The sequence below is a fragment of the Lycium ferocissimum genome, chromosome 2 (genome assembly GCF_029784015.1).
Source record: "Lycium ferocissimum isolate CSIRO_LF1 chromosome 2, AGI_CSIRO_Lferr_CH_V1, whole genome shotgun sequence".
Lineage (NCBI taxonomy): Eukaryota > Viridiplantae > Streptophyta > Magnoliopsida > Solanales > Solanaceae > Lycium > Lycium ferocissimum.
The window spans coordinates 20,904,166-20,976,254 of record NC_081343.1 but is presented as its reverse complement, the minus strand read 5'-3'; the positions used below and the strand labels follow the sequence as shown (position 1 = coordinate 20,976,254).

At 39.2% G+C, this 72,089-nt stretch overlaps 1 protein-coding gene across 2 annotated transcripts; it reads right to left on the bottom strand.

The window, feature by feature from the left end:
* Nucleotides 1-28,456: 28,456 nt before the first annotated feature.
* LOC132033822 (villin-4) lies at nucleotides 28,457-66,108 on the bottom strand. Of its 2 annotated transcripts, none has more exons than XM_059423942.1 (23): nucleotides 65,844-66,108; nucleotides 64,338-64,435; nucleotides 63,992-64,091; nucleotides 62,974-63,042; nucleotides 62,661-62,897; nucleotides 62,358-62,535; nucleotides 62,144-62,276; nucleotides 53,159-53,321; nucleotides 52,920-53,067; nucleotides 52,687-52,787; nucleotides 52,347-52,502; nucleotides 51,086-51,154; nucleotides 50,926-50,994; nucleotides 50,685-50,822; nucleotides 42,290-42,418; nucleotides 41,905-42,052; nucleotides 41,722-41,732; nucleotides 41,315-41,455; nucleotides 30,457-30,582; nucleotides 30,324-30,389; nucleotides 29,513-29,840; nucleotides 29,196-29,437; nucleotides 28,457-29,106 (listed from the first exon to the last, which is right to left on the bottom strand). In XM_059423942.1, exons 2-23 carry the CDS (start codon nucleotides 64,391-64,393, stop codon nucleotides 28,993-28,995), a joined length of 2,922 nt encoding a protein of 973 aa, XP_059279925.1. In that variant the 5' UTR covers nucleotides 64,394-64,435; nucleotides 65,844-66,108; the 3' UTR covers nucleotides 28,457-28,992. The 2 variants fall into 2 exon arrangements, with proteins under 2 accessions (XP_059279925.1, XP_059279917.1); XM_059423934.1 differs by having other exon boundaries at nucleotides 64,338-64,445; nucleotides 65,844-66,107.
* Nucleotides 66,109-72,089: the final 5,981 nt, after the last annotated feature.

The window sequence follows — 72,089 nt, the reverse complement described above, 5'->3', positions numbered from 1 at the left end:
CCTAGGCTAATCCAAACTCAAACCTCGGTGCTCAAAATCTACAATAACATCGATAGGCATCGAACATTAGTCATACGCGCTAAAGAATCCAATTCCAAACCATTACTTTTTCTACGAATTTTGGGCAGCACTTCCCCTATAACTTGGACGCCCCGAGATTTAACTCGGCCAAATTCATCAACAACAACCAAGCCAACAACCATCCAAACAAGATTTAAGGACATTCCGAACAATCCACAAAGTATTCAAGACAATCCCAACAATATGCTACGAAACCCGAAACCTTCCAACTTAATGAATACGACAATAATGCGTTTCTTTCTTTCAAATTCTCATACTACGTCAACAATTCCCTACATTACCAAATTACCTTCATAAATATAAGGAAACATATTAAGATCATATTGACTTTCAAAACAGCCCACAACAATTGCAACACCAACATAAGTCATTAAACCTTCATTTCACATTGTAGAATTCGCAACGACGACAACCAAAATACTACATCACATTAGTCCCACATACTTGCCCCAAATCAGCCCATTTTTCGGCCAACACCACAACACACACATTCCATAATTTTCATCCATTTTCACACACTAAAAACAACATGCAATCATGCTAAACACACTTAATTCTTCACTACTACACAACCACACACACACGGCCTCAATCACACTACACACGGCCCAACTTCAACCCAACATATTTCATGAGTTTTCATTCATTTCTTCACACTCTACAACACACAAACCATGCATAGTATATGAAAGAGGAGATGGAATCCTTACCTTTTTCCTCCAACCTCTTTACTTGTCCCAAATGCGAAAACGGTGAAACCGACGGTTTATCTTCCGAGATAATTATACCACGTCGAAGAGCGTCTTGAACTTAATAAGAATACAAGAGAATTACAATTTTTGGACCAAGATTGAAGGCTAGGAATTTTTTTCTCTTTCCTTTTCTCTTCTCTTTCTCTTGGCCGTTTTCCTCTCTTCTTTATTTTGTGAATTTTTACGGAAAGTTTTGGAACTGTTTTTCTTTGAAAAAAAATGAGGTTTCGTCCCTTTAAAAACTGCCAACGTCGGGTACCGTAGCTACGATGTAGCAAGATCTTTAGCGGTACCGCGGGATTACGTTCCTGCGTCGATAGTTCAGTTTGTAACGTCTATAATTCTCTACTCCGATGTCCTATCAATGAACGGTTTGTTGCATTACAAACTAGACTCGACGAACTTCATTTTAGGCTTTTAAAACACCTTAAAACTCCACATATACTATGAGATATGCGCCTCCATAGTTGACTTAAAAATTCGCCCAGCATTTCCCAAATTTTCGTCGAACTTATTTTCTTCAATTTACTCGATCTCGAAATATTCCAACGCACAAAATGCGGGATATAACATCACCCATCCTAAAATTTCTCTTACTCCAGCACGCTTAACTTTGGAACCCTGATGAAATGCGACGCTTTAACTCTCGTATGATTGCATCCATCTCACCGCATGACCTTCATCCTATAATCTGGGGTAATTTGAAATCTTAACATATTCCCAAAACGTCCCCACAACACGTCTCATCAGCTATCTTACCAATACATTCCTATCCGTCACAATTTTTTTCCTCCACACTCTTGTCTTAATCGTATCACTACTCCTTTTAGCCATAGTCCCATCATATTTTTCTCCTACTTATCAATTCAATCGATGCCTACACTCCATCCAAACCTACCAGACCTACCAGCCCTTTCTAAATCATCTCTTAGTATCACTAGTCCGTTCCAAATTCCTTATTACCATATCCCCATCGACCTCCTATTTGCTATTATCACCAATCCCGCAATTAACTTATTCCTCTAGGGCAGCCATACTCACAGCTCAGTCGAATCCCATCGTTACTATTGACACGCCCTTTTCAAAACATATTCCAAACTTGTATCTCATTCTCATATTATCTCTAGAAAAATTTTGGCAGAGTTTCCTCTGTATTCCTTACTATCTCAAAACCTGCACGCAGGAAATACCAACAGTTCCTCACAGGGCCATCATATCATATCGCATCACGGCCACACAGGGCTCCCAATATCACGATAGTATGAAAACAGTTAACTTACCTCGTACGTCCAACTCAAACTGCACCTGTTACACTTTTCTCTTTACTTTCCCTTTTTGTTTTCAACTTTACACTTCAATCGTGTCAATACCGTACTCAACATATACCTTTCGTACCTTTGCTTACCTATGTGCTTGATAACCTCCAATATCGTCGGTCACCTTCTTCGATCAATATCGTCCTTCTACTGAAACCGAAGGTTAGTATAAGAAATCTCATTTTCTATGACTTAGCTCTATGACACGATCTAAGAGGTGAAAGAAGAGTAACCATCCTAGATGCCCCGTAGCCTCCTGTTTATAAATGTGGACGGCTTCACACCATAAACAGGACTCTACTGGACACGACTTTGCAGACAACCCCTAGGACGAACTGCTCTGATACCAATTTGTCACACCCTTGACCCGATAGGGTGTGATGGGCACCCGACCCTTACCTAGGGCCGAGCGAACCCGCTGACTCTCGTGACACTCATTTCATACTGGGCCCTTAAGTCATAACATAAATACATCATGAAAGGTTTTCGAAAATCAAATATGCTTTTCATACTTTTTCAAATCAAACGAAGCCTGTAATCGTATAAAATTTGTAAAATAATGCGTAACAATACATCGGCCTATGGAGCCGCTTACAAACTGACATACTATACACATGACTCTGTCTGCAAAGTCTCTAACATGGAACATGATACCATAACATAATACGCTGACTCGGCAAAGCACCGAGAAAGTGGAGCTCGCCAATCCCGCTGGAACATCTTCTGCTAATATCTTCAGCTCATCTGGGTGTACCTACGCTGCATAAAACGCAGCCCCCGAAGAAAGGGGGTCAGTACGCAATATGTACTGAGTATGTAAAGCATGAAATACAGTAAGCGGGATCATACTGAAGTAAAGAGTACAGAAAATCATAAGACTTTCCGTTTAAAACATTTATCATGCATATACATATATCGATAAGTAAAATCATATCATAATCATGTCATCATATCATCGTACATATATACCGTACCTGGCCCTCCACTGAGGGACTCGGTGAGTAAAATCATATCATAATCATGTATGCATGCATATATACATATATATATATATACCGTACCCGGCCCTCTAGTGAGGGACTCGGTGAACAGAATCATCATATGCCATCCTGGCCACCATCCCCATCTCATCACATCATCATATCATCGTATATATATATATATATATATATATATATAGCGTACCCGGCCCTCTAGTGAGGGACTCGGTGAACAATGTAGGGGAGTTGCACGAATACGTACCCGGCCCGGGACTCGGTGAAATGCATTGAGGCATGCACGAGCAGAGTAGTGAGAAACCATATGCAATTAAAACATTTCCAAAGACTCAATGAAATAGTATAAACGGACTGTTAATTGAAAGTCGGGACAAAAGTTATATCAAACATCTTTCGGACGTCACTCGGAAACACATCAAACGTCATAAACATATTAAAGGACCATAGTTATACGTCAAACCAATCCGAGTCCGCCTCGGAAAGTTACGAACGTTACTCACTTTTGGACTTTCTACGAACAAATCAAAGCGATCCGAGCCCTTCTGTGAAAGTTACGGACGTTCGTAGTTACGGGATCATTTTAGAACAAAACTCTTTTGAAAACAAAACTTTTATGCAACTTTTGAAATTTAGTCATACAAAAGAACGTAAGAACCATAATTCGACTACATTAAGAATACGAATATCAAGAGACAAATAAGAATCATAGACATGCTCGGATCACCAGAGTAGAGTTACCTCGAGAATCGTGTCATAGCTTATTTACTCTAAGACATGCCAAAAGAAAGAAAGAGTAGCTTTACATACCTTGTCCGCTTCCTACGCTAATCCAAACTTAAGTCTTGGCTTCTCACGATCTACAATAATGTCATTAAATATCAACCATTAGCCATAAACACTTAGGAATCCCATTCCAAACTAACACTTTGTCTACAGAAATTTAGGCAGCATTTCCCCTATAATTTCAACAACCCCGAGAATTCAACTCGGCCAAATCAACAACAACCATACCAACAACATTCATAAGTGATTCAAAATGCATTCTAACGTTAATAATTCCTTTCTACACAAGTCGACAACATTTCACTTATATTCAAATAAACTACATACGATCAAGCCAATACCAATGCTCACATATTCAATTACTAATCCGCAACAATTCAAACAAGATTTAAGAACATTCCAAGCAATCCATACAATATTCAAAAATCCCGGCCAACATGCATTACCACCCGAAACTTTCTAAATTCCATAAGAACAACGACAACACGTTTCTTTCTTCCGAATTCATAAACTACATCAATAATCCACACGTTTACAACATTATTTCCATAAATTCAAGAAACTATATTAGAATCACTTTAGGTTCTAAATCAGCCCACAACAATTCCAACTCCAACTTGAATCATTAAACCCTTATTCTTGCCATAAGATTCACAACAACAACAAGCAAAACATCAAGTAACATCAATTCATCCTTACTACACAAACAATCCATATCCACGACCACACACCATCATACAACATTTCATGATTTTCATACACTATGACACGTCCAAAACATCCATAAAACATGTAAAGGAGGATTCAATCTTACCTTTTCCTTTCAATTCTTCCACTCGGCTAGGATCCTCCATAGCTAAAACGAATGGTCTTCTTGTTCCAACAACTACTCCACGTTGTAGAGGACCTTCCAATTAGTAGAAAACTAGAAGAAAACTAATTTCCCATGATCAAATTTTTGGGACCCCATTCGACCAGCCCCTTGGCCGAATGGTTCTCCATTCTTTTCTTCATGTTTCTTCATATTTCTAGAGGGACAAAAGATGACTACTTGTCTTGATTTTCCATCACATGTCCATATATATATATATATATATATATATATATATATATATATATATATATATATGTGTGTGTGTGTGTGTGTGTGGCCGGTTTTGCCCCTTCTTTTTTTCTCCAATTTTCTAGACTTTTCTTAAGTAATAAAAGATGAATAATTTGTCTTACCTTGTCATCTTTGTCTATATATATATGTCTCCCATAAATATGAGATGACCACATGTACATCTTCATGGCTCAAGATAATTGGCCAACCATGGGTGGGACCCATGCCACATGGACGGCCACCTTGGCCTTTTGGCCATTTCATGAAATTATTTTCCCCAACTTTTAGCCTCCAATTTTTTCTTATTCCAAATTTACCCTTAATTCTCCATACCAATAAAAGGATGAATATGCAACTTATGCATTCTTAACAAAATCGAAAAAAATATAACCTTGTCCTTAACTTTTCGCAATCTACTCGGAATATCCCATTGTATAAAATACGGGATATAACAAGAGCCGTTTGTATCTCTAGTGGAAACCATTATGTTTTCTTACCTTTTTTCTAATAGGAACCTTCCATTTCTAATGCTTACTTATGTATTAGTACCATACCCGACCATAGAGGTTCGGTGTCTCGCATACCCGGCCATGACAAGACTCAGAGTTATACATACCTGGCCCTACCAAGGCTCAGTGTTATCCGTACCCAACTGCAGTGGTGTGCGCGCGATAGATACCATACCCGGCCATATAAGCTCGGTGTCACATAAGCCATACATAGATATACATGTATACATAGCAGTCCATAAGTATCATCAACATCATCATCATTGTTGTTTTTTCTATATCCTTCCTTAGAGGATCAACTATCATACTACAAAGATAATGGCATCGTGGGAGTACCAAGATACTATGAACTTTAGTAATTCAAAGGATGAAGTCATTTGGAGGACATTATGGAACTCATGTTAAGGTATATAGCAATGGAATCATGCCTTAATGAAAGAAGAGTTAGCCTTACATACCTTGTCATCTTCTTAACTACTTAACGTTCACCGTCGAAGCTTGAGAAATCTACATTTAGAAGGATTCATACCATAGTTAAGCCTTAATGATACCCTTAAATCCAAACTAGAATAATTCATGAGTTAATGAAAATTGGGCAGCATTTCCCCTATTTCATCGACTTCCACCATATCGCCAAACAACTCCCAAACAACTATAATAACATTCACAATATCATAATCAAGTAGTCACATTCCATTAAGTCTTCCAAATTCATTGTTATATTCAACTTATACTAACAACTTCAGATTAACCCCTAGCACATTTTCGTACAATGCTTCCTCATCATCATTATTACCTTCCATAACAAGATTATATCCATATTATACTAAGAATCATAAGTCAAGTTAGCTTACTACTCAAAACATTATGAAATCTATATTTAAGCTTCATTTTCTACTTCCTTTCCTCATCCAAGTTATTCAACAACTAAACCTGCTTAACAACATGTAATAAGCATGAAAATTAACCTTTTATATCATAGGAATGAGCTTTGGATCAAGATATCAACTTGTGCAAAACCCTAGCTACAATACCCAAGTAAATCTTGAAATCTACTAACCCTAGGAAGCCTTCTAACACATGAACACTTCAATTCTTGCTATTAGATCTTTGTTTTCTCTTGGGTTGGAGTGGAATATTCTTGGAGAAGGGTTTGGAGCTCTCAATACTTGGAGAGAGGGTGGGAAATGAAATAATGAACAAGGGGGCCATATATAACAAAAATGAAATTTTGGCCCGACCCGGATATACGGCCAATTATACGGGTTGTATAATTTTCTTTCTTACCAAATCTCATCACCCCTTTCATCGGTGATACTTTCAAGAACACCCAATCATTGACTTTGAATTCTAAGTTTCGCCGACGGTTGTCCGCATAGGATTTTTGACGACTCTGAGCCGTTAGTAGCCGTTCTTGAATAAGCTTGACCTTTTCTACCGCTTGTTGAATCAGATCTGGGCCTACTAACTGTGCCTCTCTTACCTCGAACCATCCAATAGGCGATCTACACTTCCTTCCGTACAAAGCTTCATATGGGGCCATTTGAATACTAGAGTGATAGCTATTGTTGTATGCAAATTCAATAAGGGGCAGGTGATCGTCCCAATTGCCTCCAAGATCTAGCACGCATGCCCTTAGCATATCTTCCAGGGTTTGGATGGTGCGCTCTGCCTGTCCGTCGGTTTGCGGATGGAATGCTGTACTGAGTTTTACCTGCGTTCCTAAACCTTCTTGAAAGGATCTCCAGAAATTGGCCGTAAATTGCGCCCCTCTATCTGTAATAATAGACACTGGGACCCCGTGGAGTCGTACTATCTCTCTGATGTATAACTTTGCATAGTCCTCTGCTGAATACGTCGTTCTGACCGGCAGAAAGTGAGCAGACTTCGTGAGCCTATCGACTATTACCCATATAGAATCGTATTTGCGCCGGGAACGAGGCAAGCCTGCAATAAAATCCATGTTAATCGCCTCCCATTTCCAGGTGGGGATCTCTATGGCTTGCAGTAATCCTCCGGGTTTCTGATGCTCTGTTTTAACTTGTTGACAGTTTGGACATTGGGCAACAAACTTCGCTATGTCTCTTTTCATGCCATGCCACTAATATAAGCATCTAAGGTCATGATACATGTTTGTTGAACCCGGATGTATAGAATAACGAGCATGATGTGCCTCGCCCATGATCTGTCGTCGTAGCCCAGCAGCATTAGGCACGCATAATCTTCCTCTATTCCATAGCACTCCGTCGGGTGTTACTTCAAATGGGGTCTTCTCCTTTTGAGGAGCTGTATCTCTATACTGCGCCAGAACAGGGTCCTCGTACTAACATCTCTTTACCTCTTCTATAATAGAGGACTCAACAACTCCCCTGAGAGAAACTCCACTATCTCCAGAAATGGCCAAACGGACTCCCAGGCTGGCTAGTTGGTAAATCTAACGAACCATCTCCCTACTTCGGTTGTACATCCGTCGCTACCCATGGATTTACGGCTAAGAGCATCCGCTACAACATTCGCTTTCCCCGGATGATATAGAATATCAACGTCATAATCCTTTAACAGCTCTAGCCATCGTCTTTGACGTAAATTCGCCCTCCTTCTGTTTGAAGATATATTGGAGGCTCTTATGATCAGTATAAATGTCCACATGGACACCATATAAATAATGTCTCCATATCTTTAGTGCGTGAATAACCGCAGCCAATTCCAAGTCATGAGTGGGATAATTCTTCTCGTGTTTTCAGAATCGCCGTGAGGCATAGGCAATTACTTTGCTATGCTGCATCAACACGCAACCTAGTCCGATACCTGAAGCATCACAATAAATAACCAAGCCCTCCGATCCTTCGGGGAGTGTCAAGACTGGGGCCGAAGTCAACCTATTTTTCAATTCTCGGAAGCTGCGCTCACACGCATCCGTCCATTGAAACTTAACCGCCTTCTGGGTCAGCTTCGTTAATGGTGCTGCGATGGAAGAAAATCCTTCTACAAACCTTCGATAGTAACCGGCCAACCCCAAGAAACTACGGACCTCTGTAGGCGTCGTTGGCCTTGGCCAATTCTTCACAGCTTCAATCTTCTGGGTATCTACCCGAATACCATCAGCAGAAATGATGTGGCCCAGAAAAGTCACCGAATTTAGCCAGAATTCACATTTTGAAAATTTGGCATATAACTTACGAGCTCGAAGGGTTCCAAGAACGACGCAAGTGGTCCGTATGTTCGCAAATTTTCCGATCGGGAATACACCAAAATGTCATCAATGAACACGATCACGAACAAATCTAGGAATGGCTCGAATACATTATTCATCGTGTTCATAAATATTGCCGGAGTGTTGGTCAGGCCAAACGACATTACCCGAAACTCATAATGGCCGTATCTCGTTCTGAAAGCTGTCTTGGGAATGTCCTCCTCCTTAACCCTCACTTGATGGTACCCTGACCTTAGATCTATCTTCGAGAACCATTTGGCACCCTGTAGTTGGTCAAACAAATCGTCGATCCTTGGGAGGGGGTACTTATTCTTTATGGTCACCTTGTTCAATTGCCTGTAATCGATACACATTCTTAAGGAGCCGTCTTTCTTTCTTACGAATAACACAGGTGCTCCCCATGGCGATGAGCTTGGCCTAATAAAGCCTTTTTCGAGCAAATCCTTCAATTGCGCTTTCAACTCCTTTAGTTCGTTAGGGGCCATTCGATATGGGGGAATAGATATGGGCTTAGTATCAGGTAGCACATCAATGGCGAACTCAATCTCCCGCTCTGGCGGTAAACCTGGAAGCTCGTCTGGGAACACGTCTGGAAATTCATTTACCACAGGGACGGACTGAAAGGTTGGTGGTTCTGCTTCCATGTCTTGAACCCGAACCAAATGATAAATGTAGCCTTTGGCAATCATCTTTCTTGCTTTGAAGTAGGAGATAAACCGACCCCTCGGAGACGCCGTATTGCCCTTCCATTCTAACACTGGTTCCCCTGGGAACTGGAATCGGACTGCCTTTGTTCTACAATCAACGTTAGCGTAACAGGAGGCTAGCCAATCCATTCCCATAATGACATCAAAATCTAGCATCTCTAACTCATGTAAATCAGCAAAGTAGTACGACGATCACAAACCGCGATCACACAATCCCTATATACCCGTCCGACTAGTATCGGGTCTCCCTGCAGTGTAGCCACCTCAAAGGGTATAATCGGTTTCGGTTTCATTCCAACCCGGTTAGCAACATAGGGAGTAATATACGACAGAGTAGAACTGTCACGCCCCAATTTCCGAGGGACGTGATGGGCACCCGACCTCGATTTAAGGCCGAGCGAACCCGCAGACCTTCACCACACACGTAAAAAAAAAAAAATTTCCAATCAGACTAAAATGTAATACATACCAAATCAAATAAAGTCTGTAATCTGACAAAAATATATACACAGCACTGTACAACACGTCGGCCGATGAAGCCGCCCACACAACTGACATTTTATACCCACACCATCTGTCTGCAAAGTCTCTAGTACCATCCAGAAGACATAACGTACATACTCCGACTCGGCAGGTGCTCCGGTAAGGAATTGGAGCTCATCGGTCATACCGGAACATCTTCAACTCATCTGTGGGTACCTGCGCGGCATGAAACGCAGCCCCCGAAGAATGCGGGGTCGGTACGGAAAATGTACCGAGTATGTAAAGCCGTAAAAGCTATAACCATAACATAACCAAAATTAGAGTACGTAAATAGGACCGTTGTAACCATAATCGTAATTCAAAGAATACATCGTAATATGCACAAGACCTTAGTTGTATCCGTAAGTACGTATAACGTACAAAATCGTAGACTTGGAATCGGAAGTGTTGTTGAAGGCATACGGACGTACGTACGGCACCGTAACGGAGCAAACGCACGAGTATATGACGGATTATATAACAACGTACGTACGTAGGTATATATGTGATGTTGTGTATCGTAACCGGGATACAGAGTGAGCGTAATGTCAGACGCAGATCCTATGTACCGATACAAATTATGCAGAACGTACAAAATGTCCGAGGCAACTCATATGTAAAAATACGCATCGTTCGTAACATACGTAACGCGTAGGACGCATCGTACCTACCGAATAATACGTATCGTACGTAACATACAGATTGTAGGATCGTACATGCGAAAAGGATCATGTACGTGGAATATCGTTATAAATCAGATTTATATGACGTAACGTACAGTATCGAAACGTATCATACCCATACGTTGCATAACGTATCCCGCCCTCTTGAGGGACGCGCGCGGAATCGTAATCATATATCGTAAATGCATATAATCGAACGCCGTAGCGTACATATATCGAACCCGGCCCTCCGGAGTGGCGCGGTAATGAACCCGCCCTCTAGTACGGGACGCGGGAACGTACGATCAAATGCCATCCCGGCCACCACCCCATACATCAAATCATAATATCATAAAACAGCCCGCCCGCCTACGAGGGACGCGGTGAACAATGCAGAGGTGCACGATAACAGAACCCGGCCCGGACGCAGTGAGCGAAAGACATAACGACGGTGCAAGCGTAATGCGCACGATAACATATCGAACCCGGCCCGGACGCAAAGTGAAAGATACATTGAGCCTTGCACGAGCAGAGTAGTGCAGAAACATATGCATATAAATCAAGACTCGACAAACGAATATTCTTACCGATATCTGAGGCTCAGAAGCAAATTTCAGATCAATCCTTACCGGACGTTGCAATTATCGTGTCAGAACGCCAGACATATCGATCGTGGTCAAAGCATATCATATCAAACAAGTACTTTCCAACGCAAAAATCCGAGATCAATTACGAAGTAAGGAACGTTTAATCATACGTAACTTTCTGGGATCGAAGTGATAAACACACCGTATACCATACGTACGCACACACATACGGGAGGGGTCGGAAATCGTGGGCCCACTTCGAACCAGAATCGAGGTAACATACCGAAGCTAGGAGTGTTCGTACTCACAGAACTCTTTTAGTTACAGAACTTCCTTGTACTTACTCATTGACCAAACATACACAGCTTAGTGATACTAACATGCTTATGTATAACATAAATCAGAATCATAAATGACTCGAGATCAGGAGCGGAATTACCCCAAGTACACATTATATCACAACTTATTAGCTCTAGGACATGCCATAAGAGAAAAGTAAGCCTCACATACCTGTGCCGCCTTGCTAGCTACACTTGTTCATTCCAACTTGCTTATCTACATTCAAAAGGATCCACATGGTCATTAGATTCATCGACTTATGTTTGCCTTAATTTTTCATACGAGTTCGCTTATAAGCTGCCGAAATTTCGGCAGCATTTCCCCTATAAGTACGGCATCCCCGAGATTTACACTCGGCTAATTTATATCAACAACAATCCGGGAATTCAACCCGGCCAAACTATCATCAATAATGCCAATTTTCAACCCAAAATACATTCTAACATTCTCAATCTTTTTCTTACTATTCCATTAGATTCCATTCAATTCATATAACTTTCAAACGATTCAATCCATATACTACTTTGTTCAACACTTTCCAATCTTAACAAAAACAATAGCAACTTAATTCCTTCCTTCAAACTCACAAACTATATCAACAACTCCATACATCAACAACATTATTTTCATCAAAAGAAGGAACCATATTCAAATTATGTTGGCTCCCAAAACAGCCCATAACCATTACAACTTCAACGTGAATCATCAAATATTCATTCTCATCATAGAATCTACAACGACAACCAACCAAAATGCTATATAAAATTAGTTTACCATATTCTACCAAAAAAATTCCTACACACGGCCAACATCAACATGTGTAATTTCATAAATTTCATTCATTTTCTACACATCACAACAACACACAAACATGTTACATTCAATTAATTCTCCATTCCCACACAACCACACACTCACGGCCTCAACACCCCTCACACGGCCACACACACACACACACCATATTTCATGAACTTCACTCACTTACACATTCCACAACATCCACAAAACATGCAAAACACGTATAGAATAAGGTGGAATCATACCTTTTCCTTCCATTTCTTCACACGGCTAGCATTGTTTCTTGCCAAACAATTAGTTTTCTTCTTCCAACAACCTCTCCACGTCGACGAGGGCTTTCCAAGGAGTTGAAAAGGTTGAAGAACAAAATTTTTCCCATCCAACACCATAGGGGCTGTTCGGCCAGCCCCTCCTAGCCGAGCACCTCTCTCTCTCTTTTTTTTTTCTTTCCTTTCTTTCTTGCTTTCTTTCTCTCTTCTCCAATTGTGAATACTCCTCTCTCTTATATATATATAGTCATTTTACATGCATGTGAGGGGCACATGCCCCTCCCTTCTCTAGATTTTTCTTTTCTTTTCTTTTCATTTCTAGAATTTTTCTTCCTTTTGTTTTTCTTTAAAAGATGACTTATATATATTTTTTTTTGTCATCCAATTTCCACACCTTTTCCTCACATGGCCAATATGGCCCCTTTTGGAATTTTTCTTGAATTCTTGTGAAATGACCATTTTGCCCCTAGCCTTTTTACAAAATTACCATAATGCCATTTTGCAAATTTTCCTTTTTGCCCTCAGTCTCTCTCAATATTTCCACACTAATAATATTTTTCAACGACTTACGCGTTACGACGAAACCGAAAAATAACCTTGCCCTAAACGTTCCACCATTGTCTCAGAATATCCAAAGGCTCAAAATGCAAGGTGTAACAAGAACCTGGATCAATCAACGCATATACATCATAGGAGAATACTGACAGTATACCTGTGACCACGTCTGGGGAAGATTCATGATCTTGCCATCCCGCCAGTGCGTATATACGATTCTGGGGACCGCCCGAATCGGGTGTTCCACCTCCCCGTTTTTCGCCACGGCCGCCGTAGTCCGGGATACTAGCCCAGGAGGGCGCACGGACGATGATGAACCAATTGCCGATCCGGCGGCCTGAGCTCTGTCTCCTTCATACCTCAGCGGACAATCCCGCATCAAATGGCCAACTTGACCACAAGTAAACAGCACCGTATCCACGCGACACCGTCCGCAGCAGCGTGGTCTGCCACACCGAGTACACCGTGGCAGGAGTGGCTTCGCCCTACTAGAATCGTATTTCCGTACCGAGACCCCGAAGCCTTTGAACTCGGCACGGTCCCGAATAGAGAGGACGGTCGGATCTCTCTATCCGCAAATCGGGAGGTGCGCCGGCTACCGATCGGGTCCGAATGCCCGGAACGCGCCGTGTCCGCCCTCCTCTATACTCACCGCCAGCTCCGAAGATCCGGCCCTTTTCCCCGCGCCCTCTATCAGGGTAACGTTCGCTTCTCTGTGGCTGCTGCCGTTCTTCCAGGTTTTGAGCATGGGCCTGAATACGAGCGATATCCATCCCATCCTGGAGTGAAGCCGTCAAACACTCTTTAACTAAATGTGGCCCCAACCCACTCGCAAATCGATGCACACGGTCTCCCATATCGGCTACCATGGCTGGGGCATACCTGGCCAAAGAATTAAATCGGAGGCTGTACTCCCGAGCGCTCATATTCCCTTGCTTAAGATTCAAGAACTGATCAGCTCGGGCCCGTCGTACCTCCGGTGGTAAATAATGTCGCAGGAATGCTTCAGTGAACTCTTGCCAAACTGGAGGAGGTGCATTTGCTCCCCTCGAAGATATCCAAGCATTATACCACTGGACGGCTATATCCCGCAACCTATACGAAGCCAACTCTACTGACTCCGTATCCGAAGCATGTATTATCTGCAGCGTCCTCAGCATCTCATCTATGGGCCCCGCGGGTCCTCATCGGGTTTCGAACCATAAAACTCTGGAGGATTGAGCTGATAAAATCGCGGGCTCTCGCACTCACCGCCCTATCACCTTGGCCGGACCTTGCCGCTGAGCTTGTGCGGCAACCAATTGGGTCAAGAATCGAATAGCCGCCACCCGCCGGCCCCGAACCGCCGGCGGTGGAACCGGTGGTACCCTGGCCGGAGTCGAAACTCTTTCCCCGCTTCTGCTGATACTGGTGGAGCATGAGAAGCCGGAGGAGGGGCTTCGTTATGAGACTCGCCCTCCTCTGCCTCCACCGGTGGCTCCCGTTCAACTCTTCTCCCAGCCGCCGTCGTGGCCTTGCCCTTTTGGGCCGCCGTAGCTTTTCTCTTCACAGCGTCGAAATCATAGCAAACGATTAGAGAAGACCAAGGAATCCTGGTATATGCTCTATCGCACGATCTAGAGTGCAAAGAAGGTCGGTCATTCCTAAATGCCCCGGGCAGCCCTCCTATTTATAAGTGTGGCGCGCTTCACACCCATAAACATGACTCTGGGACACGGCTCGTAGACAACCCCTAGACGAATCGAAGCTCGATACCACTTTTGTCACGACCCCACCAGAGGCCGTGGCGGGTGCCCGATAGTGTCCTATCGGCACCTCTTATCATGTATTCTATTTATACAACTGAGTGGGCCATATGGATGATACAATCATATCTTACTCAACATAATCATCAATAGCATACTCGTGAACGAGTGTCAGTAGAGTTTACCAAACGATTATACAACCATAAAGGCGAGCAGGACTACAAAACATTTGACTGTACACGTCTGTCTACGAGCCTCTAAATAAGATACATATATCCACAAGTCGGGGCCGGAATCCACCGTGCCCAAATATGTACACAAAAGTAGTACCGAAGAACCGGAGCTCCGCAACAACCGGGAGCGCTTCCAATATGCCGGGTGGGGCCTCTAGGGATCGATGCGTCTACCCGTCTACCTGCGGGCATGAACGCAGCGTCCACAAGAAAGGACGTCAGTACGAGCAATGTACTGAGTATGTAAGGCATGAGTAACAGCATATGGAAGGATACAAAGCATGAATCGTAACAAAACGTAAATATAGAACATGTCATGTCATGGGATAGAGAGCAACCTGTACATCTGAGTGCCTTTTAGGCGGGTACCATGCATGCTTAGTGCTGCGGAACGTGCAGCCCGATCCATATATATATATATATATATACAATATTATATTGCTGCGGAACGTGCAGCCCGATCCATATAATACATTGTCGCGGAACGTGTACCCCGATCCATATATATAATATAATAGTGTGCCGAGGAACGTACGGCCCGATCCATATATAATATAATAGTGCCGAGGAACGTACGGCCCGATCCATATCCACATATCCCGCGTCCGGGCATCCCGCGTCCGGGACGGTATCATGTCATATCATACCAACTGATCAGGTGGTTACGCGTATATAACGCTCTCGCCCTTTTTCATATTCCCATATACATATACATATATCATATTCATATGTCATATTCATATATCATAGTCATATATCATATGCGTATATCATATTCATATATCATAGTCATATATCATATTCATATCGTATCCTTTCAAAAGTCGTCAGAAGTACATAAAGGGGAGTCGCGGGACCCACGAACGGGCGTCGACCCGAGCCGGGCCCGCCTATGGAAAACATAATCGTCATACATCATGGCATCATTTTTTATCATATCGCGGCGATCCGGTTCTGTCTGTGAAAGTTACGGACTTTCGTAGTTTCAAAATCGCTTGGAAACAAACTCATTTGAAAGCAAAATCTTTATGCAATTCCTGAAACTTGGTTATACAAATGACATAAGGGCTAGGATTTGACCACATTAAGAATACGAATATCAAGAAGCCAATGAGAATCATAAACATGCTCGGATCACCGGAATAGAGTTACCTCGAAGTTCGTGTCATAACTTATTTTCAACTAAGACATGCCAAAGAAAGAAGGGGTGAGCCTTAACATACCTGCTCGACCTCCTATTGGCTACGTCTATCCGCCCGAGCTCGCAAATCTACATTCGAGAGGATCCACACTAATGTTAGTCTCTCGTATTACATACTTATCTCAAGTTCCAACTTAAACTATTTTATATTCTATCGAAAATCGGGCAAAGATCTCCCCGTTTAGGTGCCTAGCCCGAATTATCAATTCATCAACCAACAACAACAACAACAATATCAACATCAATAATATCATTTCCCATATCAAAATATTCCATAAAACAGCCCACAAGCTGTTTTCCAATTTCCATAACTAGTCAATTCACTATTCAACCATTTAATCGTTCTACCGAATTCATAAACTATACCAACAATCCGCATGCTAACAATCATCATTCTTATGAACACAAGAACCTATATTAACATCATATTACTCTCCAAAACAGCCCACAACAATTGCAACATCAACATGAGTCATCAAACATTCATTTTCATCGTAGAATCCGCAACACAACATTTCAAACATACTAAATAAAATTAGTCCCTCATCCCTATATAATACTACATGTACACGGCCCAACCCACAACAATCACAACTTCAATTTAAACCATTCAATACCTTCATTTCCATCACATAGAATTCACAACAACAACCAAAACATGCTAAACAAAATTGATTCTTCACCTCTATACATATGCACCTATTCGGCCAACACCATAATCCATATTCTCATGAATTCCATTCATTTCCATACACTATAAAACGTTCAAAACATCCATAAAACATGTAAGGGAGGATTAAATCTTACCTCTTCCACCAATCTTCTCCCACGGCTAGCTTTTGTAAAACACCACAACGAGCGGTTTTCTTGTTCTAACAACCACTCCACGTTGACGAGGACGTTCCAATTAGTAGGGAACTGGGAGAAAATAATTTTTGGAGATCAATTCTTGACCCTCAATTTTTCATATTCTTGGCCGAATGGCCTTAAGGTTTTTCTCTCAAATTTTCTTGAAGTTTCCAAGTGATGAAGATGATGAAAATGAGATGACTTGGTCATCTTTTATTTCATTTAGTAGCCAACCATGTGGCCATGGCCCACATGGCTCCCTTATTTATTTTTTTTTTTTTCTCCAAGTTTCTAAAATTTCCCTTAAGTCATAAAGATGACCAATTTTATTTTCTTGCTTGCCTAGTCACCTTGTCCACATATACACTTAATCCTTGAAATATAATAGTTTCCGAATTCCAAGTTTGCCCTTAATATTCCATGCCAAGAATATTCATAAGCGACTTGCGCATTAAATCAAAACCGGCAAATGGCCTTGTCCTTAACTTTCCTTCCATAACCTATTACACGAACTCGGACTCTTGTATCCTTTCGACAATACTCCGGTGTCTATAGTTAACTAGCTAACTCCTAATAAATCTCAATGTACCGAAACTTGGGGTTTAATATTCTTAAGCTTGCATTAGTCTACTCACAAGACAACAAGTCCGGAATTTCCGAGATGTAACACAAGCATTAGGAAAAAGAAGGTCATGATATCATGAAGGGGAGAGAAACTTGGAAAAGGAAAACATATACACATTGAGGATCAGGTAATATATTTGAGGAAAAGGTTAGGATGAAAGCAGGAAAGCAGACGATAGGATCAAATTTAAAGAAATCAACGGGAGATAGAGTAATGTCGTACGTGACAAAGGATGAACGTGAGGAGCTCGGGACCAACCGATACGTCTTCATAACCAAAACCAAGAAGGTTGTAAATAATGACAAAGGTGCATCCTTGAGAAGAAATAAATAGGTCTTATGAGAGCAACAAGGAAATTTTAAGCTCCTGAGTTTTAACTAGGAGAATGGATGTGAACACATGATTGGTACACTTATTTAAAGGGAGAAAGTACCCCAAGAAGAGATTTTCAGCGTTGAAAGGGATTCACACTCGTAACGAAACACTCTAAGGCTCCCTAACCTAAGAGTAAAGGATGACTAATGGAAACAGGCGTTTTACGAGTAAAGGAAAACAAAAGAAACTATGAGGACTAAAGAAAGGAGGAGGTGTCAACGAAATGGTTAAAGGGAATTGTTAATGAGTCAGTAGGCTTGTCCAAAGGAAAAAAAAATGAAATTATAAGACAATGGTTGTGTGAAAGATGCAAAAATGTGATCATGAAGGAAATCGAGAAAATTCGAGATATATATATATCTATATATATGTGTGTGCAAGTTGTAGTATCAAAAAGGAAGATAAAAACTCGACGAAAGAAGAAAGAAAAGGGTGTACGTTGTGAGGATTTCATGATAAGAACAAGAACCGACGGAACACTAGAAGGACTATGATGCGTAACTGTGATGCCAACAAGTAGTTAATGAGAATTATGGGACAAAATGGGCTAAGCTAATGAAAGGACGAGTCATGGAAATAGATGGCGTGAAATACCTACTTTTAATGGTATAGTATAGACATAAATCGGAATTGGGAACCTAGAGCAAGGAGAATTTCAAGGATATTAAGAAGATAGTCGTGGAGAAAGACTAGGACTAAAGAAGCGTGGTATAGTCGGACACTCCATAAGGGGCCTAATGAATTCCGATGTCCCATTAAGTCATTAGCCTAGAGGACTACTAGTCATGAGAGGTAGATGTGAAAAGATAATAAAGAAAGCATCTGAATTATATCTGATATTATAAGCATTTTGATTTGATACAAGAACTCAACTAGCAAAAAGAAAAATAAGTTAAACCATGCGATGAAAAGAACTCCGGCATTATATGGAATAAAGGAGTTGAAGGATCGCTAAGGTCGGCCAGATGAATATCAAAGACGGTTAACACTCAAAGGTTATGGTATATGAGAACATCCTTTAAAGGGGAGGAAGAACAAATTAAGTTCTAAGATGAGCTACAATATTCTGAAGCTCAAGAGAGGGAAATGTACTAGCTTGAAGGAGCCAAAATTCGAGATGAACCAATATATCAATAATGTGCTAAAGAAAAGTGAGAATGGATTAAATGCAGGTATATCAGGAGACAAATATGGAAGGAGAATAAGTTTCGCCAATGCGGTACGTTGTATTCCGAACTATGGTTTGAATTGCTCGTACCGGAGAAATTTTGGTTACATTTTAAGTGTGCAGTAACGTACTCTGGGAGGTAACGAAAGGAGTAAGAAGGGTCTGTAGGCTGACCAAAGAGTAAGTATAAAGGACAATCTGGATTACAAAAAGGGAAATCTTTGCACTAGAAAAGATGAAAGTTTTAACAAGAGGAATAATTATAGGGAGTTCAATGATCTCCAAAGGAAAGGGAGATAGTGTGCCTATGGATAGCAAGACAACAGTGCTACCTGAGACTAGAAAGTACCTCGCAAGTCGTGGAGTCACAAGTCGCCGGTCATATCAAATGTGAGAGCATATGTTATAGAACCATATAGACAATCGTAATGATGCAATGGCCGACAAAATGGTGTAAGGACAACGATAAGGAGTCAAAAAAGAACATAGGCTAATTTAAGTCTCAAATGATCACCGGTACAAGAGAATCAAAGACTTAAGAAGAAAGCATACTTGTATCAAAAGGAAGTTATGATTAAGTAGGATTTTATCTTAGTTCCATGTTCATGAGTTTATTTTGCAATTATGCTAAAACTGAGGAGAGGAAATTGTAGGAAAAGTTCAAGTATGAATAGGATGATATTGTAAGGAATTAAAGAGTCCGGCCAAGGAATTAAAAGGAGATGATATGGTATGTATATAAGGTCGACGAGTACAAAAAGGGATAATCTAAAATAGCACCAAAGAAGCAAGCAAGGAAGGGTGCCATATCTGAACAAGAGAATTTGTCTACTAGTAGAGAAATAAGGAGCAAGGCAAAAGAGTACAACGATTAAGAGTGCTCGCTGATTGGCGAGGAGCCGTAGCAATCATGAGTTAAGACCATCTTAATGGCAACAAGTCCCTGGACAGTAACTAGATATCAGTTGACCACAGAGTACATACATAAGAACATGAGGATATGGGACTAATGAATGAGTTCGACTGAGAATTGAGAGGATATGAAAGAAGACTAATGAGCCCATAGTATAAGAGCATGAAGATTAGGAACTAAAGGTGGGCAACCATTTCAAGAAACTAATAAAAACGTCATAAGCTCGCTGTTATATCCCGTATTTTGTACATTGGGACATTCCGAGCTAACCATGGAAAGTTAAGGACAGGACTATTCCGGGATACGAGGTTGAGACTTTTAATGTTATATCCCGTATTTTGTACGTTGGATTATTCATAAGCTGAGGTGGGGTCCACGTGTCGAGATTTTTTTTGACATATGACAAGTTATATGAATAATATATGTGAATTTAAACACAACTCAAGAAGGACCCTTGAGCCAAATCAAAGTGGAAGTCCTCTAAGCAAATATTTTCAAGTAACGTTTTCGGGTGCATCCGACTTTGAGGGGCAGAAACGGTATTATAAGTTTGGAATTTGGAAAAATTCCAAAGATAGAAGTTGTAGATAATTGAATTAGCTTTCCAACCATAGGTCGTGGGCCCTGTGTGATATCGGGATAAGGAGATATGAATATTTTAAAGTAGAAAGGTCGAGTGATTTGAAGGATTCGGCCCAACCCGATTCCAAATCGGGTCGGCCCAATACCCATGCCATTTAAGTGAAATTTTCAGCTTTCTCCTTCATTTTTCAGACCAAGACGTCCAGAATTTTCAGAGATGGAGAGAGAGAGAGGGGAGGTAGAGAGAGAAACTAAATTTTGACCATAATCTAAGCCCCAAATCGCAAAGATCATGAAGAGAAAAGTGTTGTACGTTGCGTTGCCTTCAATTTGGGCTAAAAATCAGCCAAGAAGAAGAGGGTGACGTGTTGGCTGCATACTTAAGGTAAGACTAAGGTCCCTTTTTCATTGTTAACAAGTTTAATTAGAGTTTTAACGGATTAGAACGGAAAAAATAGCGTTATAAACTAGTTTGTTATTTTGTTGAGATTTATGGATTAAGGCGGGTCGTTTTATGTGGGTTAAATGGTTGGAATTATCTCGTGTTATGGATGTTTTGAATGTGTTGTAGTGTGTAAAAATGGATGGAAATCATGATATGTTGTGTGTTGAAGTTGGCCGTATAGGGGCTGTTTTGGTAGACTATGATGGACCAATTTTATTTAGTGTATTAGTTGATGATTGTTGTGGATTATATGATGAAAATGGTGGTTTAGTAATTCAAATTGAAGTTGTAATCGTTTGTAGGTTGTTGGAGAAGGTAATGCGATTTTATTATAGTTTCTTGTATCATTGAGGTTAATGTTGTTAACGTGCGGAATGTTGGTGTAATTTATGAATTTGGAAGAAAGAAATGTGGATATTGTTGTTCTCGGGTTGGAATGGTTTTCGGGTGAAGTGGTGTTTTGTTTGGGTTGTTTGAAATATTATGTGAATTGTTTAAAATGTTCTTGAATATTGTTTATATAAATTCGGACTAGTATTTGAATGTATAAGCGTTGAATTAGTTTGAAATGTAGGCGGTTGAATGGAATATAATGGAATGTTGTCGAATTATGTAGAAAAGAGTTATTGATGTTAGAATGTGTTTTGAATTTATTGTTGATATTGTTAATATGGTTATTGGTATTGTTGTTGAAGATTTGGCCGAGTTGAATTCTCGGGGTGTTGAATTTATAGGGGAAATGCTGCCCAAATTTCTGTAAATAAAGCATTAATCTAGAATTGGATTCCCAAGCGCTTATGACTAATGTTTGGTGCCAATGATGTTGTTGTAGGCTTTGGGAAGCCGAGACGTAAGTCTGGATTAGCTTAGGAAGCGGACGAGGTATGTGAACCTTACCTTTCTTTCTTTTGGCATGTCTTAGTTGTAATTAGGCTATGATACGAGTCTCGGGGTAACTCCATTCTTAAGATCCGAGCACGTATACAATTCTTATTCACTTCTTGATGTTAACGTTCTTAATATGGTCAAATCATGGCTTTTAAGTCTTTTGTACAGTTGAGTTTCAAATGTTGCCTAAAGAATGTTGTTTTTAAAGGATTCTATAACTACGAACGACCGTAACTTTCATAGACGAGCTCAGATCGCTTCGAAACGCTCGTAGGAGATTCCATAATGAATAAGGTCTCCAACTTTTATAGATGGACTCGGATTGGTTTGATACTCGTCTGTGGGCCCCGAGACTTTCCCTTGTGTAGTACTAACGACTTTTGAAAGGGATTTAGTGCAACTATCATCTTAAACTTCGGACGTCGACTACCTACTTCTCTATCGAGTTTGTAAAGACGATTATGCCCCTAATTTCCATAAGTTATTTCATATGGGTTGATACGTATCTATGAGTCCTAACGCTCTATTTGATATGTTCTCGAACGACACTCGGAAGAACCTTGATTTGACTATCGCGTTGGTTTTTAAATGACGGCTCATTTGATTATTCTATCGAGTCTTTGAAAAATGTTTTTAAATTGCGTATATGGTTACTCACGACTCGCTCGTGCATTCTCGTATTTACATCCTTCACCGAGTCCCGGTCGGTTATGTTTCGTGCGCACTATGATATATTCCGTAGTATGATGTGTCCGGTTCGCCGAGCCTCGCTAGGCCGGCACCGAGTATATTTGGCGTTATGATGTGTTATGGCGTTATGATGTGATATGTCGGGTTCGGAGATATGAAATCTTCTGGAGTATGATATGTTATGGCGCCAATGACAGGCGGGCGACCATATTCTAAGAGCCCCATGCATGATTTATGTTTTTTTTTATGAGTAAGCATTTTGATGTTCGGATATTGCATTTACTTTCCGTACTTCGGTTTTGATTATGACCCCGTTTATCGTATTTCATGCTTTGCATACTCGCACATATTTCGTATCGACCCCCTTTCTTCTGGGCCGCGTTTCATGCCGCGCAGGTACAGATACTTATTTGGATGATCCAGACCAGGGTTCTGTTCAAATGTTCTTGGGAGCGCTCCCTTGTTCTCTGAGCCTATACTTTGGTCCGGATTCTCGTTATCGTACATATATGTATATGTTTATTCACGGGTACGGCGGGGCCCTGTCCCGTCATATGATTCTGTTATTATTCTTAGAGGTCTGTAGACATATATGTGTGGGTTGTGGGTAATCACTTTTCAGTTGTGTCCGTATGATTTGTGTGCTGGACGTCCCCCTGTATTATGACAGCCTTATCGGCTTATGTGTGATGTCATCGTCGATTGTGTATGCGATTGTGATCTGTACATACATTTGTGACACCTTTGGGGTGACGTTTCACTCATTTTGAAGGTATATGATATTTGCCCACTGTATAAGTTATCCGTATGTTATTTCTGATTAATGGGTGTGTACGGGTGCCCAGTTCGGGCACTAGTCACGGCCTACGGGGTTGGGTCGTGACACTCGCAAGTTACAACATTCGAGGACGAATGTTCCTAAGGGGGGAAGGATGTTACACCTCGCATTTTCAGAGCATGAGCATGCCACGTACTTCACCGTATTAATGGAGTATCGGAGACATCCCATGAAGTTTTGGAAGGTATAAGCCATGGAAAGTTCGTAACAATGAGGTAAAGAATGAATTATGACCTCGTAAGTCGTAACCGGGAAGGACAATCTTGAAACCAAAGGACATGACCATTATCAAGTATTATTAATGATAAATATCATTTATGGAGAGTTTCGGAAGATTCCGGGACCAATAGAAGAAAATAAGCTTGTCGAAAATTTGAAAAAAAGTTGGCAGAATTTTGGGTCAATTTTAGAGAGGTATATCTCCAGGTATATTAGGAATTTTAAGGTGTTTCAAAGCCTAAAATGAAGTTCGTCGAGTCTAGTTTCCAACGCAACAAACAGATGGTCAAAACGACATCAAAGTAGGGAGTTATGGCCATTTTAAGATAACCCATCCAAGCTGCCAAATGGCTTCCGCGGGTCCCACTTGGGAAAGTCGGTGGAACCGACTTATAAGGGGCAAAAATACCCCCATCAACCCCATTTTTCCAGAATTTTACACTCCCATGAGTCCTAGCAATCTCCTAACACATCCCCCAAACATTTATAGCCCATTAAATCAAGAATTTAACAAGATTACACCAAACTAGTCCATGAAAGGTGATTGTTCTTGCTTCTACTTGATGTTGTGGTGAGTTTGGTCTTGAAGAAAGTTGGTGTGGCTGAAGTTCTTCAAGTATAAGGTATGTTCTTCATCCTATCACGTTGAGTTAATTTGAAGGTTTAACAAGTCTTAAAAGTGAAAATAGCTAAGGAGGAAAGGTCATAAAGCGTTGTGTTGTAGTTGTTGTGTTTATGGACTGTTTTGAGCATGTTGTGGCCGTGTGGTTGGTCTGATTTACATATATATGAATGGTATCTAACATTATTGGTGTGTTGATGAGATTATGCTCCTTGATTGGGAAGAAAGGAAGTGTATATCGTTGTTGTATGTTGAAAAACATCGTGTGGGATGTTTTATGGAATATTTTGGTATTAATGATGATGTGGTTGATATTAGTATTGCTATTGTTGTTGTTCTGTTGGTATTGTAATTTCGGGCTAGGGATATAAACAGGGGAGATGTTGCCCGAATTTCGGCAGATTTTAAAAGGAATTAATTTGAGGGCTTAAGACAAGCTTATGACGATAAGCCTAACAATAGTATGAATGATTTATATGTAGATTTACGAGCTTGGAAGGATAAACGTTGAGTGGCTAAGGAGACCGAAAGGTATGTTAAGGCTAGTCCCTTTCTTTCTAAAGGCATGATTCCCTTCTTATGCACCCATACATGTTTTCCATAATATTCTTATTCCCAAAAAGCTAGAAGTTCATGATTCTCAAAGTTCTTATATTGCTAAAGATAGATGTTTCCTATGTTGATAATGATGATGATGATGATCCCATTTCTAGAGATTCCAAAGTTTACAGTCCTGATGCTATTATGAGATTATTGAGCTTATTTTATGATTTCCTTGATTTTATTCATTATTGTTGATATCACCTTATAATAATTGTTCCTTCAGGGTGAGATATAGCGATGATAATTATTCCATAATATAATCGGAGGTTACCGACCTTATGTCACTCCGATAGAGTGGTAGCTTTTAATTGGGCTCTCATGCATGCTTTATATATATGTAAGTATTTTTTTCACACCGCTCCTTAATGGCCGGGAAAGATAACACCATGCCTACATGGCCGGGCAAGATAACACCGCGCCTACATGGCCAAGCAAGATAACACCGCGCCTACATGGCCGGGCAAGATAACACCGTGCCTATATGGCCGGGCAAGATAACACCATACATATATGGTCGGGCAGTTTACTTATTTATATATATATTTATAATGTTGATTTAAAAAGTTAAAGTTAGCATGCATGGTATCCGCCTTAAGAGGCAATCAGATGTACAAGTTATCTTTATCTCATGTTATGTTCCATATTTCTTGTTATGTTGTTATTCATGTCTTACATACTCAGTACACTGTTCGTACTGACGTCCCTTCTTGTGGACGCTGCGTTCATGCCCGCAGGTAGAGAGGTACACGGATTTGACCCATAGGTGATTTATCAGCGGATTCTCAGGAGCACTCCACTTACTTCGGAGCTGCAGTCTATTGGTATTGGTTGTGGTCACTTGTATTCTATGTAGAGGCTCGTAGACATGTGTATATAGTTAGACATTTCATAACCCTACCGGTCCATATCATTGTATAACATTTTAGTAGCCTTGTCGGCTGGTGATGGTGGACATAACTGTTGAAGATTATATAGAGATGAGTTGTTATATTGTGATATTAGTCCTTACAGATTATGATATCCAGGAGCTATCTTTATGGTCCACCCAGAAATGTTTATGAGATATATGTTTAGAGGTGCTCGGTGTGTTAGCTCCAGGTGCCCGTCATGGCCCTCTAATTGGGTCGTGACATTTCCCTTGAGCACCTTGTCCCGAATCTTACACAACTTAGCATCATCAAATTGTTGAGCCCTAATCTGCTCCAATAAAGAAGACCATGCCTCCACGCAGGCTGGAACCTTGCCGGTTCCGAAATATTAAGTCTCACCATACTATTTGCCAAAGACCGAACATCCATAGCCAAAGGTCACTGCCCTACCTGTAACCATGCTAGGCTACCATACTCATCGCCTTTCGGCTCAAGGCATCCGCCACTACATTGACCTTGCCCGGATGTTAAAAGATAGTCATGTCGTAATCCTTGAGCAACTCTAACCATCTTCGTTGCCTCGAATTGAGATCCCACTGATTGAAAATATGTTGAAGTCTCCGATGATCACTAAACACCTCACAATGCACACCATAGAGGTAATGCCTCCAAATCTTCAATGCAAATACTACCACCGCCAACTCCAAGTCATGAGTGGGGTAGTTCTTCTCGTGCACCTTCAACTGCCTCGAAGCATAGGCTATAACTTTCCCTTTCTGCATCAACACACACAAGGCCGATCTGTGAAGCATCACAATAAATAGTAAAGCCTTCTCCTTCCACGGGAAGAGTCAAAATCGGGGCCGAAGTCAAAAAAGTCTTGAGCTTTTGAATGCTCGCCTCACACTCGTCTGACCATTAGAAAGGTACATTCTTTTTCAGTCAACTTGGTCAAGAGAGATGCAATGGATGAATACCCCTCTACGAAACACCGATAGTAACTAGCGACGCCAATGAAACTCCAAATCTCGGTAACTGAAGTAGGCGTGACCCAATCACAAACTACCTCAATCTTCTAAGGGACCACCGTAATACCATCCTTGGACACTGCATGTCGCAAAAATGCCACAGAATTGAGCCAAAACTCATATTTCGAAAAGTTAGCATATAGTTGCTTCTCCTTCAGAATCTCAAGCTTGATCCTCAAATGTTACTCGTGCTCCCCTCTACTACGAAAGTATATCAGAATATCATCGATAAAAATCGATCACAAAAGAATCCATGTACAGTCTGAAAACATCGTTCATCAAGTCCATAAAGGCTGCAGGGGTATTGGTGAGTCCAAAAGACATAACTAGAAACTCATAATGGCCATAACGGGTCGAAAGCTGTCTTAGGGATATCATTTGCCCTAATCTTCAACTGGTGATAATCGAACCTCAAATCGATTTTAGAGAAGACCAATGCACCCTGAAGCTAATCAAATAAATCATCAATCCGAGGAATGGGATACTTGTTCTTGATTGCAACCTTGTTCAACTGTCGATAGTCGATACACATGTGCATACTCCCATCCTTCTTCCTGAATAGTACTGGAGTTCCCCAAGGGGATACACTAGATCTAATGAACCCATTACTCAACTCTTGCAACTGTTCCTTCAATTCATTCAACTCCACTGGCAACATTCGATATTCCATCTTTGCCCTCATTGGTTTATACTTTGCTTCGTGCCAAGTTCAAAACTTCAACATTTGTTGTCCACTCAGTCTTGTAGTGAAATGACGGGGTCACCACGAAGCTCATTCATCGGTGTGATGACCGAATAAAGATTGGATTTAATTCTTTTGGGTCGGACCTGAGTTCGGTTTGGGTAGGGTAAAATTTTTGTTTACACGTGGCATTAGTTATATTAAAAAAAACCAAGGAAATAATTTTTAAATTAGGTAAATCAGCTCTGTCCGTTCAAAAGGACAAATATGCACTATTTGTGTAAAGGTAAGGATAAATATACATCATTTTTGTAACTGGGGAGTAAATTCACTCTAAATGCCAAAGTTGAGGGGTATATTTGCCCCTTTTCCCTAGTATAAAAAGGTTTTATATAGATGGAGGATTGAAAATGTCGAAAGTAAAATAGACGTTGTATAAGATAAAGGTGGAAAATGTCTATTGTTTAAAGTTGAAGGGGAATTTCAAAATTTAAATACTTTTGAGAAAACTGAATATAGCTTCACTTGAAGAAAAGAAGGTACATCGATATAGCTGACCTGTTGACAAAATTTTCTTTAAAAATGTTAACAGGGTGAAATGCTGGTCGTAAATAAACGGGAAAAAAATCAACAGCCGTACTATAAAAATTAAAGAAGTCTTAAAACTGTAGAGAAAATAGGAAATGGGGAAAACCAATCAGACTTCCATTCACTAAACAAATAACAAGTGGAGTGGTTACACACTGTACACAACCTCGCATCACAGCCTAATGAATTTCATTTGCACACCACAAGTTTTCTATAAAATCAATGATTACTAAAACCCAAAAAAACCAAAACAAAAAAACAAAGAGAAAAAAGAAAAGAGGCGTAAAAAATGCAAACTCACAACAAAATAAAAGAATGCCAAGCAACTAACTTATAATAAATTAGCATGAAGAAACCCCCCAAAAAATAACACTGCAAGTAAAGAAGGGGTCTTCAGTGCTGTCCACTTCCGAAACTTAGGAACAGTAGCAGCTAAAAATACACTGGCGCTGTCCCTCAACACTGTTGAAATTGAACCATTGCTGCTGTATAGGTGTGAGTCAATTATAGAAACACGGGAAGCAATTGGAGTGGGCAAAAATTGATAGAGAAGGGTTGTAAAATTCTCTTAGTATGTTTCTTCATCCGCATTATATGCTGCAGCAACCTGAGAGAGAGCAGGCCTGATGCAGTCAGAACAACTGGAGTGCCATTTTAAGCTTATTCTGTTTCCACTTAGGTAACTTGTAGAAAGCCTCCTTAGACATCCCGAATTTCTCTCTGAACTCTTCCGAAGACAAGTAAGTCTGCAGCCAAAAACAATAAAGAAAGGATCATAGTAAAATCAAGAAAAGCATCATGTACAATCTCCAAAGGAAGCTTTCTGAAAGCGCACCTCTCGCTTAGTTACATCAATTTCAGTGACAGGATCTACTGCTGTTGTTTTCAGCCGGTCATAAGGATAGATCGGAAGTCCTTCCTCATCTTCAGTTTCACCCTCTTTCACATCTTCCTGTATTGTTTCTGGTTTAGGTTTAGGAGCCTCCTCGGTCACGTCGTTAACCGAGTTCTCCTTAGAGTTGCCCTGCTGACTTGATTTCGGAGCCTCAGTGTTCAAATTTGGTGCCTCAGGGCTCCCTTCATCATTTGAAGAGTTTTAGTTTTCTCATATGGAGAAGCGAAGTTGTTAGTTCCAAACTAAAGAGACTGTACCTTTGATAGAGCGAGGTATTATGACTTCCTTGGCGGGTAAAGCTTTATCGAAACTTGCTGTTAATGCTGCAATGGCTGCTGATCTGGGTGCCAATTTTGCTGAATCTGGAGTCACAGATTTTGGATAAAGCTTTCTCACCATTGGCGGAGGAGTAGATAGATTTCTTGCATTTGGGTTCTCAAAAGTAGCTGCTAGTGCATTAAAAGCTGGAGACCTGCCCCTAACACGAACTCGATCAGGGCTGAAAGACACGCTCCTCGATCGCTGTGACTTCTCAGGAGCAGCAGACCTTCCACCATATGACACAGGTGTTCTCCTTTTAGGTTTCTAGTGCAAAATTAGAAAATCAGCACTAACATAGAGAAGTCCTTACATGAATGGCAACAACAACTCAAAGAACTCATCCAAAGCAAAAAGTTAAAAAGGAACTGCAGTCTATAGCGGGAAGAAACACAACACCAAGATCAGGTAGAAGGGCCTAAGAGCATGATAATTCTATTTCCAGAATATATGAATACAAGGAAAAAAGGCATCTCTTCAAGTAGACTATGAAACAAAGTTTGCAGTCTATAAGTTATATCTTATTAGAAGGATAAAACAGCTTTGACTTTTGCAATTCCAACAACAATTTGAATGGATACATCAAAGAAGAAAGTGTCATATTGAACAGCACGATGGTAAAGAAGAAAATAAAGCAAACATGGACAAAAGACATAGTAACCTATTACCTCTGAAGTTCCTGGAAAGGAAAGAAAGCAAGCAGATATAGGAAGAAACTTATATCCATTGCAGATATAGGAAGAAACTTACATCCATTGGTGGAGGGCCCCCGTTCTTCACTAGTGTGAGCTTTCTTTGGAATGAGTTTCCATGCATCTGCCAAAGTGTTCTCTATTAGCAAAAAGTAGTTTCAAAATCATATGCAAACATCATGAAGACTTACAGCAGACTTGGTGGAGTCCCAACTGAAATGACGAGTGAAGAAAGGTGGTTCACTCCCTTCCATAACAATGTATATTGGAGCTTGGTGAGATAGTTTCTCCATAAGAAAATCATATTCCAGGAATTTCTGACGCAAAAATGATGTCATATTAGAAAACGACAGAACAGCCTATGAGATCACAAATTCAATTTTGGTTGTTTAGAACTTCTGTGCAGCCATAAATTTATGCTTTAGCACTTCACAAACTATGCAAAACTGGCGTTCAGGTTTTCAGAGAATTGTGTATCTTATACTGCCAAGGGAAATGGCATTATCCAGTTAATCTTGCGTTCACGGAGGAATTCAAGAGAAAGAAGAGTATACTTAAAGTGCTTGGTCTCTATTATGAAACTGTGCATAACTACTACTTGTATAACTTAAATGGGAATCGATGTATTATTTTATACTGGATAGACGTGGAATAAGACACGTGTATTAGCAATACCATGATAAAGTTAATTCTTCACTTCGGCATTACAACCCATAACAATCCTTGTAATATTTTTCAATCACATAACTATCTCTAATTATTATTCACTGAACAAGAATTTTGTATTATAATCCTTAAATAATTAATCTATGAACCAAATGGTCCCAAACTAGAAACTAGATTCAAATTCTCTACTTGGTAGTCCTCTCCGCTAATATTCGAGGAAATAGCTCTCAACGCGACTCTTCCCTGTACCCACTTTTATAATGTGTAAAGACTCGGTTATAAAGGAACCAATAACACACAGTTATTACACAGAACAAAGATTGAACAGATATCCGTTTTTCTTTTCTTTGGACAGTGTACTTTTTTGGCAATCAGTAAGGGTAAAAGATTACAGTCGAGTGTGGACTTGAGTTATCTGCTAGATTGAAAGAATCTAACAAGTCCGTAATATGTGCTACATCCTTTACCACGTTCATCCTACAACAAAGCCTTCTTTTTTTTTTTTTTGTGAAGTGAGATGTTTCATTCAAAGGCATTAAGAAGATGCAAAAGGTATACAAGAGGGATTGCTAGCTCTGGCCTCCAGTACATAAAAAAAGAACCATCCTAGATTCAGGGATCTAACAAAGTCCAAAAACTGATCATTGCTATTTATAGGGGTTAGATTACTCCAGCAAAAAAGCTTAAGTATTTTTTTTTTTGATAATGAAGAATGGCTGAAGTTGAGATTCCATCAAAACATCTTCTCAAGACAGCTTCCAAAAAATAGTTGCAGGAATCATAACCCAGATCTTCTTATGGCTTATCGACTCTTCAAGAGCTCCAACCGTTAAGACGCTTCTCTGACTACTTGTGATGTAACAACCCATTTGGTCGTTTTGAGCTTTTGGACTTGTTTTTCCAAAAATAACCTTCGTATTTACGACTTGCGGGGATGGATAGCGGTTCCCGAGACAATCAGGTCAGTTTCGGATCAGATTTAGTGAAATTTGAAGTTCTTAAGTTGAAGAAATAAAGAAGTTTGACCAAAGTCAACATTGGTGGTAAATGGGACCGTATCGAAGTTTCGAAGATTCCATTAGGTCTAAAATGCAAGTTATGATTTAGTTAACTCATTGGTACGGGTCCCGAGGGGTAAGGGTGTGATTTAGATTGTTGGTTGAGAAACCAGTTAAGTTAAGGATTTCAACATCGGGTCAAGACGACCTCTCTTCGATGTTTTGAGTGCGAGAGCAAGTTCGTAGCGTGTTTTGTGAGTGAAATGCATATTTGGTTTGTGGCTAGCGTTTCTCGGATGAGTTTCGGGTGTTGGATCGAGAATTTGGAGAAACCAGAAAATTGTTGTGGCTGCATCAGGTTACGCGATGGAGGAGTCGCATTCGCATAGATTATGGATAAGCTAATTTTGCAACGAAATTATAGTTTTGACCTTCGGGACTCGAGATTGGTTTTTGGGTTTACTTTTCTAACCCAGAGTGTTAGTATAGCCATATGGGCGTCTACGGATTTGTATTCTTACATTAATTCCATATTTGAACAGATTGGACTCGTTCGAAAGCTCAAAGGAAGGGAAAGGCCGTGGATTGACTTTTCAGGCTTCGGAATTAAGGTAAGTTGAGGCTTACTAGACTCTTTATGAAGTGGTTGTGTTGGCTTAATGTAATGGTCCCTTACTCGTGAGGTGACAAGCACTTGTGCGGGTACCGGTGCCATGTTATGGGTAAATTAATGAAAATGGGTTAATTGTGTGTAGTAGAGAATGCCAAAGCATATGGGCATTAGCTGGTAGTCGCTAAATCTACGTGTTTGACTAGGTTGTTGGTGAAATGGCTTATGATACCCATATTTGTTTAATCTATGTGATATCAATTCATTGTGCATTCATCACTCCACTTCTCATCTAAATTATGAAAAGGAACTATCTTTTGGCATTGAGTTGAAATCATGCAATTACATGTTGTACGCATATTCATTTCATACTTCATATGATATTACCGGCATGTTTATTGATGAATCATATGGGATGTTCGTGGTGGGTTGATTGGATATGGTATTGGTTGAGTGATGATGACATAATAGCCTATCGGCTGGATACCCGATGTGATATGGGGGATCTAGAATTCCAGGTGGGTATATGGGCCTCATGAGTCCATCATGGGTCACATAAAACCTACTACAGGAGCGTGTGTAGGAGCGTGTGTATACTGGTGCATATTGGTCATTGCATTGCATTTCATTTGCATTGCACACTATTCTTATTAGATTGCATCTCATTACTTGATATTATTGGGTTCTTCGAATGGGCCGAGTTTGGTGACTTACTTGATCTATTGACTTTCTACTCTTAATTGCTTAAATGATTATAAATTGTATACTTGGTTGCTAACGAAGTGTGGAGGTGAGTATCGGAAGGACCGACCCTCGTCATCACTTCAGTTTAGGGTCGGTCAACAATGCTGTTGAATACATGTGTTTCCCCGTACTCACTCTACACTTGCTGCACCTTTTTGTGTGCAGGTTCTGTTCCGACCTAGAGTAGTGGCTGAGTTCCCGCCTCGCTGACCGTTGAGGCATTTCTTGGATTTTTCAAGGTAAGCTGCTAGCTATTCCACGGCATTGGACTCCATTTCTATCTTACTTTCCTTCCAAATTGTCCACCACACACAAGCTGGAATGATTATCCACCAATCTTCTACACTACTTCTCTCCCCACACTCCTCCAACAGTTTAGGAAATTTATAGTAGAACTAGGCATAGTCCAATTTATGCCAAGAATACAAAAGAACATGTGCCACGGATTTGTAGTTGTATTGCAATGTAGAAAAAGATGCTCATTGCATTCACAATCTAGACCACATAAAGGACATTTTGAACAAATCTAGAGACCTCCTCTTTGTAATTTCTATTGAGTGAGACAGGCTTTTCTTACTACAAACCAGACAAACATGGATAAGGAATTTTGACTCTTCCATAGAAGTTTCCAGGTGATATCAAGTCCTTCATGAAGGAATGCATTTTTGATGTCCAGCTGAAAAAGGAGCCAATGATTCATTGCTGCCATAAGTTTAAAATCAGCCCTTTTTGCACCTGAATGTCCATATAAACTTATTTCCATTAGCAAATTAACCAAAAACCTGAATGAACGAATACGTTTTTGATGTCCAGCTGAAAAAGGGGCCAATAATTCATTGCTGCCATAGAGATGAGAAGACGGACATAAGCCATCTTGGCAACTGTCATCAACTTTATCAGCTGCTTGCAACAGTGCAAGCTGGTAACTCCTTTGCTTATGTCGCAGAGTCTTCATCTCGGGAACAATGGATTCTTGATTTTGGTGCTTCTGACCATATTTCTGGTAATAAAAATACTCTCTCTACTCTTACTACCTCTTGTACGCTCTCTACTGTTGCTTTGGCTAAAAATTTGCCATTTCCCATTTCATAAATATCAACACCATGAGCCTACTTCCAGGTGGAACTCGACCATCACCTTATCTCTGACAAAGTTGGCAACTCCTGAGTAGGAAAAGTGCCAACTAAAAACTAATTCAGAACTTCATGTGGAGGGCCATCAGAGGACTCTTTAATGTGAATGGATTTCCCCTCTTCAATGTCATATCAACCGTAGCTTCTTTGTTGGACCATTTAAGGCTTCCTACAACCTCAGCAAATAGTAATTACTTTACTGTCAATCTTGGTGTAGCAAGATTGATTTGGATATCTTGGCAGCTTAGGAATCTTCCAATTTTGTCAGCTAAAGAGATTCAACTAGCATTAAAGGCTGCTCCTAAGATGATTAAAACTGATCTCCTCCTCCCTCGTACATTGGCAATGTTGATGTAACGGCCAAAATTGTTGAAGTTTCTTGAACAAAAAGTCTCAGAGAAACCATCTCTCTTCTTCCATCTTCTGTTTGAGTTCCTGCACACCTTCGAAGCTTCACGCATAGTTTGGACTATCCAGGCCAGTCCCTTTCTGCTGAAGGAGACTCTTATAATGAAATTCTTGCTTCTTTCGGTCCATTCATCCCAGGATTCAGATGTGTTAGAGGATTTTTCGATGTCATAGGATTTGAAACCAACTGCAAAATAAATGCTATTTTCCATCGATGATATTAGTTGTGAAGAAAGATAATGACCAGAAAGAGAGAGGAAGGGTCGGAACTGGTTTAGGCTTTTTCTGATAGGTAAAGGTCTCGAAGTAGTTTTATGTCAAGTTTAGTGCCCGCTGGCGCTGAAAGACAAGGGATCAGAAAATGTTTTTTAGAGGAGATATGGTGGCCGCCGGCGCAGAGAAGGTGATCAGAAAAGGCTTTGGAGGAGAGAGAAGCGAAAAAATGAAGAGAAAGGGGCCGGAGGAGGCTGTAGAGGAGAGAGAAAGTCGAAGGGTTCTGGTTCATGTTGGAAAGAGGGTTACGACGCTAGCTTGAGGAGAGAGTGTCGCCATAGGTTTTTTTTTTTTTTTTTTTAACCTCGAGATCTAGGTCTGAGAGCATTTTTCAACGTTTGAAGTTAATAACCTAGTCAATCTGTACATTCATAGTTCTCAATGAGAATTCTATTTTTCATCCCGAGAAAGCCTTATAGGACTTTCCTTTTTCCCTCCTTATACTTTTATCGTAATTGTTACCGCATACCAGATTCTTGACTTCTGAAATCCTTTATTCTCATTTAATTTAGTGCCCAAGTCATTTGATTTCTCCCCTGTTGCATCTTTAGCTGCCTTTTTTTCCATTCTTAATTATTTTTTTATATTTTTTTTTCCTTTTGATAAGGTAAATAATTTTATTAACAATTGGGGAAACCCCCGCATACAAGCCGTATACCAAAAGAAGAGAACCTACACCAAAATATGGTTCTCAACAAAAGAGATCCAATTCTCTATACAAATTGGGACCTCGTGAGTACACCAAAAAGAGACTAGAGACAAAACACTACTCTGCATTTTTACATAATCAAGCTCCAACCCTTCAAATGCCCTCCTATTCCTCTTTCCAAGCCCTCGGGCTTTTCTTCCCCCGTCTATGAGTCCAACTTTGAAAAGCCTCCTTCACTGTACCTGGCATGACCCTTGCATCCCAAACAAATCGAGGGCCGCCCTCCATAATTAACTAGCCAACTTAAAATGCAAAAGAAGATGGTCTACACTTTCGCCTGCACTTTTACACATGAAACACCAACTGACATAGGTGATTCTCTTCTTCTCAGGTTCTCCATTGTGAACATCACACCCTTTGCCGCCAACCATACAAAGAAACAAACCCTCCTCGGTGCTCTAGGGATCTAAATGGAGCCATGTGGGAAAGAACATGCCTCTCTCCCTAGCAACCTCTTATAATAAGAGCTAACAGTGAATAGACCATCTCCGCTCTCTCGCCATCTCCAAACATCCGCTACGTTGTTTGGTGTGTCTAGCCCATACAATAGCTCTACCAAATTGTGGAACTCTTCCATCTCCCAATCATGAAAGTTCCCTCTGAACCTTAGATCCCAGTGAATAACACCCTCATGAGATCTGCAAATTTGTTGGACTATCATCTCTCTGACAAGAAACGAGGTATAAATTAGGAAAGGCTTCTTTCAACTTGATCTCCCTACACCACTTATGTGCCCCAAAAACTGATCCTGCTTCCATCCCCAACCTTAAATATATATGCCCACAAAAATCTACCCACCCCTTCATAATACTCCTCCACATTCCACACCCAACAAAGTTACAATGTTTCTAGTCCTCCATCCGCCATCCGCCATCCACTATGCTATACTTTACGCTACCATCCCCCTCCGGAAAGCAATCACCTGCACCCCCAATCTCCAGATCCACTTTCCTAACAGAGCTTTATTGAACACCTTGAGATCTTTGACTCCAAGACCTCCCCATTCTTTTGGAGGTGTGACAACTCTCCAATTCACTAGATTGAACTTCCTAATGCCTTCCGCAGAGTCCCAAAGGAAGTTACGTTGAAGTCTTTCCAATTTCTCAGTAACTTTGCCCGAGGCCTGTAGGAGTGACATAAAATATGTAGGAATGCTAGAAAGGGTGCTTTTGATCAACACTTCCTTACTCTCTTTCGACAAGTAACTCTTTTGCCACCCCGCTAGCCGCTTCTCCACTCTCTCAATCACCAGATTCCACACTGCGGATCTTTGTTAGAAGCCCCCAGAGGTAGTCCCAGATATGTAGTGGGTAGAGTGCCACTTTGCAATTCAACGCCCGCGTTATTTTCTCAATATTATCTACTACTCCCGCCAATGTGATCTCACATTTTCTAAGATTGATCTTAAGGCCTGACACAACCTAGAACCAGATAAGAATCTGTCTCAAATGATCTACCTGGGTCACCTCTGAATCACAGAACACCCAAGTATCATCTGCAAATAAAAGATGTGTAACTGTCACGTTGCTATGTCCTCTAAAAGAGGCATTTAAACCCTTCAAAAGATCTCCACTGACCGCCCTATCCATCATCTTGCTCAAAGCTCCCATAACCAAAATGAATAACATACGAGATAAAGGATCCCCTTGTCTCAAACCCCTCGAGTCCCAAAGAAGCCACAAGGACTTCCATTTATCAAAACGGAGATCTGGCAGTAGAAATGCAAAACTTGATCCATTTCCTCCACTTTTCCCCGAAGCCCATCTTCAACATAACATAATCCAAGAAATCGCAATTGACATGATCTTAAGCTTTCTCGAGATCCAACTTACAAAGAATTCTCGATTCACCTTTCTTCTTTCTGGAGTCAACCACTTCATTTGCTACCAAAGTTGCATCTCGTATCTGTCTTCCTTCCGCAAAAGCATTCTGAGAAGAAGACACCATCTCATCCAAGTCCTTCTTAAGTCTATTAGAAAGCACCTTAGATATTCTTGTAAATGCTTCCAACCCTACTAATGGGTCTAAAGTCCTTTATACTTGTCGCACCTTCCTTCTTAGGCACAATGGTAATAAAAGAAGCATTCAGTCCAGTGTTGTCAAAGGCGTGCTTAAAGCGCGCTTCAGCCCTGAAGCGAGGCTCAAAACATGTTGAGCACTCCTCCTCGCTTCATGTGCGCTTTAGTGTCGTCATCAAGGTTCTAAGACATACTTTTCCTTGCCATTGAGCCTCTCTTGAAGAGGTGACACTAGATAATTGATATTTCACTTTATCGTAATGTTTTTACAATTTCTTTGTCCATATATTTATTATTCATGCTTACTATTATTAGTCTTGGACTAAACATACATATATTTGTAATTTTGCACCATTGCGCTTTTTGTCACTAAAGCCCGCGCTTTATTTTCGCTTTGTGCTTAAAGCCCCAGCTAACCTTAGAGCTTTTTTGCGCTTTTCGCTTTTGACAACACTGATTCAGACTTTTCTCAAACTTTCCAGTCTCTTGGAACTCTACAACGGTTTGTATCAACTCACCTTGGACTATCCTCCAACACTGATGGAAAGAAGCTATGGTGAAACCATCCGCTCCAGGAGCCTTGTCACCCGCACAACTCTTCACCGCTTCCCACACTTCTTCTCCTCCTATAGCCCTTTCCAACCACTCTTTCATCCCCTATTGGTCTCCACTCGACCTATTCCTTAAGCAAGCGTTCATAGAACCCAACGGCCCCTTTCACACCCTCCTCCCCCTCATACATCTCCATGTTCACATCTAGGGACTCTATGAAGTTTCCCCTCCTATTTGCTACTGCCACCTTATGAAAATATTTTGTATTAGGATCCCCCTCTTTCAAACACAACGCCCTCGATTTTTTTCTCAAACTAGTCTCATGAAGGACTACAAAAGCGGCAATCTCCCCCTTCGCCTCCTCCTTCCTAATTCTCTCCCTCTCTTCTAACCCCCTTACCTCTTCCGCATGCTCTATCTCCCCGGCCTCATTTATTAACTCCCTCATTTTAACTTCCAATTCCTTATATCTCCTTTTAGCATTTTCAACTTGCAAGCAAGTCGAAAAGAAGGTGTCCCAACAACTTCATACCCGTTCCACCAAGAATTTAGTCTATCTACGTAGTCTGGAGCTTTAAGTCACATATTCTCGAATCTGAACGGAATGCACAAACTCCTCCTTCTACTCCCATCTAGCAAGATAGGCGTATGATCCGAGGTCAATCTGGGCAAAGGAACTTGCAATACATCTCGAACCATCTCCTCCCAATCAGTGGACACCAAAAATCTATCAAGTCTAGATTTTGACGTAGAATTATGTCAAGAGTTTCACGCTTAAAATCTGTAACATTGACCTCAAATGCTCGGCATGCTTTGATCATCACTAACTTTGTCCATTTTGATGTATCGATGACCACAGGATTGTGTATTAACTACATATTGTTGGAGTCTTCCTCATACCATGGACGAGAAAGGATGTCACTGAAAGGTTGGGAAGAGATATCTTGATCCAGAACAGCTTAATGAGGACTCAGGCACGGATAGCAATCAGTGAGGAGACAAGGATCTCGATTTTATTGGATGCTACATTCGTCTGCTGCTTCTAAGTGGTCCTTGTTTATGTTGTCCCGTGTAAATTAAGTCATATAGGTGCGTTACAAAAGTGATGGGCCTGGAGCTCAACAAAAAAAGGATCAAAAATGAGTTCAGACTGAGAAGTATTGTGTCGGTTGAGGCATCGATCTTGAATTGGCCCAATATTTCCACTTAATTTTGGTAGCTCTCTTTTTTAGTTCTTGGACCCTTTTTATAGTAAAGGATGTCTGAATTCTGAACCATTAAAGGCTTAGCCCCTTTCTATGCAGCATGCTTAGCTTTGACTGACCATTTTATTTGCAGAACACTCTGATTATTAGCTGGCCCAAGAGTATCTGAATTAAAGTAATGGCCTTCCACGTGATTTCCCGCATGCCCACTATTGGATGTGATGAGTGATGGTGTTTGTTGCGTTCGAGGGATCGATAACAGAGTTGTGATCCCCTTCAACACCATAACCTTTTCCAGCGAGTTTGGCAAACTCTAATCTTGTTTGAGATTTCAAATTTCCATTCACCCATCTCCAGTTCTAACTTATTGAAAACTTTAATCCGGATTTCACAATGCAAATACAAGCCCAAATAAGGTAAATTATGTTCTTTGTGTCTAGTCAACCTCAACATATTTAATTTCCTTTAAAAAGTCTAAAAGCTGGTTTATTCTGCTTTCCTTTGATTCGTCTCCTAATCCAATAGGACATACAACTGACTTATTCAACCAACCTGTAGCTCTGCATTAAAATTACTGGGTAATGGTCTTGTCCCACAAGTCTGCCACTTCGGCAGCATATCTCCCAACACCACATGGCCAGGAGAGCTATTGAATGAGAGAAACTTGGAGTGCCCAGCGCCAAAACATTGCATGCCAAATAACTGAGCGACTGTCCCTATAACCGACAGCTAACCAAAATTCTCCATCAACTTGTGAACTATATTATGATCAAGCTGGAGTAGAAAACAGAACAGACCACATGGACATGCAAACTGACTAATTCGACCAACCCGTAGGCCATAGCTCTGCATTAAATTTGAGGGTAAAAAATCTAGTCCCAAAAGTCTGCCACTTCTGCAGCATATCTCCCAACACCACATGCCTAGAAGAGCTCTACTGGATGAGAGAAGCTTCAAGTGCCAGGCCCAAAAATCGCATGGCAAATAACTAAGGGACTCTCCCTATAACCAAGAGCTATCCAAAATTCTCCATCCACTTGTTAACTATATTATGATCAAGCGAGTAGAAACAGAGACCTTGCTACAACCCCCCACACCCCCCAAAAGATGATGCTTCTATAAGAAGCGAACCTACATCTCAATAGCTTTAACTCCATAACTACGCCCCCCCCCCCTCCTCTCCACACACACAGAGAGCATTCTACCAGTCTCTCCACTATTTGTTTTCTACTCCTAAAATCACTAAGGCTCAAGTTGTTCTTCTGCAGTTTCTGTTTCTATTGGAATTGTCTACCACGATTCAATCACTACAAAATTTTCCTTGAATCTTCAGTTCCTGCTAAGTGACTGCTCTCCCCTTTCTCTTTTTGTTTACTCAAAGAAGCAGTTTGAGTGCTGAAAGTTAACCTTCTCCTAATACACTCATCTTCGCTACATAGATCGATAGAGTTTCATCATCTAAGCTCTCTAGAAATTCTTCTCAAATGGAAACACAGAAAAAAAGCTAATTTTGGTACTCCATCAGCTATTTAACAAACAAACTGAGCTTTTATCCCTGGAAGCTTCCAGTCATTCAAGGAATTCAAACAAGGCCTGCCTGATTTGAAAAGCCATACCAGGATATACAACCTAAAGTAAACCTCACCAACATTATAAATGCAGAAGTTTGTATTTAGTAGTTCATAATCACCTAAGCACTGAAAGAACTTCCTTGTAAAACGCTTAAGGCATACCTCACCAATGGCTAAAGCCTGCATTTTATTCTTGTACTCCACCTGCTGGCCAACCCAAATATAAATATCTGAATGACAATCAAGAATAAATATATCTTCTGTCATCAAATCATCTTGGTTGAAGTTGTAGATCTCTATCACCTGCAAGTTTTAAGAGAATCACGTCCAAGTGAAGTCTAGATATATCTCAGTCAGTGTTGATCTGATGATAAGTGGGTGTTTGGACGACCAGTCATTTCAGTGTGTGTATGAAATACTCTTATTATACACAGAAGCTACTTGTAAAAGGAAACAGTATGTATCTTGTGACCTTTCAGTTTTAACACTTCCCTCCTCTCCCAATAGGTAATTAGGCAAAGCAATAAACTGTAACAGTTAACAAGATTAACGGTCCAGCTGACACTCACCTTTAGATCCCCTGGAGATCAAGTCAAATCCCAGTAGCCAAGAAATGGTGAAAAAAAAACTAAATTAGTCGAACTATTAAGAGCAAAGAAACATATAACGCAAAAAACTGATGCTATTTTTGAAGTAAAAAGGTTTTTTAAAATTAAAAAAAAAAAAAACAAAGAGAAAGTGATAATTCTTACCTTTTGAGAAGGTGCACGAGAACAAATGAGGATCGCTTTCAGCATCCCGTCCAATCTTTTCACTAGGATATTCAGATTTTCCGCCCAATATTTCCCAGAATTGCTCAGATTCTGCCCCTTCTTTTTGCAATTTCGACTGCATATCGGGCTGCACGTTGTGTGACAAATAAGACAAGGATATAGCATAATTAATAGAACTAAGATAATTCAATGAGAACACAAAACTGGTGCAGTTTGACTGCTGCTAGTTAGAGAGCAGTGCAGCAAAGATTTCAAAACATAAACAGTAAAAGTGAAGACCATCAAGCATATTTTCTTAGCAGGTTGCCGATAAAGAAGTGAAGTAATACATGTTTACTATGGGAAAACATTTCCATCAACTTGCCTTGATAAGATCCAGTTGCCTCTCAACAAGTTCCTGATCCTCCGAGGTGGTAAGATTTCCCGTCCATGTGAAGACAGAGGAGCCACTGTGTAATATGTAGCAATATGAGGAGTTCAAAGACGAAGCCACCTGATTTCATTATATGGAGAAAAGAAAATTATGATTTTTTAGCCAAACACTATGTAGGAACAGTGCAGAATAATCGAAGCACATCAAACACAAATTAAGGTAAAATAAATTTCCCCAAAACCAATGACTACTCAATTGTAAGTAATTGGACTGCCTATCTAATATTTGTTTCTGTGAGAAAATACGGGAGAAAAATATTATTATTGAATTGTGTATCTACATTATTACATTGAGCCCTATTTATAGACACTACATCCTAATCCTTTTCCATGTATGATACTATATACAAATCCTATTCCTATTCCTATTCTAACACTCCCCCTCAAGCTGGTGCATACAAGTCATATGTACCGAGCTTGTTACAGATACAAATACGAGGACGACTGAGTGACTTGATGAAAATATCCGCAAGCTGATCACTCGACTTCATAAATTTTGTAACAATATCTCCGGAGAGTATCTTTTCCCTGACAAAGTGACAGTCAATCTCAATGTGCTTAGTCCTCTCATGAAATACCGGATTTGATGCGATATGAAGGGCCGCTTTGTTATCACACACAAGTTCCATTTGACTGATTTCTCCAAATTTTAGCTCTCTGAGCAACTGCTTAATCCATACTAGCTCACAAGTTGCTACAGCCATTGCTCGGTATTCTGATTCAGCACTAGATCGAGCAACGACACACTGTTGCTTGCTCTTCCAGGACACCAAATTACCTCCTATTAACACACAATATCCGGATGTAGAACGTCTATCAGAGAGTGATCCTGCATAATCAGCATCTGTATATCCAACGATCTGCTCATGGCCTCGATCTTCGAAAAGCAGTCCTTTACCTGGAGCTGACTTAATATATCGCAGAATGCGGACAACTGCATCCCAATGACTATCACATGGAGAATCCATAAACTGACTTACAACACTCACAGGAAACGAAATGTCAGGTCTAGTCACTGTGAGATAATTCAACTTACCAACCAGCCGCCTATATCTTCCAGGATCACTGAGTGGCTCCCCCTGTCCTGGCAGGAGTTTAGCATTCGGATCCATAGGAGTGTCAATGGGTCTACATCCCATCATTCCTGTCTCTTCAAGAATGTCTAAGGCATACTTGCGTTGCGAAATAACAATACCTTATGTGGATTGGGCAACCTCAATACCTAGAAAATACTTCAGTCTGCCAAGATCTTTAGTCTGAAAGAGATGTTGCTTTAAATTAGTGATACCATCTTGATCATGGCCAGTTATAATGATATCGTCAACATAAACCACCAAATAAATACTCAAATCTGAAGCAGAATGTCGATAAAACACAGAATGATCTGCTTCACTGCGAGTCATGCCAAACTCCTGAATTACTGTGCTGAATTTACCAAACCAGGCTCGAGGAGACTGTTTCAGACCATAAAGTGACCGACGCAATCGACACACCAGATTAGACTCCCCCTGAGCAACAAAACCAGGTGGTTGCTCCATATAAACTTCCTCCTCAAGATCACCATGGAGAAAAGCATTCTTAATGTCCAACTGATAAAGAGGCCAATGGCGGACAACAGCCATGGATAGAAAAAGACGGACAGATGCTATTTTAGCCACGGGGGAGAAAGTATCACTGTAATCAAGCCCAAATATATGTGTATACCCCTTCGCAACAAGGCGAGCCTTAAGCCGATCAACTTGACCGTCCGGACCAACTTTGACTGCATAAACCCAACGACAACCAACAGTAGATTTATTTGAACGAAGAGGAACAAGCTCCCAAGTACCACTCGTGTGTAAAGCAGACATCTCGTCAACCATAGCTTGTCGCCATCCGGGATGAGAAAGGGCTTCACCTGCAGACTTAGGAATGGGGATAGAGGACAATGATGATACAAAGGCATAATGGGATGATGATAGACGACGATAACTTAAAAGGGTATAATGTGGGTTGGTATTACGAGTGGACCGTTTACCTTTCCGAAGTGCGATCGGCTGATCAGGAGGAGACAAGTCCGCAGTAGGTGCAGGGTCCGACGCATGACATGAATTATCTAAACCTGATGTTGGGTGCGATCCGGACGCGGTCGACGATGATAAGTCGAAGTGGTGGCATTGTGACCGGAGATGTGTATAACTGTAGATTCCTCAAAGGTCGGTGTAGGTAAAACCGAGGTATAGGTAAGACCTCAGAGATATCAGGATGATCAGAAGGAGACCTAAAGTAAGGTTGAGACTCAAAAAATGTGACATCGGCAGACATAAGATATCGACGGAGATCAGGTGAGAAGCAACGATACCCCTTTTGAACCCGAGAATAACCAAGAAAGACATATTTAAGAGAGCGAGGAGCTAATTTATCTATCCCCGGAGCTAGGTTATGCACAAAATATGTGCTCCCAAAAACACGAGGAAGAGAATACAGAGATGACTGAGGATATACTATGGAATATGGAATCTGATTCTGAATAGAATATGAGGGCATTCGATTAATAAATGGCAAGATGTGAGGACTACATCGCCCCAAAAGCTCAGCGGAACATGGGATTCAATGAGAAGAGTGCGAGCAGTCTCAATGAGATGTCTATTCTTCCTTTCTGCTACCCCATTCTGCTAAGGGGTGTAGGGACAAGATGTTTGATGAATAATTCCTTAGTGAGTCATAAAAGCTGAAACTGGGAGGATTTGTATTCTACGGCATTATCACTACGAAAAGTACGAATAAAAACACCAAATTGATTTTGTATTTCAGCACAAAAACTCTTGAATATAGAGAATAACTCAGAACGATCTTTCATTAAGAATAACCAAGTACATCTAGAAAAATCGTCAATGGAACTAACAAAATATCGAAATCCTAAAGGTGAACTAACTCTACTAGGACCCAAATATCAGAACGAACTATTGAAAAAATAGACCCCGCACGACTCTCAGTACTACGTGGAAAGGTAGTGGAGTGTGTTTCCCAGTTGACACGGCTCACAATCTAATTTGGACAGACTAGACAAACTAGGCACCATTTTTTGAAGCTTGAACAAACTCGGATGTCCCAATCATTTATGGATCAAGTCTGGAGGATTTGTAACGGAGCATGCTGTGGAGGAATTAGGAGAGGTAAGTGTTAGATAGTAGAGGCCATGAGATTCATATCCTGCACTAATCACCTGTTCTGTAATGCGGCTCTGCATAACAAAAGAATCATCAAGAAATATTATGGCACAATTTAGGGCACGTGTCAAACGACTGACAGATGCAAAATTAAAAGGACAACCAGGGACATAAAGAACAGAGTTTAGAGTGACAGAAGATAGGGGATTAGCTTGTCCAACCCCATTTGGTTTTGTTTGGTTCCCATTGGCTAAAGTAATAGCGGGAAGAGACGGTGAATAATCAATATTCGACAAAAGCAATTTATCACCAGAAATATGATCAGAAGAGCCGGAGTCTACAACCCGTGATCCAACGGTATTAGAATGTGCGACTGAGGCTACGTGTGGACATGTCTGCTTACTTGCTCGATATTGAAGGTACTCATTATATTCTTCTTCGGATAAACAAACCCGTTGATTACCATTGGTGGCAGCCTGAGCAACATGAGCATTCTTGGGTGTTGCAGAGAATAGCATACTTCACAAGTGTGTCCAAACCTATTACAGTAACTACACTTAGGTCGAAATCTTCAAAAACGACCTCTTCTTTGTCGATTCTTCATGGACTGTGATGTTCGGTTTTCTGATCTCCTTATTAAGGGTTCTGAAGGAATCATAGGACTTGAATTTCCAATTCTCATATTTTTGGAATTAGAAATATTAAACCCGAAAGACATGTTGAATTGAAGAGAGATCACTGGCTGAAATCAGTGATAAAAGCTACAGAAACAATACCGAACCGCGGGAATATTTTCTAGCAAAATCCCTGTGGGTGGGGTCGGACTAGGCAGGCGACCACGGTAGAATAAGGATCTATCTCTAAACACATCGGAAAATTCAAATTTCGCCGGAAAACGACGATCTAACACGCTGAAAAAACTGACAGAGGTTGTCGTTAGGGTTCCGACGATCGAAATCTGGTAAAAAATCAAAGTTGCAGCTGGAATCCTGGAAAAACTGTTCACATCGGAATTATTGTTTACGCCAGCAAGTACTGCTCACGTCGTAAAAATACTGTTCACGCCCGAAATACTGTTTTCGCCAGACCACTCGTTCCTTTTTTTTTCTTTTTCTTTTTTTCTTTTTTTCTTTTTTTTTTTTGTATTCTTGTTCCCGGAGTCGCTGGTATTTTGCACAGCGATAGATCTCTCACTAAAGCACTGATATCATGTGAGAAAATATGGGAGAAAAATATTATTATTGAATTATGTATGTACATTATTACATTGAGCCCTATTTATAGGCGCTACTTCCTTATCCTTTTCCATGTAGGATACTATCTACAAATCATATTCCTATTCTTATTCTAACAATTTAATTTCTTTTAAGATCTATAGAAAAGAAAAGGATGTGCAGATAGAACTTGCGCAACGCAAAGCCTAATTTCAAAATCCAAAAATTGTTTTGCTGAAAAACCACATAGGAGAATGTTTAAAAAATCACGATTTGTTATACACAAACATGACATTTTCAGGAATAATATGTGGTATATCTCATCCATTCAATAATTTATTAATTACTCCTATCATTTCATGTTACAAACTTTCCAAAATCCAAATTGGGACGTCTTAAAATATTTGGAGAAGGGTCAAAAATGCCCTTCCACCTATGGGACCCCAATTGCCCTTAATATTAATTTCGGGTTAAAATGGCCCTTATTCCACCTATTAGACCCCAATTGTCCTTTACGGTTAAGAATGTCCCTCCTTTTAAACAAAATTATGAGATGGAATACGTGGGGCCGAGTCGTGTAATGGGTAAAGAAGTGGGTTTTAATTGAATGGATACTTAAAATTGGGGTGAGTCTTTTTATTCCTGAGCTGCCTTGTGTCACTCCATTTAAATTAGGGGTATATTTGTGTTATAGACTTATAGTATAACAGAAGGGTCTTAATACAACGGATAGTGGAACAGAAGGTATATTTATACTATTTCCGATAGTATAGTGGTATATTTGGCCCTTTTCCGTAAAACCTTTGTTAAACATCTCAGTTAATAAGAACAACTTTTTTTCTATAACTGGTTGCAGCAATGGAAGCTCAACTCCATTGAAGGAAAATGAGGACAATGATGCCTCAGGAACTCCAAGAAAGGCCACGACAAGATCCCAAACAAGGAAATTTCAGGTCAAGATCAATGGGCTTCAGTTAACAATTAAAAACGTGTCTTATGGTGGAAGAAAAGATCAAAGCCAAAGTGAGATCTTTTGGCCAAGTCTTACAACTGTTTGGAGGCCCAAATTGAAGACTAAGAGGAGCTGGATTGTGGCCAAATATCTATCCAATAAAGGAGCAAGTCTAGCAGCCCAATTTAGTGCTACTAGAAGCTTATTTAATGTTATGTTGATTATCTTTAAAGCTTCATTGAACAAAGTGTTGGTAGTCTTTTCTGCACCTAGGAAATTGCACATTATTTACTTTAGTTTGACCATCTTTAAAGCTTCTTGAACAAAGGGTTGCCAGCCCTCATCTAGGCTCCTATATAAAGGGGTGTTTTCTTCTCCATTTTAACCAAGTTTGAAGTATTAATATTAGTAGCCTTGTGGCATGTCGAGACCTTTGAGGTTCTCTTTACAGTTTTGCCCTTTTGGTTCTACCTTGAACCATAACGAACCATAGCTTGGATTCTTCAATGGTAACATTCCTTGTTTGAGTTCCCTGTTCTTCTTCAACTTTCAATAATGTGTCTCCACACCATCTATGTCCCCAAAAATTTACTCTCTTTTCGTCTCCGACCTTGTATGAGATATTTTCCCAAAATTGATCCCATCCCTTCATGATATTAGTATTGAGCTTGTGTTCTCTCCCAAGAATCAAGCATTCCCTCAAAATCTTCTAATTTAGTCTTCGGCTATCCGTGCTCTTATCAACAACTAGGGTATTCTGGCGAGGAGAATTCTGTCCAACAACTAGGGTTTCCTTCACTGTAAGATAACAGCTCATCTATGGAGAATTATTCTTAATCTCAAAGGCATTTCCTGGACCATGCCTGGGAAGGTTACAGATGCTCTTAAAAGTTGGGAGGAAACAGGCTTACAGGCAAAGGACAGGACTAGATGGAGAATTATCCCTGCTTGCATTTGATGGACAATTTGGAAGGAGAGAAACTCCAGATGTTTTGAGAATGTGGAGAATGAGGTGCAGAAGATCAAGTTAAGCTTTATTTTGCTGTTGTGTTTTTGGTGCAATCAGATCTACTCTAATGATACTGTCAATATAATTGATGTTTTAGATACAATATAGAGAGAGGGCAGTAAAAGTTAGACTTTCTTGTAAATACGGTTTCAATACTACCTAAGTACTGTTTGCTACATATGAAATATAGAAAAAGTTACCAGTTTCGAAAAAAAAAAAAAAAGCTAGGGTATTCTGGCAAGCTTGCACGCATTTTAACTATTTCACCGAATATATGGTACCTCCACGAATACATGTATTGGCTAATTCTGTATATTAAAAGCCTCAAAGTAGATCGGAAGAATTCAACTAATGTCTCCTCATCTAGGATTCCTTGGTTCCCGAAGTTGTTACTTCAGCTCTTCGAAAAGCTTTCAAGATGTTTTCTCAATAAAATAATCTTTCTATTGCGAAAATAAAAAACCAAGTAAAATATATTCTTTTACTTCTGCATATAAGACACTGTCAGAAATTCTTAATCTCTACAACAAGTTAAACACATAAAACGGGAGGGCACAATAGACAAAAGAAATTGGACTAGATCAAGCTCTAAGGAAAGATTTGACAAGCTCTTCATCTACAGGATGATAATTCTGTGAAAAGTACTAGTACAGTAGCCGACTCAAGACCGGGAGAGCTAATTTCAGGTCGCTTAGTAAGACGCTAAGGTCCAGATACAGATATGGCTTTGGTGTAACAAGATATAAAACTTTCATCTGGAAGCATCTTCCTTTCTAAGAAGAATCACAGAATTAGAGAAGACTGCAATCCTATCACTGGAGCTTGAAGAGGAGTATGGTGGGCTAGCTAAACAAAATATAGAGTGAGCACAGGGAAGCAACAAATAAGAAACTGTGATAATTGACGTCATAAAAGCCAAGAGAAATTAGTGATAAAACTAAAACAATATTGATTTATCAAAAAAAAAAAAGAAAAAAAAAAGACTACTTTCAATGTCTATGTAAAATAATGAGAAAAGAGTTTCGAAAATGTTAAAACTGGCACCCTAAACTAGAATTCTTAATCATTGCTGACATAGAACAGCTAAAACAACAACAAAAAACCCACTGCAATCCCACAAGTGGAGACAGAACAGCTAAAAGAGGAAAAATATTTTCCCTATTAATTTTAGGATCTCTGTTCTCTTACTATATCGTCTTTCCTCTTTCTTTTTAAATAGAACAGCTAAATGAGGAAAGAAAATATAGTAAGAGAACAGAGATCCTAAAATAAATAGGGAAAAATATCTAACCAAGAAACAAACAAATTAAAAAGAATAATATATACTGCACTCTGAGCATTACATGATAAATGGTAATTCCCCACCCCACCCCCTTGTCATTCCCAGTCAGTTGGACAAAGTGGAGAAGATGCATAATTACCAAATGCTGACAATTCAGCTATCATGAGTAATGCCGTTCACTTTCAAATCTGAACTTCTAATCTCACTTAAACTGGAACCAGCATCTGCTATTTTGATATTCAAATTGGATATAGATGAAATTTGAGCATGAGCAATTGATTTTTTTTTAATTTCAATATTGGAGGGTATCACGCTTAATAGAACCAGACTTTGCAATGTCAATAGTCAACAGGAGAGGCCTTTTTCTTTATATTTATATATTTCGGAAATGGGATCGTCATACACTTTAGACGTTTCCAACCTAAAGTCCTAAGATGGATTGGAGCCAGAGATATTAGGAAAGAACGAGACGACTTCTAAGTCAACCATGTCAAATAAACTAGCCCCCATCCCCACCCGCACCCTTCTTCCCCTTTTAGCATCCTTTTGTGTATCGTTTGGATATGGGAAAACATTCTACATTGATTGACATTTTATACAGACACATATATGACATCTCCAGAACCAAGTTCAAGCATGGTCCAAGTAGGTAGTTGGGAGTATGTACATATGTTGCCAGGTATGTATGCATGTAGAAAATGAACTGTCAGAATGAACTTACAGTTTCTACTTGAATTGATTGCATATTATCAGGTCCAGTACCCTGAACCCGGAATAATGCGATTCCATCCTCTTTATATGTATCTTCTGCAAGTTCCTTCTCTACTAGGTGTTTCTTGTATCCTTCGCTAAGACCACCCTGGTAATTTAGTAGAAACAAGTTATCAATAAATGTTCAAACATGATTTTAAACAAAGACATAACAATAGTCTGAGTCAAGACACTTTTGCAGTTCCACAAACCTTAAATACAATAAAGCTCTGAAAGATGACAAAGAACTGGAGAGGTTCATATCCTTCATATATGCGAGCCTGGAATTTTCCATATTAACCAAACTTCAGTATCAACTCTGGGTTAACGATCAAAATTTAATTATGAACTATTATCATGCCAGTGAATTACCTGAGTAGCTGAGAACTTCAGTAACTCAATTATCTTGCCTGCTTGAGAAATTGCTGAAACCCTGTCTTCCTATGTTCCATAACAGAAAGCAGCGTAAGTAAAGCTATCTGTAAATGTTTAATAGCCGTTCAACATTTCTTTTGACACAAACACGAAGGCCTTTCAAAAACTACACAGTCCCACTTTACTTCATGAAACAAAACAAAAGGCCATTTTCTCTCCGCTAGCTTTTTTTAGTTCTAGAAGATTTTTAACATTCATTTCCTTGCTGACTTGATACTTTGAAAGATAATTTCGTTTATATCTTATACTCCCCCCATCTAGCTTAATTGAGCGGATTCAGAGTATGAGATCAAACTATCTGACTTTTTTGTGTGAATTCGGACATTAAATCTTCAAGTTTTTTGACATAAAATATACATACTTAGAAACTACATAAAAAGTACTACAAGTCACAATAATTAACAATTTAATATAATAAAAGGCACATGAAAAGTCGCAAAAAGTCGCGGTCAAATAAAAACTCCTTGACTCTCCAAATAGTAAGGTCAAATAAAGTGGGACAGAGGGAGTATGATAATTTTCTTTTTTTGAAATGGTAAGTATTATATCTTACATAGGCCCAGGAAACAAAGAGAAAATGTGTACAAACGAGATCTTTTTACTTGAATGACTTAGAGGTTTCGTATTTCTCAAAAAAGTGATTCAATTGATGGGATTTGGTATGAGTATATTTCTTGGCTTTCACAGTTTTCGGTTTGTATATTCAAAATGAGACCGTGAGCTCTTTAGGGTGTCCTCAAGCATTTTCTTGTATCCTTTTTATATTGAACATTGCCTTTCCGATTGTTCGCAAGTTAAAAACTTTACGAGATAAAATATTCAATAAACAGGGAGCGAGAGAAGAGGTAGATCAGAGCACCTTTCAAGTTTTCTTTTGGATTTTATGAAGGAGAGGAAAGCACACATTTTGAAGGAGTTGAAAATACTTGTATGGAAGATCAAGAGTTGTCCTCTATTTTTTATCCATTTTGGAGTAGAGAAGAATAGATGTTTGGCTTGGTATTTTGGTTATTATATTCATTCTGGCACTTTCTTGGTGCCAGAATAAAACGAGTTTTATTTACCAAAAGAAACATCAAGTCGACAAGCACTATCCTTGGACATTTTTAAAGCCAAGCTTTGCAGGATAAAGCACTTCCCCTAGACACATAAATTGTTCCAGGAAAAAAACAGAGAACGATAATGCTGAAGATTTTACCTGAACACTTTGCCTCCCAAACCAGGTGCCAATGAGATGTTCCTCTTTATCTTCTCCAGGATAAGAATATTGGAATATGTAACAGTCTCCACTATAGAATTTTGATTGATCAGATGCTTGAAGAAGAGTCTTCTGCTGTCCATTCACACGCCACACCTGAACATAGACAGACGCAATGAATCAGATACTTTACAGCAATGTAATGTTCCATCCAATATTCTTGTTAAAGAAATTTCTTCACATTCTTCTCATACTTTGCTTTGCACGTAATTTTATTTATTAATGAAAATAACCAGAAAATCATTGTAGATCAATATAGAAATAGACAGAAGTTAGACACCTGTAAATTGCCTGTGCAGTCTATATATGGTTGAGGTTCTTCCTTTGGAGGAGCTGCTTTCATTAGGCCCCTCACATTAAGCCCTTGACGCTTTAGAAGCGCTGGAGAACGAAGAGGGGAGGAGAATGTCAGTATTATCATAATCAGGAGGTTCAGAAAAATTGCATGACGAAACAAAAGTAGGTTGCTTTAAGCTCTAGCAAGTAGCAGCAATCCACCAGTAAGTGACTAACCAGCAACCTTGCCTCTACCATCCTCTGTCACTGCCACATTAGTTGATTGAGGCCAAGAGTCAAACTTTGAGCGGAACATGACAGTCTCGAACCCTTCAATTACACGAATTACATGGCACAGTGGTCTATCAAGGCCAATGAGGAATTCCTATAAGGTGATAATGAAATCAGATAATGATTTAGGTACATATAAGCTGAGCGGCATATTTAATAATCCAAACTGACAAATGAAATATTACATCTGCAGCCCCACTAGCAGTTTTCCTCTCATCAAGAGAAGTATTTCTTCCCATCCACACAAAAACTTCTATCCCACAATCAACTATATAGCAACCATTCGTATCTAACAACTCCCTTGTCAACGACTCGATCTCAACAGGTTCTGCTTGCCCTTTCTGAACTCTGTATAAGTAAACAAATAGCAGCAGATTTGAGATGTAGAGGCTATAAGGTGATCATAAGAAAAGAAAAACATAACAAAAGAAGAAACTTACAGTTGGAACATCTTGAAACCTATCAGTTATAACAAGAATTTTTCCTTCTTTATGGGCAAATGTCTCTCAAGTACAAACATTGCACCCTTACCTATAATTGTGTAACTTTGGGCATAAATATTGTTTTGCTTTTTATTTACTCTGGTCTGTTATTAAAGTCTGAAATACTCCAAAAGTACCTGAGCGGAGCAGAAATTAAACTGAAAAACACAAACTTTACTCTACAATATGAAGGTAATAGAAGATAACTAAACATAAGACTTTTAGTACGTGAGTCTCATTTTAGACCCAAAGGAGGACTTCTGTATGCATCCTAAGACTAATGTCAGTATTTCTCACAGGGAGTCTCCCGCTCTAGTATCTTATTGATACCTAAGAAGCCAAGGCAAAGGAACTTAAAGATTTCAGACCTAACAGTTTGATAGGAAGTTTCTATAAACTGATTTCTAAGGTCTGACATAGAGACTGAAAAGGATGATGGAGAAATTGGTAGATAACCAACAGATGGCATTTATTAGCGGTAGACGGATAATGGATGCTGTGTTGATAGCCAATGAAGCAGTTGACTCCAGAATCTCACAACAGAAGCGTGGCATCTTATGTAAACTTGATATTGAGAAAGCTTATGACCATGTTAATTGGGCGTTCATACACAGTATGCAGACATATGGGATTTGGGGATAACTGGATCAATTGGGTGAAATTTTGCAACTCAACAGTGAAATTTTCCATTCTTATTAATGGGACTCCAGAAGGTTTTTTCAGTGCACATAGAGGGATAAGACAATGGGATCCTTTGTCCTCTTTCTTATTTGTCATAGCAATGGAGATGCTTAACAACATGCTCAAGTGTAATAACGCAATTTTAAATAAGGGTTATTTGGTAATTTAGCCTTAAAAAGACGAAATGAAAAGGGCGGGCCAAGCCCATTCTCTTATTCTGGTTGCTGGTCACGTTTTAGTGATTTCAGGAGTAGAAAATTAGGGTAGTTGTGGGCTGTAGTTTTATAGAAAGAAAAGAAAGGGGAAAAAGAGCAAAACTACTGGAAAAATTTGTGGAAGTTCACGGACAGCGTGGAAGTGAACAGCGAGGGTTCATAGTGCAGGTATTTCACTACATTAGCTCTTTAGCATATATTTTGATTTACATGTTATTGTGTTTGGTTGGTCAAAGAAGGGTATTAATGGTGGCATAATCATTATTCAATGATAGGATGATGGATTGGAAATAAAATTAGGTGACAATGATTGGTGGGTTAGTGGAATTAGTCATAGAAGTTTAGATATTGAAAGCTGCTATGAAAAACAACTTTATTTCTTCCAGTTTAGATTACTACTATATCTTTATTAGGAGACAAAAATCATAACTGATGATTGGGTAATAATGAGAGGGTTATATGATTATAATAATAATGATTGAATGTAAAATTATATTATGAGATAGCAGTGGTTTGTTGACATGAGAAACAATTTATTAAGAATGCAAATTCAGAGAGCTATTGTGCAGCATCTTGAAGCCACTGTTTCGGCATTTTTCCCCATTACTGGAAGTACTGCGTTTCACATTAATATGGGTACATAATTTGATTAGTGAGGCTGGGAGTTAGACTTTGATTGTTGACTTGCTTTGAAAATTTAGAGGATGTTCGTCTAAGGGGTTTTGACTATTTTAAACCCGTTTTGATGTAGTTTGAGGTGATTCGAATTTCCGAGAGCATAGTTTTGAATTATTGGAAGGGGTGCTTGGATTGTGAATTCGAGGTAAGTGAGACTTTAAGCTTTGGGTGCTTGCTTTTCAAACCCGTTTTAAAAATATGTTTTGTCTGCCTGGTCCATGTGTTGGAACAAGCGTGTGCTTGGCAGAATCGGTGGTCCTTAGGCCAGCCGCATATACTTTATTTTCAAATACTCTATAACTCTCTTTATAAATTGTTTTGTGATGTGATACAGCTGTGAGCCATGGCATTGTGTATGCTTCCCTTAGCATTGTGTATGCTTCTTCATGATATTGGGGCATTGTGTATGCTTCCTGACATATTTGGGGCATTGTGTATGATGCCGTGGATTCATGATGTTGATTAATTCTTTAATTGTCATTTATGACAGGTCCTTAGTGTAAATTGTGTTGAGATATATAATATACTTGATAAACAGTGGTTTGGACCTTGGTTGCTATTATATAATGATATATTCATGTGCATAATATTTTTGTGCTTGTTATGTTTTGTATTTTCTAACACTTGTTCCAGGGGTATTTAAAGTGGCGGGTCGAGGATCTTCTTTGGGTTATATTTATGTATAACTCACTCTTCCACCGCATGTCCATACAGAATCTTGTCGCGGAGAACGAGGGCGGTGGTTGCAGTATTTATTAGTGGATACATTCGGCCGAGGCGAGCCACCGTTTGTTCGTGAGGCGACCATTTCAGCTTTATCTAGTTTATTTCTAGTTCTTTCTTTTATTTTGGGTTTACATGCCCGACATTCAAACTCATGTAACTCTGTTAGATGCTCCCTGGTCTTAGCATGGGATGTGGGCTAGAGATTCTTTTATCTTAGCGTTGGTTGGTTTCCATCAATCGATTATGGGTTTGGTTGATGACTAATTCGTATTTTATTATTACTGATGTCGTTGGGCCTGCACTTATTTTCTTTTAGTGCTATCGTAAATGACTAAGGGTATGATATATGGTTCGTCTGGCGGGTAGTCTGTTCTGGGTGCCAATCACGTCTAGCGAGTATTTTGGGACGTGACATCAAGATTGTTAAGACTAGTGGAAGGATTCAGGGTTTTGAAGTTGTCAGAAGCAGAGTCAGCGATCTAGAGATGACTCATCTCCAATATGCTGATGATACTCTATTTTTTGTGATGCAGAGGAACAACTGCTGATTCTGATGTTAATATTGGTGTATTTTGAAGGCATTTCTGGGCTTCACATTAACTGGAGTAAGAGCCACCTTTTTTTCCACTAATATGGTACCTAATATGGAGCAGCTGACATAGATTTTGGGTGGTGTAGTGGGTACATTGCCGACAGTATATCTTGGCATGCCTTTTGGAGCAAAATCAAAATCCAAAGAAATTAGGAATCCAATCTTGGAGAAGCGTGAGAAGAAGTTGTCCAGAAGGAGATGAGAATATTTGTCATTGGGAGGCAGACTTACTTTGAAAATTCTGTTTTAGATGCTTTACCACTTTGAAAATTCTGTTTTAGATGCTTTACCAACATATATGACGTCCCAGTTTTATATCCCTCAGAATGTTATTCCGAGGCTGGATATATTCAGGACATCTTTTCTTTTGGCATGGTATAAAAGGGAAAAGAGGCTATCATTTAGTCAAATGGAAAAATCTCATCAGAGAGAAAAATCAAGGTGGTTTAGGTATCAAAAACCTTAAGCATCAGGGCAAAGCTCTTAGGCGAATGGCTCCAGATGTATCCACAGGAATCCCAAAATCTATGTAGTAGAGTTATCAAAACCACATACGGGGAGCTGGACAATTGGGTCTCTAAAGAAGTTACCACCCCATATCTATGTTGCTCAGACTCTTTAAAAATGCCGCCTGGTGTGTGTTTGGAGGATTCGACACGATGCAGCATCCTTTTTGGAAAATCCGAGCAACAAAGCCCCACATGGTGTAAGTCCCTGGAGAACCATTAGGTCCTTTTGGCCTTTTCTTAAAAGAAAATCTGTTGTAAAGGTTCACAGTGGCAACAAAACTCTTTTCTGGATAAATGGATGGGTTCTACAAGCTTACAAGTTTTATTCCAAGATTTGTTTGCACTTGTTCAACATCAACACGAGACAGTAAAGATGTGGAGCCATCAGGGGTGGGATTTGGTACTCAGAAGCCCCCTGAATGATTGGGAGATTCCAAGGTTGAATGAGTTATACAGGCTTTTAAGACCTTTAAGACTAAGACACCTGATACTAGTCTCCACTTCATCCACCCTACACCAATACGATGTGTGACATCATCATCAATCTCCCCATTTCCTTGAATAATAGACCCAAGATACTTGAAACTTCCTTTCTTTTGGATGGCCTGGGTTCCGAGCTTCACTTCCACTCCAGCCTCAGACGTCACGCCACTAAACTTGCACACCAAGTGCTCTATCCCCTTTAGACTCCAGGGTTTGTCTCCAAACCTGCAGCTTAGCGTTAACTCTGATGCAAGTCTCGTCAATCGGAACTATGTCGTCCGCAAATAACATACACCATGGCACCTTACCTTGGATTTGCCGCGTCAATCCATCCATCAACAAAGCAAATAAAAAGGGCTAAACTGGGATTTCTTTATTAAAATCCTAAAAGACATAGGTTTTGGAAGAAAGTGGTTAAAGTGGATTCATTTTTGTATCAGTACTGTAAGGTTTTCAATTCTCAATAATGGCTCCCTAGAAAGGCTCTATCAATCTCCGAGGGGACTCAAGCAAGGACACCTAATATTTTCTTTCATGTTCATCATAACAATGGAGGGTCTCAATACCAGGCTGAAGAATACCAAGTCAAATGGGTGGTGAGGGGATTTAACGTATCAAATAGTACCAATTGTAACATGGATATCTCTCATCTCCTAATAACTCATCGGTATTATGTGATGAAAACATTGATCAATTAGGGCACATAAGACTAATCTTAACAGTCTTTGAGGTAGTGTCTGATCTACATGTCAATTGGAAAAAGAGCATGTTATGTCCAATCAAGGCAGTGAATCAACTATAAAGACTGGCTGTTACACTGGGTGTGAAATAGGAGTTCTTCCCACAACCTCTCGGTATTAGCTCTGGGGGCCAAAAATTCTCTTGAAATATTTCAAGGGGTCATTGAAAGAAGCAAAAGGAAGTTTGCAAAATGGAAAGTTATCTTTCTTTAGGTGGCATGGTGGTTCTGGTGAATAGTGTTTTAGACTTTATACCTACTCATGCAATGTCTATGTTCCCTCTCCTAGCTAAAGTGAAAAGAGACTTATCATACAGTGAGAAGAAACTTCATTTGGCAAAGAAACTAGGAAAACAGAGCTTTAGAGCTTTTAACCTGGTCAATTGGATGACACTCACTACCAGCAAGAGGGAAAGTGACATGGGCATTAGAGATATGAGGAAACGCAATTACTAACAAAATGGCTGTGGAGATGTGGAGATAATAACTGTGAGGAACAAGCATTATGGAGACAAGTGATCAATTACAAGTATGGTCACGAAAGTCACTAGAGCACTAAGTATGTGAAATCTACTTTTGGAGTGGCAATTAGAGAGCTATTAGATCTAAGTGTCCCAATATCATCTAGCAATAGAAACAGGATATCTTTCTGGAATGAAAACTAACGCGGGCATGGTCCTCTTAAAGATATCTATTATGATCACCTTGAATGTCAATCCTACAGCTACAATTGGGGAGATGTGGAGTCACCAAGGGTGAAATTTCAACTTTAGAATATCATTAAATGATCGAGAAATTGATAGAGTAACTGAATTGCTAAAACATCTGGAGCTATTTCGGGGCATAAGTAATATTGGAGACTCCTTGATATAGAAGGGGGACAACCATAGGATGGATATTCACAGAAAAATCAGCATATGCCTTACTTTCAAGAAGCAGCCAGATAGCTAAAAACTGGCCTTGGAAACAGATCCGGAGAGCAAAAGCCCCCTTCAAAGTAATCTGCTTTACATGATTGGTGGCAAGGCAGGCTTGCTTAACTCATGAAAATCTAAATAAGAGAGGAATTCAAACTGACCTCAGATTTAAGATTTACAGAGTCAGAGAGTATTTGGGACAAGGTGGGAGTGGCCTCTGTGGTGGACAAGATGAGGAAAGCGAGGCTGAGATGGTTCGGGTATGTGAAGAGGAGATGGAGATGCCCCCGTTAGGACATGTGAGAGGTTGGCAATGGTGGGTTTAAGGACAGGTAGAGGTAGGACGAAGAAGTATTGGGAGAGGTAATTAGACAAGACATGGTGCATCTTCAGCTTACCAAGGACATAACCTTAGATAGGAAGATATGGAGGTTGCGGATTAGGGTAGAAAGTTAGAAGGTAGTTGGGCATTGTCTTGCTCTCCTGCGAGATAGGCTTGGTGGGTAGTTAGTATTAACATTATTCTTGTAGTTTCTGGCCCTTCAATTTCTGTTACTACCTGTTGTTTCTTGTGCTTTGGTTATCGTATTATTTTGCTCTAAATGCTATGTTACGCTCTCCCTCTTATTTACTATGCCTTATTTTTTTTGAAACTGGTAATTTTGTATTCCTCAGCATTAAGGGTATGCTGGCCACCTCCAAAAATTTACATTTTACTGAAAGAGAGATACTTACAGTAATCCTAAAAAGTCCACTAACTGAACTTCCTCTTCTACATATTGTTCTTTACACCAAAAACTTAATGAAGTAAAGACCTTCCATTGGATCTTCTGCAATGAACTTTCTCTGCCTTTAAAAATTCTGTCATTTCTTTCCTTCCAAATGTTCCACCAGATGCAGGCAGGAACTGTTTTCCACCAAATCTTCTGACTCTTGCTCCCTCCCCTTCTTATCCAACAGCTTAGAAGGTCTGCAGTGTGTTCAGGCATAGTCCAGTTCACCTTAGCCAAATTAATGAACAATGCCCAGACTTGTGCCGTAACTTTACAATGAAGGAAAAGGTGATTGTTTGTCTCTAAGGCCTCCTTGCATAATGTGCATCTTGAAGCAATGTTTATTCCTCTTTTCTGCAGTGCTTCATGAGTCAAGCAGGCTCTCCAAGCTACCAGCCAGGTGAAACACTTCACCTTAGTTGGTGCCACACTCTTCCAAATGGATTTCCAAGGTCCTGGTGTCCTCCCTGAAATTTCAGTCAAACCCTTGTTGTACAATCTGTTCACAGAGAACAGTCCATCTTGATTATGCTTCCATGTCAATTTATCTGGCTCAAAATTAGTTCCTTGAAATCCACCAATTACTGTCAATAGTTCTGCTACCCATGCTATTTCCCAATCATTTAGAAGTCTTCTGAAAACCAAATTCCAGCCTTGGGGAGACCACATCTCCTCTATTGTACTATCTGGATTTGTGCTTAAAGAAAATAAGCTAGGAAACAGTAGTTGTAATGTCCCCTGTCCACTCCAATTTTCCTTCCAGAAAAGAATCTTGTCACCCCTACCCACCTTGTAGTTAACATTTGCCTTCAGAGCCAGCCAGAAAGCTCTAATGGTCCTCCATACCCCCACACCATAGGTATTTGTCACCTCATTTGTACACCATTTCCCATTTTGGCTATACTTATGTTGAATTACCTCTTTCCATAGTGCCTGATCTTCCTGATTATATCTCCATAACCACTTCATGAGTAAGCTTTTATTCTGTAATTTTAGGTTCTTCACCCCCAATCCTCCATGCATTCTGCTTTGTTGAACTACTTCCCAATCTACCAAGTGGAACTTTTTTCCCTCATTGTTTCCTCGCCATAGAAAGTTTCTCCTTAGAGCGTCCAAAGCCTTAACCACCTTGCTTGGTATAGGAAATAAGGACATCACATATGTTGGCAAGGAGTCCAAGACTGAGTTGATTAAGATAAGTCTTCCCCCCAAGGATAGGTATTGAGATTTCCATAGAGCTAGTTTCTTTTCAGTCTTCTCTATGATGCCATCCCAGATTTTCACTGCTTCATGCGTTGATCCCAAAGGCATTCCAAGATAAACAGTAGGCAAATTCTCAATCTTGCAATTCAAAATGCTTGCAAGCACTTGGATCTGCTGCACCTCCTTGACTGGGAATATACTGCTCTTCCTCCAGTTGACTTTCAGCCCAGAACATGCTTCAAAAACCACTAGTATCACCCTCAAATGGCAGATCTGTTCCTGATTTGCCTCACAAAAAACTACTGTATCATCGGCATACAGTAGATGGGAGATTTCCATAGCCTCATTAGCCCTATTTACTATGCCTTATTTACCTCTGTACTTTTGTTTTCAAACTACTTTTTGTGTTACTTGAGCCTAGGGTCTTTAGGAAACAGCCTCTCTATCTCCACGAGGTAGGGGTAAGGTCTGCCTACACACTCCACCTGTGGGATTACACTGGATATGTTGTTGTTGTTGTTGCAGAGTCACAGAGTAATAATCATCTATTTTTACATTGTCTTGTCACTTCTCAGTTGTGGCAACTCTTTCTCAGTATGGCTGGACTTAGGTGGACTATGCCAAAGTCCACAGTTGATCTACTGAAATGATGGTTTAGTGAGGGAGGCAGTATAAGGCAAAAGAACTGGTGGAATTTGATCCTTGCTTGCATATGGTGGATAGCTCGGAAGGAAAGGAATGCCCTGTGTTGTGAAGACAGAAGCAGCTCTATCTAGTGGATAGAGATGAATTGTATTCTGATGTTTCATATTTGGTGTAGAAAAAATTATGTAAATGACGTAGATCCATACTTGAACATTATAGAACCTTGTAAGAAGAGCAAGGATAGATTTTTCTTTCTTTTAGAATCCTTGTAAGAAGAGCAAGGATAGGTTTTCTTATCTTTTGGAATCTGTAATTGGTTATCAGCACAACCTTTGAGCTGTGATTTTAATACAACAATTACCATTTTCAAAAAAAAAAAAAAAGTAAGGCCATGCTAGCAGCAACATAATATATAATAGTATTACCTAATATATAATAGTATTACCTAATATATAATCGTATTACCTAAATGGATGTGGAAAGGGGGATCGGAGGATGCAACCTCAGATTATGTAGGAATAACTCACCTATACAATCTAGTAGGAAGACTATCAATGTTTTTAGCCTCGGCCCGTGTAGTCTTCCTTGGAAGAGGAGCAAAGCCACCAAAAAAACCCCAGAATTCTCCAGTCTCAGCATCAGCCATCAATTTACCATCCTCTACACGTCATCAGACCACAGTTTAATGCAATAAACACTTCAGTATAATTCCCTTGAGTGACTGAATTACTAACTACTTACCAATTGCAGCGACCTCACATTTGCCATCGTGGTACGTATCTTTAATGTACTGAACAACTTCAAGTGCTTTAGCTCTTTCTTGAATAGAGGAATTGGAACCATTGAATTGGAAGATTTTACACTTGGTATCAAGAATGAAGATGTCATCATGATTAAGTGAGGATCGAGCAAATGGAACCTGTCACAATATTGTACAAAATGGTAATGAAAATATATGAGCTTAAATTTTTCTCATCATGAAAATATAAGCTTAAATTTTTCTCATCATTCATTATCAGAAGCAAAGTAGTCGCGCAGACTTGCCTCCTTCACATGGACAACATGCTTCCCTTGGCATACGTACAAACAGGTCTTATAGTCTTCTTCCTCTACATGCTTAAATCCAGATGCAATTCCACCTTTTAGAGGGATTATACATGGTTTGAAATAGGAAAGGAACTTCTCAGTTTCATGGCCCTGCACTTCACGATATTGAACAGCACGCCCACCAAGTGCTGCATCTAGCTCAACAGTTTTTATGGCAGCAACACCAGCTTCATCCTAGCAAAACAGACTCAACTATGAGATAACATTTAAAAAAACACTGGCTGCATAATATTCTAAATAGAAACAAAACCTGACTAGTATCTTCACCAAGCCAATAATGAATATCATGCCGTAAGGCACCACTTTTTGAAGTGCTGGTCTGAAAAAGAGGGGAAAAAAGCCTCAGATGAACAAGTACAGCAGTCTATAAAATGTTTCTACTGAAAAGTTACAGCAGCCTATAACATTTTTAAAAGGAACGTTTTCTCAAGGATATTGTGTCTAAAGAGTACTTCCATAAATTCTCTGTTTCCAGAATTCTGAAACAGGTCTAATACATCTGAGAATTTTCTATAGGCCAAGCAGAACTGATTTTTTTTCCTTGTTCTTAATTCTTGATATTTTCAGCAATTTCAGAAACATAGTCCAACTGAAGAATAAGATATACGATGTCTAATAAATATTCGGGCCCCATCAAATATTACCTACAACCACAGTAAGCCGTACAATCCAAAAGAGAGGGGAAAGACTAAGCCCTTCTAGCTGACAATTCTGACATATTAAGCTGCCAAAGTCAAGTCATCACCGTCCCTTCAAACAGATAAGGACAAATGTTTTCCAATTACATTAAGTGAGTCTCACGCTTGTCCAATATCACAAATGGCTCCATAATAGAACAATGACAGCTACCCTTTACCATGATATGGAAGCAGAAAGCCTTCAAGAAATAAAAGGTATATTCCAATTCGAAACTTCAATCAAGAAGTACAATACAATAAGCCAGAAATGACTAGCATGGATGTTTAGACAGACTATTTCTCATCCGTAGGATGCAAGATCTTCTATGGATCAGTCAGGTTACATTAAAGGACAAAACATTCAAGCAAATCTAGCTGCCAAAAGAATATTTTATTTAGTTTTAAAAGTTTAATAGCTTCTAGTTTGAGGTAAGTTGTAAATTCAAAATAATACCACAGATAATATGATATATAACAGTAAAATATTATGCAGCGACAACCGATGTTCTCAGTCTAACAGTAAAACAAAATGACACCAGTAAGATCCTTCAGCATATGATGAAAGCTAATAGATTACCAAAAATAACATACCTTCAAAATAATATATGAGTCTCCTGTGTAAAATTTCCCATGCGATGACTTTGGAACAGGTACTGGACTTAGCTTTTCAATACGCCAGATCTCTATTCCGCTATTAATGGGGTCAAGGAAATTGAATTTGCACTGTCCTTTATTAGCCAATCAAATTAGAAGATAAATCTGGAAATGAATATAGACATCAATTATATCAAAATTATAATTAACTCATCACACATGTAATAGCTTTCTTTCTTTCAGTGCAACGTTTTTCTATGTATTTCTTCACTCTTCTGGGAAAATATTAGTATGAGAGTTCATCCTCTAATCTCTACTTCTACATGACCTAAAATGAGGATACGCCTTTTGGCCTGCTCCTTGAAAAGCTGGATCCAAATCTCTCATTGAAACAGCCATAGTTGTTCCTTTCTGCTTTCAGTACTTCAACTAAAGAGATGGCTGAAAATAACTGAAAAGTGGATGTATAATCAGGGATAATATCACTAGACGAAGAGGAAGTTTCAAAGCAAATCTTTTCTACTAGGCGCATGGCTCAAGAGAGTACCTCATTAACTTCTCAGAAACATAATTATCCAAGAGACAAAGAAAGATGGTAGAGACGGATTCCACTACTTAAAGTAAGAATACAAAGATGAAAAGATAAGTAACAGCTGCCACAATCTTTAGCGGAAAAAGACAAATTATATCGAAGAATATACAAAATCAATCCAACATCAAGCCAAGTGAATGTATGCTTCACCAAGGCAAAACAGACATCACCCTGTAGCCTCTATGACTTCAAATACTGCTCGAACTCCAGGTAACACTAAAACAAAAGGAAATGTGACTCTTTTACGAAAGGAGCTAGTAAAGCAATCTCCTTTTTCTTGATAACCGTGGTGTCCGGCCCAGCTCATGCACGCCTCGACTAATTCCATGGGGCATCTTCTACCTCCCACCAGCACACAGGCATAGGCACCGGGTAACTCTTTCCACTAAGGCTTGGACAGATGCGAAGAAATCACCTAGTATTTTTGTCTCCGCTGGGAATTTAACCTGATCTCATGGTTCTCAACCCACTTCATTGACCACTAAGCTACACCCTTGGGTGCAGGAGCTAGTAAAGCAATCTTGGTGCAACATATATAAACGTATCCACAACTACATCTAAGAAAGGGACATGTGGTATATGAAGGAACAAAAACAGTTTTCAGATTGAAGACATGCAAGATATTCTTACTTGAACCCTTTTAATGTTGAAGCCACTTGTTTCAGAGCGATATTTAATGTTTCTATAGAGTACCAGTTTCTTACCAAAACCCAATTTCATTGGTTTTAGCTTCATTCTAGAGTAGACTCATCCATCTGGACTTTCAAAAATCATCCTACACCCTCCCTTCCCATTTCATGAATGCATTTTTTAAAATTCAATTTTGATCATATAATGTGAATTAAGCAACTAAAAGAGAAGGGCACCCACCCCAATTGCATACTTGAGGTTTTCCATTAATTTTTGTTGGGTAGTGAGTCAAATTTTCTGAATCAATTTTTGGAGCTGGAGAAAAAAGAAGCAAAAAGATTGGGAGAGCAGGCAAACTGAGAAAGGGGAAATTGAAAAAAAAAAAAAAAAAAACGACCAAGAATATCAAATCCAAATCACTACCAGGAAATGATCTGGGAATTCTAAATCTAACCAAAAACATAATAATAAACATTGAAGCATTGAAATTGCCACCTATTTCCATCTCAAAAAACTTTTCCATTCTCAGATCAGGCATAAAAGATGTCTCAGTTAATAATTGTAAAAGTATCCCATCCCCCAAAGCAAAGATTTCAGAAATAACAAGAAAAGAATAAGATTATTTACCCAAATCCACTGCTACAGATCCAATCCAACCACACAATTAAGCTGGCAGGGGAGAGGGAGGAACAATGGGAAGTGTTGTTTTTCTTTGGAGAGAGAGAGTATATCTATTCTATTTCTATGGGTAATATACGTTCGAGAGAGGGAGAGAGAAAATCGGGGGTTGGAGGGAATGATTTGTTGCCAGGCGTGCTTGTCACTAACGGCACACAACGAAAAGAGGAGAGAGAGGAAGAAAAAAAGACAGTGACATGAACTGTAAAGACTTTACTCTTTGGATTTTGCTGAATTATAAAACGTACATAAATAGAGGTCTATATTAACGTGAATAAATAGGTAATGTCAAACAAAATAACTTTCCTTTTTTTTATCAAAAATAGGCAGTTTTACATCAGCAGTCTTATATTTTATATATTTGCCCCTCATTTATGCCTTTCTTTAATTTTTGCCCCCGCTGTTTAATGAAAGTTTTTTGACGAAATTACCCTTACCCCATTAAAACCCTTTCTATTTCGTCATTTCCCTTTTCTTTTCTTTTTTTTGCTTCTTCGTTCCTCCTTTGTTTTGTGTCTGTCTTATCTGTTCCAAAATTTAGGTACGAATTTGGATCTTTTGCTCGTTTCAATATTTGTTTTTATGTTAAATTGTTGTTTTTTGAATTGATATCTTTGTCTTCGTCGTTTTTTATATTTAATTGATCCTTTTTTATTTAAAATTATAGTGTTTTGTTAAAGTGTACGTATGATTTTTTGAACTTTAGTTTTCGTTGCCCATGTATATATTTTGGTTTTTTGAATGTCGTATTATGAATGTCGTAATATGTTTTAGTTGATTTTGATATGCGTTTTGGTTTTCTCTTCGTTGAATCTTTGAAGTTTTGCACGTGAGCAATTTGTTTTATGTTGTTTCTTGTTGTTTTTGTTTAATAATCTGGTTTTTGTGAAGAATGTGTTTGTGCGAAGCGGCATATGCCTGTTCCGGCGGAAATTTTGTTTTTTGAAACTACATTTATGCCTATTCCGGCATAATTTCGTGATTTAAGTTACTTTGTATGTGTTATGATTTTTTGGTGTTTTTTTTTTAATAATGTTGGTTTTTATGATAGTTTATATGTTTTCACGATTATAAGCTTTGGTTTAAGATTTTTGGTGTTTTTTTTGTTTAGTAACTTTGTGTTTTCATGAATTTGTGTTTGTCCGAGGCAACATATGCCGGTCCCGGAGAGTTATTGGTTTTTGGTGAAGTTATGCCGGTTCCGGCATAAAGTTATGCCTGTTCCGGCATAACTTCATGAATTAAGTTAATTTGTGTGTGTCTTGGGTTTTTTGGTGTTTTCTTGTTAATAATTTTTGTTTTTATGCAATCTTATGTGTTTTGGTTCTTTCTTCTATTATGCAGGTATTTGTGTACCAGTCTAGGGCTGATTTTTTATTATGGTATATGTTAATTATTTTCATTCTCATTTTTGGTTTATTCTTATGTAAATTCTTGGTTTCTGTTGACATTGATTTTTCTTTTATAGGAGGAACATCCCTTGGTTAAGTTTGAACCTTTGGGTTGAAGGAGGTGGCATGTGGAGTGGTGATTTTCATTTTCGGAGTTTGATTTTGTCCTTTTTGAGTGTCTCTCAATTGGACTTGTTGAAAAGGGGTGTGTTTGGACGGTTTATGGATTTGGTTGATGTCCTTTGAGTGATAGTATTTTCCATTGCTTGATCTTATCGCAACTTTCATCTAGTAATGATAGTGCGTTAAAGTTTAAGATATTTGATCGTGTGTGTGTATTTGATTCCGAGTGTTTCCGTCTTATTATTCTTGGTTTGGATTCTTGTCTTGGCGATTTTAGTGTTGTGTCTAGCGGGCCAAATAGATTGTTGAGACTTTATTTTCCAAATCGGGATAGAATAAGGTTGTGTGATCTCGAGTTTCTTACGGATCAAGTCAAGTAATCGTCTTGGTGGTTTTTGGGAAAGATCTAGTGATCTGTTAGACTTTCGAGATCTATATAATGGAGAGGGTTTTGTTGGGTCGTAACGAGAAATGTGTTGTTAAAGGTCACCTAATGAAGATAATTGATGATGACGTCTTCGAGTGTCTTATCCTTGGGGTTCCCTTAGTTTTAATTGGTTGGTACGGTCGATTCGTGGTTGTGTGAAGACTTTCAAGAGCATGCCATCTACACGTTATATGATTAGTGGTTTCCCTTACGCTTTAAATGTGTGGCTGTTGGAAGTTTTCCCTATCTTTCGAGGGTTTTCAAGTTTTCATGGTCTGAAGTCTCCTCGTATGTTGTCTTGGGGTACTTCAAAGCAAGTTGATTATAAAGTTATTACTGATAATTTCTTCCATGCTGAAAAAGTATGTGTTTCCCTTTTGTTGATGCTTCTTTTTCTTGGTTCTTTTTCCCTCTTGTTATTTTTTGTGTTTTTGTCTAATTGATGTGTTTATATTGTGTTATAGCGATTCAAGAAATTTATTGTCCATGTTTGTTGTTGTTGGTACGGAACAAGAGATCTTTGGATTATCCGATTGCACTTAAATTTCACGATGATTCGGCCCTTGTTCTTCCTGTGCGGTTTTTCCATCTGAAGTTACTTCTCAGATAGTTGATGTAAGTTGTACTTTGCCTTTTGTGTTTTTGGTTGTTTAACTGAATTCTGAGTTAGAGGCCTTGTGGTAGAGTATTTTAGTAGGTGACATTTTTGTAGTCTTTTCTGTTTTGGTTATGGAAATTAAAGTTTATGCCCCTTGGGGCATACTTTTTGGTTTTGCAAACGTAGAATCTGCCCCTTCCGGCATACATTTCTCCTTTCATATTTCAGTTCTGCCCCTACCGGCATACTGTTCTCATTTTGAGACTTATTTTAGTAGGTAAAACTTAAAATCTGCCCCTTCCGGCATACATTTCTCCTTTCATATTAGAGTTCTGCCGCTACCGGCAAACTGTTTTCATTTTCAGATTCAACATTAATTTAATGACATCAAAAGTAATGTGTTGTTTTATTGATCTCGTTATACAGGGTGTTTTGTCTAGTGTGAAGAATCAACTTGATGATGAACGATCTACAATTGTCAATCAAGTAAACGTATGGCTTTTTATTTTTTTAGAGGCCTTCTGGTAGAGTATTTTAGTAGGTGACATTTTTGTAGTCTTTTTGTTTTGGTTATGGAAATTAAAGTTTATGCCCCTTGGGGCATACTTTTTGGTTTTGCAAACGTAGAATCGCCCCTTCCGCATACATTTCTCCTTTCATATTTCGATTCGCCCCTACTCTAGGCATCTTGTTCTCATTTTGAGACTTATTTTAGTAGGTAACACATTTTGCAGTCTTCTCTGTTTTGGTTTTGGAAATGAAAGTTTATGCCCCTTGAGGCATATTTTTTGGTTTTGCAAACTTAAAATCTGCCCCTTCCGGCATACATTTCTCCTTTCATATTAGAGTTCTGCCGCTACCGGCAAACTGTTTTCATTTTCAGACTTAAGTTCTGCCTGGTCCGGCATACTTATTCAACATTAATTTAATGACATCAAAAGTAATGTGTTGTTTTATTGATATGTTATACAGGGTGTTTTGTCTAGTGTGAAGAATCAACTTGATGATGAACGATCTACAATTGTCAATCAAGTAAACGTATGGCTTTTTATTTTTTTATTTTTGAGTTTGTTAATATGATATGTATACTTTGCATGCTGCATTCGTTGTTTTTGTTTATTCTCATTTTCTTTTCTTCTTTGTTTAATTTTTTTTTTCGTTGTTTTGTAGTCTTTGGATAGCCGTTTCGAAGAATTGGATAAAAATTTTGTTGGTGCGATTAAGGCTGTGGATAGCTTAGTTCGTGTACATGATGAAACAAAGTCATGTGTAGCAAACACGAAAGTGCTAAAAGAACTTGTTTGGAAAGTAGACTTGACGAGTTTGGAAAGTAAATTTGATTATGTGATGCATTGTGTTGAAAGTTTAGTTCGATTGCGCATAGCGAAAACAAATCTTGTAAAGCTTGTGCATCGGTAAAAGACAACGATTTGGGTTATTCGGTGAATGATGAGGTGAAGTTAGATGCAAATCTTGGAAAAGATTTGCGGAATCTTGTAAAGCAAGGTTTACAAAAAATGAGACGTCTCCCATGCTCGATATGCTGCGTGATCTTCTTTGTTTCTTCATCAAGTCAACTGTCTGATAAAACTCAAACTCTTTCTCAGTTTGAAAAGGAATTTGTGAAAGAAAATGAAGACCGCGCAAAAAAAGAAGCACTTAAAGAAATTGCTGCAATTAATAATGCTTTTCAATGCGGAGATTATCTGTTTTCTTCTAATGAAGCATCACAAAATGTAAATGAAGTAGCAGCTGCTGTTGAAGATAGTAGAAAACGTCCGAGATGCGAAGATGAAAACAAAGAAGATGATGGTTATCCTAATTGGTGTTTGGTTACACCAAGCGGTACTCGATTGAGAAACGGTTGAGTTCTCTTTGTTGAAGATGTATCTTGTCTTTTGGAAGAGTTAGGAAAGTGAATTGATTTTTTTGTTGTTATTTATGGCAAGTGTTATGTTATTGTGTCTCCCCCTTTTTCGAATGATGTATATGTAAATTGGTCTTTCATTTCTGTACATATAATGAAGTTTCACTTTTTCAAACTGTGCTCTATTGTAGTACGCTTAACCGGCATACTTTTGCCATTTTTGTGAACGGATGTTCGCCCTTCCAAGCATACTTCTAAGATGGAAGTAATGTTTTTCCTAAAAATGAAAAAGATAATTAAAAAGTGACGAGTTACATCCGAATAAGTGCGACGGTTACTTCCAATTAATACATTTGTTTTTAAAAAAATAAAAATGGAAAGAAAACCGAAAAATTCTTTGTATTTTTGTCAATAGTTGCGATGATTACTCCAATTTAAATTTGAGTAGTTGTTTTTGGTTTTAAAAAATAAAAAAAATCCAATTGAAATCCAAAGAGCTTAATATGCAAAAGTCAAGCCAAATAATCTTGCCGCCTCGGCATAAGTTTGCCGTTGGGGGAAGTTACGCCCTTTTCAAATCTTTGCTAAATTCGTAGTAATGCTTTTTTTTTTTTTTTTTAAATTTCTAGAAATAAAAAAAGATAACTAAAAAGTGACTCTTATTCCCAATATCTCTAATAGGTATTGCTAAATTTACTTCCAATTGAAAATGTATTAATTCTTTTTTTTTTTTTTTAAAAAAATGGAAAAAAGAAGAAACTGAAAAACTCTTTGTATTTTCCTGACACACTTACATTATGCCGCTTTCGGCATAGCTGTTGTCACGTGGTTAGCACGTGTGCAGTTTTATACTTTATATAAAGCCACACAGTTATGCCCACAACGGCAAACATTTATTCCTGACACACTTACATTATGCCGCTTTCGGCATAACTTTTGTCACGTGGTTAGCACGTGTGCAGTTTTAATTTTTTTTTTTTTGGTTCAATATATATTTGCCCGCTCTTCCTGTAATTTACTTTTTATTTTCGTTTGTTCACTTTAAAGCTGAAGAAGGCAGTTGCTTTGTGACGTTTCCTATATCATCTTTATCAGTTTTTTCATTGATTTCTCTTAGTGGGGTTTCAATATCATCTGTAAGTTATTAGTTACTATTTTATTACTTGTTGATAAGTTATTTCCTTCAATTGTTGGTGTCTCTATTTTATTTGAATAGGGTTTTGTGTTTTTTTTTTTTTTTTTTTTTCTTTTACGTTTTTCTTAATGCATTGTGGTAATGTATTTTTGTTGGTAATGTTTTTTATGTGTTTTTTTTTTTTTTTTTTTTTTTCCGATTGAATTTTATGTTTTGCTCATGTTAGTGTGCTAAATGATGAGACGTCAATTTGGACAAGTTCTCGACTATTATATTCCTCGGAAGAGTGGACGGACACACGCATAGTCTTTGTATGGCGAGGGGATGAAAAGTTTGTTAAATTTGTTGAGAAATTTCTTACAAAAGAACGAGTTGGTAATTTTGAAGAATCGTCCTTTTGGGAAATTTATGGAATTACATAATATAAAAATGTCGGGTATCTTGGTGAATTTTATGTTGTTGTCGGAAGTTCGGTGTTCGAAACAAATGAAATGCATTTTAATATACAAGATAAACTTGTGACATTTACGAGCAATCATTTAAGAGAGTTTGGGTTATCAATTCCGAACCTCCTAGATCTTTCTATGCTAAATATAACAAAACCAATGGCGGTCGTCTTTTGAGAAGATATTTTGGTGTTGGAGATGGTAAAAG

Coding starts and splice junctions, on each gene's coding strand:
- LOC132033822 (XM_059423942.1), bottom strand. CDS start 64,393: ATGGCTGTTTCAATGAGAGATTTGGATCCAGCTTTTCAAGGAGCAGGC. Junction 62,898..62,973: donor TTGGTGAAGATACTAGTCAG/GTTTTGTTTCTA, acceptor CTGTTTTGCTAG/GATGAAGCTGGTGTTGCTGC. Junction 42,419..50,684: donor AATCAATTCAAGTAGAAACT/GTAAGTTCATTC, acceptor TAATGAAATCAG/GTGGCTTCGTCTTTGAACTC.